Raw genomic sequence first — 72,089 nt, 5'->3', positions numbered from 1 at the left:
TATATATATTAGCTCTCTGGAATATAAGCTGTCTTACATCTCTTCCATTAATATGGCTAACTATGGTCTAAAACAAATTTACGCTTACTTTTGTCTATAAATAGACTTCCATTAAAAATATTTTTGGGAATTTATCATATGCAAGATACTGATGAAATTATTTCCAAATGGATTATAGTTGGAGTATGGATAAATATTTCCATTACAAATATAACTACAAAATTATATCATGTGTTATTAGTAAGACCTGGTATATAACAAGTCTTTCCCAACAGTCTGACATTATGGTACACACAGAAAAGAATATTTATAGAGCACTTTGATATAACCAGAAAGATCTGCACATGGTCAGAGGTGACTAGCTGGGAGTTCCAGCAATCTACTCTGCTTCTGGACATCTAAAGGGTTGAGGAGATCAGTATCTTGAGCATACCTATAATTACTCTGGGCACACTTCTGTACCTCTCAAAACTGGTTGGAAAACTAGTGCAGAAAACCTCAAGAGAATCACTCTTTCACCTTGGATAGTCATTGAAGTAGGATTTAAATGTCCTTGGAGTAATTTTTCTTATTTAGCTATTTAAATCATAGAAGGAGGGGAAACCCTCTGGTGCATAAATGTTCAGGGTAAATAAAAAGAAAAGTATGTTTGCAAAGAAGAGATATATTTTCTGGACTGGAGAAGATTTGGTTGCTATGCATTCATACCTGATTATATTGAATGCTTTATTTTATGCCTTCTTTGAATTTTTGTATTTAAGTTTTGGTCTTTAATTTGCATTTTTAAATATTGCATAAGGTTAACACTTAATATTAATTTTTTTCATTCTCTTTACCCTATTTGTTCCATTCTTAGCACCTCATCATTAATGCATTATTGAATATTTTCTACATGTACTGACTGAGAAGGAGGGCAGATAAAACGTTGAAAAAGAAGACAATTGAAGTGCTGAACAGACTTTCAGTAAATCTATCACAAATAATTAGATACATGAATGAATAAATGATAAATGACAGATAAATAATGTTAAAAGTAAGGTTTTTTTATTTGGAAAAACAAAGCTTTGCTGAGAGAGAAAAAATGTGGGTTTCAAGAAGAAAATCCTTGCAAAACTACAAAGAACATTTATATTATAAGCCATAGAGTAAGAAAAAAAAAGTAACAATCATCTTCTTACCAAAAGAGAAATAAGAGTTTTATCAGTAACATAAAGAGAAAGACAGGAGAGGACATGCCTAAGATTTGGACACTGTCTGGATTTCAGAGCAAGGATCTGGTTCTTCACATTTTCAGTCCTAACTACAAAGCAAAGTTGGAGGCAGAGTGTTATAAATACACTAACAGAAACCTGGATAGCTTAATGAATTTTCACATTTGTGAGCATTTGTGTAAGGAGACTACAAGCTTTGTAGAGAAGCCCGAGGTTGTTGAACATGTCATGTAGGCCATGTTAGGAGGCTAGATTGATGGTGCTGGTAAACTGAAATAAATCTTGACAGTATGGGCAGGACCATGGACAGTGGCCACAGCTTCCTGGTCTTCCTGAGGAAGGGTGAGCAAGATTTCAGGGGCTGTCAGCTTATGATGCCCATAAGGATAGTTGGAATGAGCTTCAGTGCAAGAAGGTCAGCAAGAAAAGAAGATGGCCCATGGATAAGAATGTTCCTTCTCAGATGTAAGGATAGTATATAGATCTATTAGAAACTTATATCAAACCAAGGAGAGGAGAAAAAAAATTGGAAAGAAAAAAATCCTATATTTGGTTATTTATCCAAAAAAACGCACAATTTTAAGAGTGGAAACGGTTGAGTTACCCTGACTTATTACATTTTTCAACTATTATATGGAATAGCAGCTCATAAACTGTAATGAATTCATTTGTAAACAAATAAATAACATTAGATTCAGTTATTCATTATTTATAACTATAAATTTTAAACCAGTTATGATATGTTTTAGATTCTATCTTCTTTTGGAAGAACTCATCTCTGGAAAAGACAAGTCAGTAGTTTTATTAGTCATTGAAGAAAAATACAGGAATTAGGTGATTCAGGTTCAAATTTTAATTTCTTTATTCACTAGCTATGTGGCTTTTGTTGAGAATAGATTCTGTATGGGTGTCTCACATTTCTGCATGTCTTATAAAAAGAGACACTCCCTTCTGTGTTCTGAACTTTCCTTTCAAGGATGCCTATAGAGTGAACATCCTTGACAGATAGAGATGATGTCTTCCTCTGGGGCAAATAACAGGTATGCTTTTTTCCCCATTATAAAAGATTTGGGTTCTGTAAGCTCAGGGTCTGCCTCCTATAATGCTATCCACTGCATGTAAAATAGTCACCTGTCTCTCTTCCTTTCACTCTGTTAGAACTGTGGTTTGGGGAATTGGAACACAAAAAATACTGTTATTCTGGCTACAGTATTACCAGAATGGGAGTCTCATGTTTTCTGTCAGTGTCTATGAGACATGAGCAGGATAATTTGTTAGTGTGCATGGCGCTGAGCCTCATTTTGTCACCTGTTGAATGAAGATTATACTTCTTTCTTCACAGGGTTGTTGCAGTAATAGGATATGGTAAAAAATACACAGAAACTGCTTAAAAGCTTGGACCCTAGACTCTGATAGCCTGAGTTTAAATTCCAGCTCTACCATTTACCAACTAAATGACTTTGAACAAGTTTCTTTATGTCTCTGCACCTCCAATTAATAAATAAAATGCGAATTGGTAATAATATTACTAACCTTATAGTGTTCTGTGTACAGACACACCTTGTTTTATTGCACTTCATGGATATTACATTGTTTACAAATGGAATGTTTGTGGCAACCTTGCATAAACTGAGCCTATCAGTGAGATTTTCCCAACACCATTTGTTCACTTCATGTTTCTGTCACATTTTAGTATTTCTCACAGTATTTCAATTTTTTTCATTATTACTATATTTATTATGGTGATCTGTGGTCAGTGATTATGATGTGCTGAGAGCTCAGATGGTGGTTAGCATTTTTTAAGCAATAAAATGTTTTTCAATTAAGGTATATAAATTTTTTAAGACATAATGCTATTCAATTTAGTAGGCTATAGTTTTTAAATATAGCCTTCATATGTATTGAGAAACCATAAAATTTATTTGGCTTGCTTTATTGTGATATTCACTTTACTGGAGTGATCTGGAAATGAATGCACAATATGTCCAAGATATAATGATATTAAATGTTCTGAGAATATTTCCTGGCACAGACTATGAACTGTATTAGTGTTTGCTATAAAGCATTGACAAAGAAATTTGCATCTAGCTGGTTTGCAATAAATGGTAGATTAAAGATATACAGACAGACACATAAAAGGTAGATAGTAGATAGATGATAGATAGATAGATAGATAGATAGATAAGATAGATAGATAGATCACTCATACATACATACATTCATACCTACATACATAGAAAGATAATTCTGGTTCAGAAAACAAAGAGATCACTTCTGACCACAAATGCTTATCTAGAGTACTAGATGCTTGAATTCCCAATGAATGATTGATAGAATTCAGATATGTATAAAGAAGTATTTGCAGTCTAGAAAAATACCCCAGCACAGACCGAGAAATTCAAAAGAAGTTTACACAACAATAGTAGCTTTTAGCTACTGTGCCTTTTCCCCCCCTTTCATGTCAAGTTCAATGCAAAGCACACAGTAAGTGCTCAGTAATTTTGTTGACTAGAAAATGAAGACCTTTACATAATTATCATGCCCATTGAATCTTTAAGTTAGAATTTAATATAAATGACTTTGATGTGCATTGATTTTTCAAAGATCTTCCAATTCCACTGGCTCATAAGATAGCACTCAGAGCTATTTACAACCAAAAAAACCCAGATTCGAACAGTACTTCTTTAAGTGTAAATGCATAATTACCCTCTCTTCTTTCCACAGGATTCAGAACTTACTCTGTTACATTGATCTGGCTATAATGATGTGCTTCAGTCTTAGAGATGGATTATTCTACTTTTTTCTAAGAGAAAATAGTGATAATTTTAGTTTTTCTGTAATCCTTTTCATTTTTTTTTATTCTTTGCCTTTCTATTTTTTGTTCCAGTTTTATGTTATGAACATCAGGTGGTAGCCACAATAGAGAAATACATTTTCTGGCAGCTGTGAATGTTATCTTGGATACATATACTTCCCTAAAGAAATTAAACCATCTGGGTATTTTTCCAAATGCATTGAATTTATTGAAAAAAAAAAAACAACCATAAGATGCATCTTATTGGAGAGAAGAGCAAAAGAAAAAGTCTTTATAATAAATTGCAAATTGATGGTAAGTTTAACAATCTAGAGTAATTTCCCACACTGGGAGAAAAGACTTTTGATTTTTTACGTTTGCCTTTCAATTTGCTTTCTTTGTTCATCTGTTTGAAGATTGGAACAATCTGTATAATTCTAGGAGAAATGTTTAGAAATAGGGAATGTCATAATCGTAGAAGTCTATGCTACCCTGGTAGCATTAGATAGTTTTGTAAGATTCTGCTTCCTTATCTGGCTCATCCCAGCTTTATAGATGATGGTATATATATGTGCCAGCTTTGTCAATTGAAATAGCAATAGCAGATAATAAACTATCTTCAAGAAGAAAGATGAAACAGCTGACTGCATAAAAAAATTAGTGTGCTAGGCAAAACTAACATAAAGCATATGCTCTACTGTAGCATTGCTGCCCTAGGTCTTAGGTTAATGGAACATATTTTTTGGTGGTCTGTGCACATAGTACATTTCCGGGATGACATCAAAAGCCTTTACTCTGCTCTTTTGACTTACATGAGCTTTGCAAACTGAAGACCCTGTTGGCAATGAGGAAAATGTGATTTTTTTTCACCCAGTTCACCCTGTAGACCTGTGCTGTTATTTGTGCTTCTGACATTGGGTCAGCCTACTTCTCAGACTATATTGAGTGAAACAGGTCTGTGTAATGTGTCTTCTGGATGAGGTTTGCCCCACATGGGCTTCTGGGGACAGCAGGAGAGGAGATAGTGCTGCGCGGGAAAGACAAAAAAGTAGCCTCCCCCCTACTGCATTATTGGCATTTTGGACAAGATAAATCTATGCTGGGATGCACTGAGCCCTGTCCTGAGCACTCCAAGAACATTCACATTCTTGGCCTTCATCATTGCACACTGGCAGTGCTTCTCAGGCTGTGTAACTACCAGGGGGTGCACTGTTGCACGTCCAGAACTTTCCCTCATGCAAGATGATGGTGGTACCTGGGTGTGAGCAACTGGCGCTTGACTGCTTTCACCTCCCAGCACCAAGAAACATCCCTCACAGCATTTGCTGGTTTCCAATCTGAGAAACCAGATTGGATTAAGTCTATGAGGATTGAGTCTGCTGGGATATTTACGGTGTTTTTATTTCTTAAAAAAATACTTTTATTTTTATTTTTATTTTTATTTTTTTTTAGTTTAAAGGGGATGCCCTATCATTTTAAGGCCAGGTTCTAAACTATATATTTCATGCCCAGGATTGGCGATAAAACTTGCAGGACCCAGGAAAAGATAAAAATCTGACACCCCCTGTTCAAAGAGCAGAAGGGAAAAATGCAATTGAAGTTGTTAAAGACTATTCTTTCAAAAATTTTATATTCCTTACAAAATCCATAGAGTAATAGTAATGCATTAGTACAATTTGAAAAAAATTGTGTCATAATTTTAAAGAACACAAAAATATTTTATGCACATAGTACTTTAATTGATCATAAGATTTTTCTGGCTTGCTTTCCTGCAAATGCATTTATTAGGTCATCAAGATTTATACTTTCAGCAAACATCATGAAAATGCCAGCCAATTGCTACTTTTATCACTATCCTTTTACAAAGCCTTTACAGAAATTGGGTATCCGACAGGTAATTTGTATTGATGAAATACAGTGTATACAAGAGAGAGTTGATTTTTTCATAGAGGCCCCTGGCTCTCATTTTGCTTTCTTTGAAAACTATGTTACTCAAGCCCAAATTTGGAAACCACCTTCTTAATGATGCACAGGTGAGTCTGTTATGAGTCACTTGCTAAAAATATGTATGAGGACATCTTTCACACTTAATAGAAAGCAACAAAGTAGCTTTTGGCAAATTCAGAATTACAAATAATTATAAAAAAATTTTAATATTGAGAAAGATCTTTCCATTGATGTAGCTCTTGCTGGGGTGGGGGAGGTGTTAAGAAGATTTCATAGTCTATGACTGCATTGGGATATATTTCTGATAAATGATTTCAAAACATAAATTTTTGTTCAGCTAGAGCTCATGGTTCTCAAAGAGCAATCTTTACTAACACGTTCATTCTACATACAAAAAAGCTTCACGTAAGCTTTAGTTTAGTGTTAAACAGAATTCATTCGATGAACTTCAGTATTTCCTCAGACGTTTCCTGTAACATGTTATAATTGTGACTTCATGAGTTGATAATTCAAAATGTCTTCTATGCCTTCTATTGCTATATCTTCAATTACAAAAAATGTTAATTTTAGAATTGTCTTCCTTATTAATAACTAATTCATCCAAAGCTTCATCTGGAAGTGTTATTTTCCATCCAATGCCACAACCTTTAAATTATGTCTAAGCTGGTGAATATGTGCTTCCCAAGGTTATACCAATTGCTGAAATCAGGACTCTAAATCTCTGAATTCTAATGTGTTCTTGATATACTTTATTGAAATGTCCATGTAGACACTTTTTTTTCCTTTTTTTGTTGAGATAAAATTCATAAACCATGAGATTCATCCTCTTAAAGTGTAGAACTCAGTGGTTTTTACTTTCAATGTTCTTTCACCTTCAATCACCACAATGGATTTCCAGAACATGTCATCATCCCATAGCATTCATTCTTATCAGGTTCTCTTCATCTCTGTCCACCCCTGAGTTCATGGAGACTACAAATCTGTACTCTGTCTCTGTGGATTGGCCTCTTCTGGACATTTATTTGAATGGGAACATATAATATGAGGACTTTTGTGTCTGGCTTCATTCACTTAGCATAATGTTTTCAAGATCCAATCATATTGTGGCATGGATCAATATTTCATTGTCCTTATGACTGATGACCCTTCATTGTTTAGATATACCACATTTTGTTTATTGACTCATAAATTGATGGACACTTGGAATGCTTCTACTTTTTGACTGCTAAGAATAATACTTCTATAAGTATTAATGTACAAGTTTTGGTGTGAACATGTTTACTGTTCTTTTGCATATATATCTAGGAGCAGAATTACATAGATAATATATTATCCTTCATATATATGAATTTATGTGTGTATATATGTATATATACATATATGTATATGTATATGTATATATACATAAGTTGATACAGGATGTTATATTAGTTACAAGTGTACAATATAGTGATCGATTCAAGTATTCTATATGTTATGCTTTGTTCCCCACAAGTGTGGCTACCCTCTGTTACCCTGCAACGCTATTACAATACCATTAACTACATTCCCTACAGTATATCTTTTATTCCTGCATCTTATCCATTCCATAATTGGAAGCCTGTATCTTCTGCTCCCTTTCATCCATTTTGCCCATCCCCCCACTCCTCCTCCCAGCAACCATCAACTTGTTCTCTGTATTTATAGATTTGATTCTGCTTTTTTAGTAACTTTCTATTTAACTTTTGAGGAACTTCCAAACTGTTTCCTAAAGAGCTTGCACTATTTTACATCCCAACCAGCAATTTAGGAGGGTTCCATTTGTCCATATCCTTGTTAACACTTCCTGTTTTCTACAATTATATAACAATCCTGATGATGTTTTCTTTGATTCTAAGCATATTTACTAGACAGTGTAGCTGTATCATGCTTTGGTTTTTGAGTGTTTTGTACATTCCCTCAATATTTATCTTTCATTGAAGTATTTATTAATAGATTTACATTTAATATAATTACTAATAAAGTAGACTTTATATCAGCCATTTTGTTATTTGTTTTTTATATATCTCATTTCTTTTTTCCCTCTATTTTCTTTCATTGTTTCATTGTTTCTGTTAAACATGCATTTTATATTATACCATTTTAAATTCCTTGTTATTTCTTTCACTATTATCTTTTGAGGTATTTTATTAGCCATTTTCCTGGGGATTACAATTAACGTATTACCTTAAGATAACTGAGTTGAGATTAATACCAGCTTTAATTCTAATTGTATAGAAAATGTATGCTCCTATATATCACTATTCCTTCCATGCTCCTTTGTGTGGTTATTGTCATATAAATTACATCTTTTTAGATCAAACCACTACCAACAAAGATTTGGAATTACTGCTTCATGTAGTTTAAAAAAAAAATCAGAGAGGAAAAATAAACATGTAACAAGCATATATGTTTACTGTTATTCATATTTATTTATGTAGTAAACTTTGTTGGTGCTTTTTTTCTTCATGTAGATTTTTGCTGCTTTCTATGTCCTTTTATTTCTGCCTGAAGCACTCTTTTTTTGTGTCTCCTTAGACATGTCTCCTAGCCATGCATTCTCTGTTCTTGGTTATCAGAAAATGTCATAACCTCTCTCTATTTTTCAAGTACAATTTTGGTGAATATGGAACTTTCATTTCACATTTTTTTCTTTCTGTATTTTACATATGTCATCCCAATATGTTCTGGCCTCCTTGTTTTGTGTCGGGCAATCAGTTGTTGCTTAGCAGTCATCCCTAGTAGGTGATGAGTCACTTCTCATTGCTTTCAAGATTCTCTGTTCCTGCCTTTCAAAGGTTATATTGTGAAATGTCTAGATATAGAACTTCTTGAGTTTATTCTACCTGGAATTTATTGAACTTCTTGGACATGTAGATTAATATTTTTAAATACATTTTGGGAAGCTTTTGCCATTATATCTCAGATTTTAGATCCTTTTTTTTTCTTTCCTTTCTTTCTGGGACTCCCATTGTGCAATATGTTGGTACATTTGATTGTGCCCACAGTTCCCTGGGCTTTGTTCGCTTTTCTTCATTCTTTTTTCTTACTGTTTCTATGACTGATAATCTCAATTGGGCTGTCATGAAGCTTGTTGATTCTTCTGCCTAGTGCAGTCTACTGTGATAACTTGTATAGGGAGTCTTGCACCTCAATTATAACTTTCACCTCCAGAATTTCAGCTTTCTTTTAAAATAATTTTGATCTCTTTATTGACATCCGCTATTTGATGCAACATAATTCTCATACTTTCCTTTTGTTGTTTAGACTTGATTTCCTTTAGTATCTTGAGTATATTTAAAGTAGCTGACAAAAATATTTTTCTAATAAGTCCAACATATAGGCTTCCTCAAGGACAGTTTCTGCTGACTGTTTCCTCTCTTATGTGTCATGGTCCATACTTTCCTGTCTCTTTGCATGCCTCATATTTTTTTTTTTTTTTGATAATTGAACTTTTTAAATGACCTAATGTGACAACTCCAGAAATCAAATTCCCACATCTCCCCAGAGATTTTTGGTTTTGCTGTTTTCTCTAATTGTTATTATCTTCTTATTTTGTGACTTTTAAAAACAAGTTCTCTAAGTCTGTATTCTTTGTCATGTGTAGTCACTGAAGTCCCAGCTCAGCTTAATGGTCACTTAATGGTTGGACAGATATTTCCTTGAATGCTTGGAACCAATAAGTCTCCTGTTATTTATCAAGTGGTGACTATGTGGGTGTGGATTATGTCTCCAGTGCTTAGACTGGAATATTATACTTCTTCCTTAGCTTTTCATTCTTGCTTGTACAATCTCAAGATCAACCAGATGTGGGAGCTTGGAACCTTCTCAGACGTTCCTTAGTATATGTACTGCTCGTACCTGAGCACAGCCCTGGGAATGCACACAGCCTTCTAGATTCCCAGGATTATTTCAGAACATATCAAAGTCCCTGTGAAGAGTCTCACATCCTAACTCTTCTTGTAAAGCTTTTTTGGTACATTTGTTTGCCACAACTATTCACTATCTCAGGCACCTATGAAGGTAATTAACCACCTGCTGGTTTGTTTTGTTTCCTGACATTTGTCTCCAGAGATAAGTGACAGAGATTCTGTCACTGGAAGAGCCATGAGTCAAGTCAAATACAGACTGTTTTACAAGTAGAGTCTCAGGGATCGATCACATAATGACAATTTCCTGGGAATAAAGCTTTTAATGAGCCTCATTCTGTTGGTGGCTGTCAGTCTATTATTTTCACCACATTGTGGATTATAGTTTTTCAAAATTACCATGGAAATGGAGAGTGGGAAATGGGGCTAGGGCACCTTAAAATGCCACAAAACCAATTGTTCTTACTAAAATTCAGCTATTTTTCTTGAACAAATGCTCCCCAGATTTCTTTCTGTAAGCCTCTGGCTAATTTCCAGATTTCTGAAAGGTTGATTCTAACTACTCTTTTTCAAATTTTCTCTTTGCTTTAATGGAATACAGAATATTAGGAGACTCTTATTCCATAATTTTTACTGACATAAGTCCATGTATACAGTTCTTTTTTTAAGGATTTACTAACAAAATATACTGCCTGGGCACTGACAGTTCCTTTCCTGGAACCAGAGAATTAATATATGTGCCCCAAGAATGAACTCCAGTGATGAATGGCAAAATTATGTCCCACTGAGGGTCCCAGTGTTGTCTCTGCATGGAGCCCCTACTCTCTCTCTCCTGAGACTGTGACTACTCTTATTGCACCTGCAACATCTCTTGCCATCATCACCACTGCTAATATGGGTGCAGACCCTTCCCATTGCCCACTACTCACACACTTGTCATGCACCAGATTGCCCCATGCTTGTGTTTACATGCTGGATGACAAGGTCAACCACTCAGCCCACACATAAGCTACCTGGCATATCTCCTCTGTTTACCTGCATGTCCACTGTCCCATAGAACTTCATGTGTAAAACATAAGTTCAAAGACAAAACTAGTAATAATTTCAATACACTGACAGAAATGCTGGTCATGCTTTTCCAGACTTTTATCTCTTCTTTCCTTCTGTAGCATTATTTAATATATATATATGTATATATATATAGCCTTCTTCCTCAGAAGAGATCTCATGAACTAGCTTATGAAGAAAGAGTACAAGCAAAATAATTTTTATAGTATCTAGACCGAAGACACATCCTACAAATGATAATTCCTTACTCATCTCTTTTCCTTGACATTGTTAACATTGAGTAATGCTTCAGTTTCTGGAGTATGTGTATGTTTTTACATTTGAACTCTGTTCTTATGAATCCTTTTTCTTCAGAAGTTCTGAATGCTTTTAGTTCTTTGAACCTTTTTGTACTCTTTTTCAGAGATTCCAAGGGTTTTTACCTCAGTATTAACTAGAGTCTCATTAACTTGTTTCCTCAAGCTTGAAATCACCTCCAAAAGGTATATGCTATTGTGCATTGTAATTTTGATGACTCTTTATTTCGATTACAGTAATTTATCACAAGACACTTTAACCCATTAGCAAGCAGTCACTTCTTGATCAAGCTTAGGTTGATATCTTATTTTTAAATTAAAAGGATGATCATATTGTCACATGTAATAAATATTGTTGTTAAAATACTAAAAATTCATCTTCTATTGCTTTTATGAATAGCTTTCTGAGAATCATACCTTATAAGCTGGTTAAGCTTTTTTTCATAAACCTTAAATACTCACCCACTACTATTAGAATCAATTTTGTGAGATAACAATTTGTATATTCATTTAGCTCTTTAATTGAACTCAGAAAAATTTCAGCTTTCATAATATCTTTAGAATATCTGCTAATTTAAATTGAGTTCAAATAGTGAAGTTCTCTTATGGCAACATACTGTATTCAGTGCTTAGTGTTAGGCTAAAGTGATAAGTAAAGCATGGTCTTTGAATTCTGAAGTATCACAGTCTAGGTATAAAATAAATTATATATATGTAAATAAATCTACAACTGGAAAGGGCTTTACCAGTTCAAAAGAATGGAGGAGATAACATTTATTTTGGGATCCAAATTGTAGTGGCTTTGAGCCTGACTGGCAATATTAGTGGAGTCGGGCCTTGAGGTAAGGTAGTATTGCATTAAGCAAGTCTGTCATATTCCATATATTTATTCAGAAATATTACTGAGAATCTACTATGTGCCAGGTACTCTTTGGGGCATTTAGTTTATAGCAGTGAATGAAAAAATCAAAATCATTGTCCTTATGATGTTTGCATTCTGTTGGAGAAAGATATGCAAAATTAATAAAGGCAATAGATACAAAATTAAATAATATATTCTTCCTTGAGAGAAAAATGAATGTAAGGTAGGTTAAGGCACACCAGAGTGCCTAGGCTCAGAGCCGGAAGAGCTTTGGGATTTTAATCAGATATGGTGTGGGTGGGTCTTATCGAGAAAATGACATTTGAGTAGAGTTTTGGAAAGGGTAAAGGAATAAGGCATGAAGATATATGGAAGGTAGAGCATTCCAGAAAGAATCAGCAGCCAATGTAAGATGTGAGAGAGAGATGAGTAAAGATAACTCCAGCCATGTTTTGATGAAATGCATTGAAAGAGTGGCTGAAGCAAACTTAGATATAATGAACAAACACAGTATCAGACAACTTCATTAGTTCACTTTGATCCCAGTATCTTTGCTCATGATTATTAGTCTTAGAATGTACTTGTGCTAGCTCCCAGAAACCATTCCAAGTAAATCCATCATAATGTGATAATGTAACTGTTACTAGTAACAATAGATAAGATGGTTTATAATATGGAAACATGGGAAACAAGGTTAATTCTCAAAATGAGAGAGGAGTATAAGGAACATTTCCTAAGGGAAAGGAGGATTGAACTAATCCTGAAATAACACAAAGTGTCAGAAGTTGTCTCTATTTTCCCCTTGGGAATTAGGGGGTGGGGAAGACAAATCATATGCATGTGATATAGACACAGAATGGAAGACCTACATCTCCTTGTCTGCCAATTCATTTCCTGAATTTCTGAGCCAGTGTAGTTTCTGCTCCCTTTTATCTTTATGTATTTGACCAATACTTCAATGCCATCATCTGCTCACTCTTTACTTCCTTCAGTAGAATTTGTCCATCAGTTCTGGTATGCTCCCTGCTCTTCCTGTTTCTATAGTTTTTGCAATTGGTTGTACCTCCCTCATCAGCTAGCTTTTATCTTACTTTGTTCAGATCCTCTCCCAGACTACACTTCAGTGAAAGTTGGTCTGAAAGCTCCTTTTCAAACAAGAGTTGCCAGATTTGACAGATGGCTACAGAAGGGAGAGAAATTCCACAAGAGAAAACTGAAGACAGTGGACATGTTAATCATGTGTCTGATACACAGATAATGTGACAGTAAGGGTCTCAACAGCAAATAGAGCTATCCTAACTCAAGTTAGTATAAATTACAGAAGATTTACTGATGAGTCTATTTGCAAGGGTCTGAGTGAATCACAATGGTTAGTGTAGTAGTAGGGAGCAGCAGACCCCTAAACCTAGAGGAGGGGCAGTCTCAGCAAAATAGGACACAAGTGCAGAGAAGACCACTTTGAGAATAATCCAAGCACTGAGAAAATTAGGACTTTCATGTCCTGGCATTCATCATATGTATGAATTAACTGCTCTTTGTAATGAATTAAAGCTGTCTTTGGAGAATTGAAAAATAGGCTCTCAAATCACTTTCTGCATTCATGGTTCTGAGTGAAGAGACAAAGAAGCCCAAACATCATCACAACAGTACTTAGGTATAAACACTCTGACTTCAATCTTCTTCCTCTATAATATCCTGCCCGAGTTCCCCAACAGTCAAATCCATTTGGAAGTCAGAGGGCAGTGAAGTGTGCTGACTGTAGTAATTTTGGTCCATCTCCTAGGGTAGAGTACATTGTGGAGGTAGATCAAACAGAACAGTGTTTCCATGCCTCGTGACCTGCATTAGTTTCCTAGGACTTATAACAAAATACCACAAATAAGGTGGCAAAAACGACATCAACTTATCTTCCCCAGGTTCTGGAGACTAGAAGTCTGAAGTCAAGGTATTGATTGAGCCATACTCCCTCTAACACCTATAGGGGAAGCTGTCTCTACCTCTTCCAGTTTCTGGTGGTTTGCTGGTGATCTTTGACATTCCTTATCCTATAATACATTGTTCCAATCCTACATTTTCAGGTGGCCTTTCCCTATGATTCTGTCCCTTCAGTCTTCTTTTAATAAAGACACCAATCCTATTGAAATAAGGTCTCATACTACTCTCCGCTCAACTAATTACATCTGTGACAACCTTATTTCCAAATAAAGACACATTCTAAAATAGTACAGTTTAGGATTTTAACATATCTTTTTTTTAAGGGTGGACACAATTCCACCCATACTAAGGCTAGGGGAAAAAAGTATATTGTACAAAGATTCAGTTTAGATTTAATTAGATACAGTTAGTTTGGGAAAAAAAGAACAATAATATTATCATACCATAAGAAATTCAGTTAAGTTAGGAAAGAAAGATGAAAGAAATATAAAATTAGCAAAACAGTTGGCAGTAATTACAATTGTAGGTGGGATGGTGTATTATTTACACTGTCAGGCCCTAAACTGGATCCTGTGGCAGTAATTTTGAGGTCTAAATCACCTGCTAGGTAATAAGTTAAATAATATTTTATTTTTTCTTGTCACATTTGCAATAAAACCTGTTAAACTATAGAAGTCAAATGTTAAGATTCTATGAGAACATGAGTGCCCTCTTTTTTATATGTTCACAATACATCTATGTACAAAAGATTCCTAGCTTAGAAAACACTTTAAACATGTTATTGCCACATATGAGGATCAATCCATGTCACTGTGCTCCCCATCTAGAAGATACCAATTTGGAAACTCCTCTAAACATACTATTTAGTTTCTCAATTGTGTTACTTGCTTGATTCATTTTCATGGAAATCTATATCTCTGTAGCCAGAATTATCAGATGATAGCTCTTGGTTTGGTTGTTACAGTTCGTTTAAGAGGTAGTTTGGAGCACTGAAGAGCTGGTGTAATTGCTTGTGAGAAACTTACAAGCTTTCCAGAATGCACAGAGAAATCTTGCTGCAGCTTATCTGAAGTTTCCCATGGACTGCTTCCTCTGCGGGAACTCTTATGTGAATGTGTTACAGCCAGGTGTCTGTGTTTTCACCACCTCATGTTAAGAGAGGTGGCATAGCTAGATGGGACGAGGATAGAGTCCTCAGCATTAACAGAGCCAACTCATATTTTGATTGTTCACAGGGCTTTGTGAATCAAACGTTATTTGAAAACCATTTGCAAAGCTGAGTTAATAACCTTTAAATTTCCTATATTTTTCTGGGAAAGGAAAAACAAATTACATCCTTGGGGTTTGCTTTGCCTTTTATAAATCCTACAAGTTATACTTCTGGGGAAACTTTTCTGAGCTTACAGAGTCATTAAAGCAAGTGAGGCCCTACTCTTGCAAAATGAAGACTTACCTTTCTTAGAGACCGAAGGGTGCTCTGACCAAAATGCATTTCTGCTGCACTAATCTGACCAGGAATTCCATCTTCAGGAGTCAAAAGTCTGGTTTGCTTTCATGGAATGATCACATAAGGCAGACAAATGGGCTCATTGCTGAGTCAATTGATTAGAAAACATTAAAATAAATTCTAAAATATTCTAAATTGTCTAAGGTGCCTTTGCACCAGTGTGGGAGCAGAAGGGTCCCCTTGCTCACTCCGTGACGAGAAAATCCAAAATGAGTGCCAAGACACTGATAGCTCTGCAGGCTTCAAAGGAACTATAATATCTGACTAGGAAGAAATCTGCAGTTGATGTCTCAGGCTTGGGCTTCACAGAGTCACATTTAGATAGAATTTTTATTTCTCAGGTCAAAGGATAAAGTGTGCAAAATTATAATAATAAATAGAATTTTTATTTCTCAGGTCAAAGGATAAAGTGTGCAAAATTATAATAATAACAATTAGATTAATTTCCATCTTAGGTACTTGATTTCTAGATTATACCCTGGTCTATTGGAGGTAGAGAATGTAGATAAAATGAGTAAGAAGATATGGCCTATGATCCCCGAACTCCATGTCAGAGAGGGAAGCAGACAGGTAAATCATTTCTGATATCATAAGATTTAAAAAAAATGCAAAAGAGATGGAAAAATACTGTAGTATTGAAACAAAGAAAAAGAGGGCAATTTTGAGTTAACAAAACCAAGAATGGCTTTATAATGGAAAGAAAATTTGAAGTGGACCCTGTAAGATTTTAATATATAGAGAGGAAAACAGGGATTCTGGCATAAGGAAATTTGAACCAGAGATAAGTTTGCATAAATATCCCTCAGCTTGTCTAAATGCATGAGAACAGTCAGCAATTTTTTCCTGTCAGAGCCACATTTCAGTCTCGGTAGGGCCAGTGGTCTAAACTGCAACTATTCAACTCTGCAGCTATAGTGGGAAAACAGCGTAGACAACATGAAAATACTGGGTGTGGCATATTCACATAAGACTTTATTGACAGGGGCACCTGAGTGGCTCAGTGGTTGAGAGTTTGCCTTCGGCTCAGGTCATAATCCCGGAATTCTGGGATCAATTCCTGCATCGGACTTCCTGGAGAGAGCCTGCTTCTCCCTCTGCCTATGTCTCTGCCTCTCTCTATGTGTCTCTCATGAATAAATAAATAAAATCTTTTTTTTAAAAAAAAGACTTTATTTACAAAACAGGTCGTATGTAGTCATAGTTTGCCACCTATAAATTCCATGAGGACAGGAATTTTTGTCTATTTTGTTCACTAATTTATCCCAGCTACCTAGATCAGTGCCTGACAAATAGTGCATGGTCAATAAATATTTTTTTTAACTAAGATATAATTAACTTATAACATACAATTGACATTGTAATAGTTCCAGGTCTATAATACAATGATTTGATATTTGTATATATGGCAAAATAACCACCACAACAGGTCTAGCTAACATTTATTAAATGTTGAATAAATGAAAGAAAAAGAACATGAAGCTGGGGGAAAAAAAAAAAAAGGACCAGATCTAAGAACCATTAACTGTCATTCTAAAATTTGGCTTTATGTCATAGGTAACAAGAAACCACTGAAGGTTTTCTACAGAGTGATTATTGCCTGCATTTCAAAATGGCATCTCTGGCAGATAAGCTTGGTGGATTAAAGAGAAAAGATATTTGAAGCAGAAAGATAGGCTGGCATATATCACAATTCATGCCAAAGAGAAGAGATTCTGAACTAGAACCTGGTGTATCAGGCATAAATAGAATAATGATTTTAGAGACTGAACTTGTGGGATCAACCATGTCTAAAGATTAGAGGAATGAATTTAGGATGACTCTTGGTGACTAGGGGTGTGATTGGCCCATTCTATAATTCACAGATGCCAGAATACTTTAGGGATGAGTAGATGAGGTTTTTAATTCTGAAACAGTCAAGGGTAGGTGAAGGTGAGATATCCATGTGTACATGTCCTGTCCAGCAGATTATCAGAAAGTTGGGATACTAGAAAGTTCTTGAGTAAGAATTAAATGCAATAATTATCAGTAAGTGAGTTCCTCGGCCCATAGTATACTCACTTGCAAGGCATTTAGAGAGAGTTTCCCACATTTCTATTTAGGTAATATCAGAAACTTAACAAATGAAAGTCATAGGCCTCTTTTGAAGTCATTTCTATCTTGCATGCATTGTTTATCATCATGCCAATTACCTGTCAGATATTTCTTTTTAAAAGACTTATTTAAAAACAACAACAACAACAATAAGAGTGATACAATAGTAGCTGGCTGAAGTTTTCTTGAGGTTTATATTTATGAAGCAGGGACATTTGTGATCATGAGCTGGAACAACAATAAGGTTCCAAGCTCTTTACCATACGGATCACTGTGCAGAGGCTGATAACAGATGTCACTGATAAAACAGGGTAGGAGTGCCTGGGAAAGACCACTCAGGGGACCAAATGTACATGTAGTTGCAATTTTACTTATGATTCTATTTCTAAAACATTGTTCTCTGTCATCACAATTGCAGGAAGAAGCACTGATGAGAACCATGATGAAAGTAGGTTGGAAATTAACCAATGAACTTATTTCTAAAGAAATCAAACAAAGGATTACTTAGAAATCTAAAAGCCTAAGGTTCATGCAATCCCCTCGATTCTTGCTGAAGACCATGGTCTAGGCTTGCAAGTTTTTGCTCCCTTTCCTAAATTTGCACAATCAAGATGTTGTTCCTAAATATTCTGTTATCTAGAGAAAAAGTTACAAATTCACTGTTACAAGGGCCATGCTGATAACATCAATGTGGGTGAAGTGAGCCAGGAGAGACAAAATGGTGGAGAGGCCAGATGGAAACTGTATCCTTGTGAAAGATAAGGATGGGAAACCCCAATCCAATTCAAACATATCTGACTTTGTGTTGCTAGCTCTCACCATTTTTATGCAAAGTAAGACCAATGTATGTTTTATGAGCTCTCTGAATGTTTTCATGTTGGCAATTAATTAATTTTTCAATCTTTGCGGATCAAAGTAAACTGTGTCCCCAGTTTATTATCTCTCATCTTTTCTTATGAGAGAGCATTGATAACTGGTTTTGTGGATGATCACCATGAACTGCTGTTTTGAGAAAATGTGCTTTCAAAAAATTTTGCAGGGCCTGATTCAGGAAAGAATAGAAAGTTATCATGGTAGATGAAAGAGCAGACAGCTATTATGCTAGCTAACACTTTTATCAAATAGACTGTGCTAGATGTTTTAAGTGCTTTTGATCAGATAACACATTGAATCCTTAGAACAGTCTTGGGAGAAAGACACTATGATTCTTCCTATTTTATAGATGAAGAAATTGAGGTACAGCTTGTAAGTGGCAATTCCCCAAGAGGAAAGAATTAATCCACTTTCCGTGCTCTGCCTACTACACATCCTGCTGCATTCATCCTGGTGTGCCAGGAGGTCATCTAGCCCAGTTAACTTCACTTCCCTTATGGATAAAATTGGAGTTGTTAACTATCAATCAATCCTATGTGGTTGTTGTGGGGATAAAAGTGGGTAGTAAACATGAGGTTCTTATACATTAACAGGTGTTACTCAAACATATTGTTATGAGCAATTGAGTAGATGGCTCTTCAGGCTGCTGAGACCAATGCCTCTATCACCAAGTTTTATCAGAAAAGCTAGCAGCATCCCAGCAATTCTGTAGCCAAAGCACAGCGTGACAGTTGGTAAGTGGCCATTCAGTGTTTGAGTTGATCTCACTCTGTGGTCTCCCTTAGACTACTCTAGGTTGTAAATAGGTGTTGAATAGCCAGAAAATTGATGGTAGCCAATTGTGCTGTTACAGCAACACATCAAAAAAAAAAAAAAAAAAAAGTGCGGCCAGCATTGTGATGGTTAACACTTCTTGGCTTAGTAGGTCTCCATCAGCACCCCCATCTCATCCAGCTACTTGAGTTACCAATAGCTGAAGGAGTGCTGGATGCCATCTGCAGTTTTGTAGCCTTCACCAGGGAGCTGGAATGGAACATCCTAGTGTGTAAATCAGAATCACCTTTTACAAGTTGATGATCTGTAGGTCTTCTGGTAATTATCCCTGCTACCCTACATGTCTAACCATGGTGACTTTCCTCAAATAGAAAATTGAATTACTAATCAATAGATAGTAGCTAAGGTGTTATTATTCTCACTGCTTTCAGAGCATAATATCCTGCCACGGACTAAGGAGGAAGAGAAAAAATAAACAACTGAACTTCTAGTGTTACCCAATGTGCTAAAAGTCAACTGTATCAATTATAGAAGGCAAACACCAGGAAAAAATGGAAATAACCTTAAATGATTTTCTGGTGTCTCATCCAGGGGAAACTGGCAATTTAAATAGAGTCAATTCTGTGTGGCAGGTATGCTGACAAAATACCTAAATGGTTATCTACGGTGTCGTTATCCAAGACAGTTGACCCAGATGACTGGGCACAGCAGGTGGGAGACCACTCATGGTGAGAAGATTGTCACAGAGCTGGCCCCTTGGCATCCCCTGAGAGGCCCCCAGACAGTGACCATTTTAAATAAGCTAATGTAAAATACTTAGCTTGGTGCCTGGCACATAGCATGAAATCAACATTAGTTCCTGTTATCGATAACTCAAGAAGTTGGAAATACAGACCAGGTTACCCGAAAAAGAAGAATAGCACCATTTCATCATAATACCAGACTTTGAACTCAGTGATTGTCACAAAGGATCTTTGTGACTCTGTGGAATGTGAACAATCATTTCATTTCTGAAGAAAAAATTACTGTTTTGAATTTTAAAGAATGGCAATAAACTATCCTTGCAGTTCAGATGATGAATATTTTATACTCTCTGTGGTAGATTGCAAAAATAGCCAGAATATGTTACTTTCCTGTGTCCAATGCTTCCCCTCCCCCTTCAACAAGTGGAGTCTCTTTTCCTACCCCTTTTCTTTTGGTGGATTGCACTTGTTCTAAGATTCATTCCAAGAGGTCTGCCCATTTCACTTCCTTTCCTGGAAAGCGATTCTACAGTGAAAACAGGTCCTGCTGCTTGTCGAGGATGCAAGGCCAGTGGTCCCAGCTGAGGAACACTTCTACCAGCCAATTCACAACCAACCTGGCAGTTGACCTCAAATACATGCAGAAGTTCAGCCCAAGCTGGAAAAAAACACTCGACGGAGTCCAGCCCAGAACTCTGAGCTATGTAAACACTTATCTGCTTAAACCACTAAGTTTGGGGATGGATTGTTTTCCAACAAAAACTGAGTGGGGGAAGCAAGCGAAACTGATTTTACATTCCACAGCGGGCTGAATCTACTGACAAGTCATAGCTTTCCATGGTCAGTGACAGAGCAACAGTACTAGAGATTGGCCAAGAGTTGTTTCTTTAATGTCAAAGGGACACTAAATAATGTTCTCTTATTGATCCAAGTGTGTCAACTAGACTAGACTGGAGACAAAGACGTTCTGAGAATGTTAAATAGAGATTTCAAATTTCTTCACTCAAAAGGCTTGGATATTTTAGGGACATATTTCAAATTACTATCATAATGTGACATGAACTGTGACACTGAAAGTAGTCATCCAAGATAAAGCCAGGTTCACTGATTTGTAAAATTGAGAATGTGTGTGTGTGTGCTTTAGTGTGCATCCCTTCTCCTTCAGAGGCATTTAGGGAATCTGAAGAATCAGATTAATAGGAAAACACAATATAGTTCTGCTTGTTTAATGAAGGATGTTTCTATTTTTACTAAGTTTTAACTATAAGGATAGGGTGTATTGGTTTGCAACGGCTGGCTAAGAAGTACCAGAGACCGAGAGACTTAAGCAACATTTATTTTCTCACATTTCTGGAGACCAGAAATCCAAGATGAAGGTGCTGGCAAGGTTGGTTCCCTCTGAGGCCTCTCTCCTTGGCTTGTAGACAGCTGTCTTTTCCTTGTGTCTTCACATCATTTTTCCCTATTAGCGTGTTCACATTTCCTCTTCTTATGAACACAGCAGTTGTATTGGATTAGAGCCCTTCCTAGTGACCTCATTTTAACTGAATTACCTCCTTTAAGACTTTGTTCCTAAATATACTCGGATTTGAGATATTGAGGATATAACTTCAACTTATGCATTTGAGGAGCATAATTCAGCCCATAACACAGGATCTACATAGAAAAAGAAAGGAATCTGACAAAATAAATATGTAATGCAGAGTAGAAAATGCTAAACAGAAAGAAGTGGTCTAAAACTTCACAATGAGCAACTATCAATGCTTTTACCTTTTAAAACTTCAGGTAATTTCAATGTGCATCCTTTATTCCACAAAACAGAATAGGAGTCTCATTTTCTACAAAAGACAAAAGATAATAAACCCTGCAAGTACTTTAATAGACTTGGCAGAGATGAATAAACTGTCATTTTCTTTTCATATTTTTAAAATAAATTTTATTTAGGCATAATTTGCATACAGTAAAATGTACCCATTTAAAGTGGACAGTTTGTATGACTTTTGAGAAAATCATAAACTGATGATGTAACTGCCACCCCAATCTAGATATAGAGCATTTCCACCTCCCCCAAACCCCTCATGTCCCTTCGTAGTCAATCCCCTCAACCCTGCAACCACGAAACAACTGATCTGATCTGGCTTGTTCTAGAACTTCATATAAATGGGATCATACAGCATGTGTTCCTCTGTGAGATAGCTGTTTAAATCTTGCCCATTTTTTAACTGGATTATTTGTCTTACTGTTGAGTTACAAAATTTATATACGTCTCATGTGATCCTTTGTCATACATGTGTATTGTGAATATCTTCTCCTGTCTATGCCTTTTTGCTTTCTGAACAGTGCTTTTTGAGGAACAAGTTCTTTATTTTTGTGAAGTTCAGTGTCTTGACTTTTTCGTTTCTGATTGTGTATTTGGATTCTACACTACAAAGATTTTTCTCCTGTGATGTCTTCTATTAGCTACATAGTTTAGCATTCCCATTTAGGTCTATGATCCTTTTTGAGTAATTTTTGTATAAAGTGTGAGAAAAGTATGAAGGTTTATGGGCATACAGTTGTTTAGCTACATTACTGAGAAGATTATCTTTTCCCCATTGAATGACCTTGGCCCCTTTGTGGAAAATCAATTGACCATGTATGTGTACATTTTATTCTGGATTCTATTCTTTCTATGCCTCTGTCCTGTCCCCATGCCAATGCTAAACTATCTGGATTATTGAACCTTTATCGTAAGTCTTAAGAAGAGGTAGTGTGAGCCCTACAACTTAGTTCTTTATTTTTAAAAAATTCTCTAGCATTTCTAGATCCTTGCATTTTCAAATACATTTTAGAACCTACTTTATTTTAGAATCAATTTCTGTGAACAAGCCAGCTGGCATTTTGATTGAAAATCTGTACATCAGTTTGGGGAGAATTGACATCACAACAATACTGAAACTTCCAGCCCATGATCATGATATATCTTTTCATTTAATTAGAACTTCTTTAGTTTCAGCAATGTTTGCTAGTTTTCCACATACAATACGCCTTCCATGTAACATGTTTTATTGAATGAATCTCTAAGTATTTTATGTTTTTTGATGTTACTGTAAATAGCAGAGATATAACTGATTTTTATATACTCACCTTATATATATATGTATCTTATATATATTATATGTATTTTATATTCTCACCCTTGCTAAATCACTTAATACTTCTAGTAGTTTTTTTTTTTTTTGTAAATTCCTTAGGATTCACAACAAACACAATTATGCTACTTAAGAATAAGAACAGTTTTACTCTATCTTTTCAATCTGTAGGACTTTTATTTATTTTTATGTTTTATTGTCCTGTCTAAGACCTCTGATAAATTTGAACAAAAGTGATAGAGGTGTATGCCCTTGTCTTGTTCCTCATCTAGGAGAAAATATTCAACCTTTTTACCATTAAGTATGATGTTTGTTGTAGGGCATTTTTGTTTGTTTTTTGTTGTTGTTTTTGGTAGATAAGATATCCTTTATCAGGTTGAGGAAAGTTTCTTTTTTTCCTAGCATGCTAAAATACTTGTCTTGTGATCGTGAATGGGTGCTGACTTTTATCAATAGCTTCTCTGAACATACTGGGAATCTCTTATGATTCTCCCGATAGAGCCAATTGCACAGATTAATTTTTTTTTAATCAGATTTTAAGTTTTTTAGTGAAGTTTTCAGTTCCCAGAAAAATTGAAAGTCATAGAGATTTCCTATATACCCCTGTCCCCACACAGCATATAGCCCTCACCATTATCAATATTCCCCACCAGATTGGTACATTTGATACAATTGGTGAAACCTTCACTGACACATCATGATTACTGTAAGTCCATAGTTTACATTACAATTCACATGGATTTGGATAAAATGTGATGAAATCTATTATTATGGTATTATACATAGTATTTTCACTGCCCTGAAAATCCTCTGTGATTTGCCTATTTATTCATTCTTCCTCCCCTACCCCACAACCCCTAGAAACCACTGATCTTTTTACTGTCTCCATAATTTTGCCTTTTCCAGAATGTCATATAGTTGAATCACACAGTAAGTAGATTTTTAAGATTGGCTTCTTTTACTTAGTAATATAAATCAAAGTCTCTCCATATCTTTTCATAGCTTGAAAGTCTTTTTTTTTTTTTTTAGCACTGGATAATTTTTTTTTTATTATATGGATGTTCCACACTTTATTTATTCATTCACTTAAGAAGGGACATTTTGGTTGCTTCCAAGATTTAGAAATTCTGAATAAAACTGCTATAAACATTTGTATGCAAGTTTTTGTATGACTATAAGTTTATAATTCCTCTAAGTAAATACCAAGGAGTGCATTTGCTGGATCACAAGATTAAAATATGTTTACTTTTGGAAGAAATATCAAACTTTCTTTGAAAGTGCCTGTATCATGTATATATAAATGTGTGTGTGTTTGCTCCATTAAAATATAAAGACTGTCAGATTACAAGAGTATCTTTGTGTCATTGAATAGATATTGGGGGAAAAGCATGTACTTCTGATATATCACAAATGTTTGGTCATGTGTACATAAATTCTAGATTATTTTTCTTTTTAAAATAGTTTTTACAATCTGTTCACTATTTTGATTCATAATATCCTTAAGAATGTTATGAATTTTTATAGGTACAAACTTCAGATGTTATAACCTTGTGTGTAAATTATAACTTTAATATTATATTTAATTATCTTTTTGGCAAATTTCATGTTTTCTGTTTTGTTTTGTTTTATTTTTGTTTTTTGTTTTTTGTTTGTTTGTTTGTTTCATTTCCCTAGTCCATCTTTTCCCAGTCTTTTTCCAAGAAAATTTTTTTTCCAAACATATTGCCAAACTGTTTTCTTAGAATCTGATAGTCTTCATTCTTTTAAGATTTTATTTATTTATTTGAGGGAGAGAGAGAATGCATAAGTAGGGGGAGGGGCAGAGGGAGAGGGAGAGAAAGAATCCCAAACAGACTCCCTGATGAGCACAGAATGCTAGTGGGATTTGATCTCACAACCCTAAGACTATGACCCTAACTGAAAACAAGAGTCAGACATTCAACCAACTGAGCCACTTAAATGCCCCAGTCTTTATTTTTTAAAGGAATAATGTACTCACTTGCATTTGTATTGATTAATATATTTGGTTTATGTTTTCTTCTGCTCATTAAATAAGTAATGAGTACCTAGCTTGTATTTCAAATCTCAAAAGAACTAGAAGTAGTCCATATCTTATGATATAAATGACTACAGAATTTGACATAAGAACTGACATAAATTTCATATTATCTCTAGCTGATGTTTGTGAAGGTTTCATGGTTTAAAAAGTGCTTTCATAAATACGGTCATTCTTATTGTTGTTATTTTATATCCCTTTTACACTGATGAATTTAAGATTTCAAGAAGTCTATTGACTTGTTTAAGTCACACAACTAGATTGTGAAATGGACAATCAAAAGTTTGTCTTGCTTAAAAAAAAAAATCAAAACCCCAACACTGTCATTCTTTCCACTGTATACCACAATCAAGTAGAGACCATATGGATAGCCCAGAGGGAGAGTTCTTCCTCTATTAATGGCCATCTACCCATAACACTTGTGGTCATTAGTCAACCCCCATTCTTCCTTCCAGTCTCAGCCAGTAAAGGAAGAGTGACTCCATCTGGTCACTCAGTTGGGAAAGAGACAAGGTGGTTCAGTCAGTCGCTTCCTTTTCTGTCTTTCTGAGCATAGCTGCCACCCAAGAGAACATGTGTTGTTGTCGGTTCCTGAGTGCCAGATATTTAGAGTCCAGACTCTAACCATGTGGGTGGATGTCTGCCCAACTCCCACCCTTCCCGTGACTAGATAAATCAGTCTCAGTTGGGGATTCGAACATAAGAATACCATCACTTTTATCCATTATCAGGTTTGGGTCTCCCAACTGCCTGATTCCTTGGTTCAGGATTTGGGCCAAAAGAAATATGCAGTTTGGGGGGATTCTTTTGAACCTTAAGAGATGATGTGTGAACTAACCTGGATCCTCTCAATTTAGATTTGGTGAGAAAAATGGCTTATAGTATCCTGTAGCTACTATGACACTACTAGCTAGTCTGTAATTACAAATGTTGGCTCTGGGAAGGTTTTCTCCACTGGTTTAAAAGTAGGTCAGCAGAAGCTCACAATGATTGAAATAATTTGAGGGGAGGAAGATTATATTCAAATGATCCTTAAAACGAAGGTAATCCATTAAGTCAGCTGAGCCATTTAAGTTTTGGGGATGAGATATGATGACACCAGTGTATGAATATTTTATAATGTCATCATCTCAAGTTCTGTGTCAGGTCAGAATTTAAAAGCACAGAGCCTTTTGAAAATGAACTAGGCATATGCATGCATCCTGTCATTCCAAAACCAGAATATGGAAAAGAAAGATGGAAGTGCTCACATTCAACAAATATTTGCCCAGCGTCAGTTATATGTAACAAGCCAAAAGAAGAATGCACAATATGCTAAAGATGGACCCTAAGTACAATGAACTTATTCAATGAAAGAGGAAATATGATGAGCATGTATAATTCTAAAATATGAAGTAATAGTATGTTTTATCTTTTAAACTATACAAAGCAGGGATCCCTGGGTTGCTCAGTGGTTTAGTGCCTGCCTTCGGCCCAGGGCATGATCCCAGAGACCCGGGATAGAGTCCCACATTGGGCTCCCTGCATGGAGCCTGATTCTCTCACTGTCTCTCTCTCTCTCTCTCTCTCTCTCTCCCTCTCTCTCTATTTGTGTCTCTCATGAATAAATGAATAAAATCTTAAAAAAAAAAAAACTATACAAAGCACTGTAGAGATTTAGAGGCAGGAGCACTACTTCTGTTTTTCCCAGAAGAGTGGTTAAGGACACAGGGAGGAGGTGGCATTCACAGGTCAAGCCCTGAAGTCAGAATGTTCAGCATTAATACAAGTATGGAGGAGGTATTTTTCTTAGTTCCCAGTAAGGCAAAACCAGCTGTTACAGAGGCTCTCAGTACATGAAAGGACCACTGATCCTTGTGACTTGTGACATTATGAACCCAAGTCAGAATAGCCCCACTTTTTGGATCCTACAGTTCAGAAGGTAAATGACAAGTAGATTTCCCAATAGCAAATAGATGGTAGTCAGTATTATTAATTTTTTTCCTGTAAAAATAATAATAATATTAACCTAGCAAATGTGCATAAGAATAACTCAGAGGAGAGAGAGGGAAGTAGCAAGACTCTGCCACTTATGTAAGGCTGTGAAGAAGCAGGCATGGGACGCCTCACTGGTGGTCAGGCTGAACAGGAGACCACGGTGAGATGGTATAGAGTGAACTGAAGAGGAACCACAGCAATGTGAATGAGCATGAGGGAGAACACGAGGGAGAAGAAGTGAATGATGAGAGAGGGAGGGAAGTCCTTCTCTGCATACGCATCACTGGTTTATCTTCTCTTTCTTCTCAGCTCACAAGCTACATAGACTCACTGTGAGCTAAAAAAGAATAGCTAAACATCCTCCCTAAATTAATTAAATATCACATTGGTCCCTAATTTTAAGAGCCCCAAAGGAGCCTAACATCCTAAGAATTTCCCAAGAGAAAAAACCCCAAAGTGTTCCTAGGAAGCCAGTCACCCACCTGCCTGGTGTCCTGCCTCCTCAGCAGGGACTCTGGCCTCATGTCCATTCTTCTTACATGTTCTAGATTGGAACATGTTTAAACATAGTCAGCAAGAGTCAGAGGACGTTTGTACCCCCAGCTTTCCCTGGGAGTAATTGATCTTCACATATTTTTTCACAGGTGCCTCATGTATTGGTTACATTACGTTTGGATCTACTTTGGAGGATTGAAGCTTACTGACTCCTGGCACTGTGTTTCTTTATGTAAATTTGTTCGGTACAGTGGTTTACCACTTGATAAAGCTGCCAGTTCATTTGTCACAAAGTAACAAATTGGTTCATTATTTGTTTTCCAAAGAAAGCAAAACAAACTGTAAGGAGCAATCACAGCACATAGATAGCACAGTAACCTAACCACCAAAGATCTCCTTTGTCCTTTTGAATAGAAAAGGGCATCATAGTGAAGGAACCTTCTTCAACTGTGCTGCAAATAAGCAAAGTGATCAAAGCAAGCTTAATATTAATCATCCAGCCCAAGAATCGATTTCCTGTCTGCTCATTCTGGTCATTGAATTTCATTTTTCTAGATTTCCCAATAGCAAATAGATGGTAGTCATTATTATTAATAACTGTGTAATGTAGTTAGGGTAAATATTGTTAATTTGAGTTCATAGAGCATAAATCTGAGACCCACGGTGGTTAAGTAACTGGCACAACAACTTACAGATGGGACATTCCCTGATTTATTTAAAAACCAAATCTAAAAGTTTATTTTTAAAATTCACTATTCTTCTTATTGCATCCATTTGTCGAATCACATCATTTGTGATTTTCTTCGACATTTGTAAAGATTCTCCGCAAGAGAAAGAAAGTTACGCTAGCTGCATTTTCAAGAAAGCATAGAGGAAGCCTAGAAGAAGAATCTAGTTTCTTTCATTATGTTATGACATTGGTGTTGACATTCTGTAGCAGAGTGCACGTGTTTGTAAAAGATAGACCAAGAACATGGATGTCTAGAATGGTCTTATTTTGCATACCAGAGGATGGGAACATGTGTTACTTACACTACAGAAACCCTCCCTAAGTCACATGAAGAGCAGAATCATTCTGATAATAGGATTTGTGGTCCCATTATCTCTGAAGGGACTGGAATAAAAGCTGCAATTTAGAAAAAAATGAATAACAAGTTACAATGAGCTGGGCACAATGCCCAGCATAAAAGTACACCCAGTCCTATCCAAAGAAGACACTTTATACACATGGGCTGGTACTGTCTCTCTTTCTCTCTCTCTTCACTCAAGTGATAAAGGAGAATAATTTGTACTCTTAAAGAACCTCATGGTACCTGTGAACAAAATGTTTTTAAAAGAAGCATTTCTTTATAAAGTAAAATAAGATTCACCTTTGAATGACTTTCTGGATTTTTTTAAACTCCCTCTTCAATAGGGAGAGAGGAGAAATTATGTGAAGGTTAAAGAAGGGGATTTTTTTTTCCTGATTCAGGTCATGACAAATTAATATTTTTGTTAGCTGACAAATTAGTGTTTTGTTAGGGAAAACTTGTTAAAAATCTTTTTCTGTTCTTCTTCTTCTTCTTCTTCTTCTTCTTCTTCTTCTTTTTCTTCTTCTTCTTTTAATATTTCATAGAAATCCAAGTTGTTCTGTGACATCATGATTTCCTCCCCATAGCAAGCTGTTCTTGTTCAAAGAGTTGACCATTTAATAATCTTAGACTTTAAAAACAAATCCTTTTAATTTTGTAAGCATGATAGGGATTAATGCATGACAGTCCAACTAAGGCTTTGTTTTATCCCCAGGACCCATGAATCAAACAACAGAATGACTTTCTATAGCCATTCTTCCTGCAGCGGCGAGTGAGTGGTGCATTTTGCTCAGGGACAATCTGTCTTGAAGCCTCCAGCCCTCAGCGGTCACACTACCCTCATCAATAGATGTCTGGACTCCAATTGAGTGTGTGGGTGGCAAGCACCAACACCTCATTTTGATGAAAGAGCCCTACAATGCCATTACCAAGGGTGATGTTTTAATAGCAATCAGACATATCACTCTTATCTGAAAAGTTACTAACCTTCCATCAATGGTGCGTCACCTGCCTTGGGAGTACATATGAAACCTCCTTTGTGCTAAAGCCAGTTAGCATCCTTAAAATTGTGACCAAAATGCATGCCTTAACATCTGGCAGCTGCTGACTTTGATCGAGTCTCTTGTCTGTGCTTATCTTGTCACAGGAGCAAATTTTCAAGTTTATATATGGCAGCAGTCCTAATCAATCATGGGCCTTGGCTTCTTGGCTTTCAGTTATATGAAAATCCCCTCACAGAAACCTGGGATGGCAGAAGACAAGGACATTTAGTAAGTAGAAGGAAAGAAAGAATTCACTTGGAAATACAATTTTTTTTTTATACAACCATCCAATGTTTGTTACACAGAAGAAAGCATGGAGATTTGTCTCTTTTTGTAGAAGTGCTTACCCAGAATTTGGGGGAAAATCAGAAACACAAAATTAGTTAATGGTGTCTAGACCAAGGTCAAAGCATTAAAAAAAAAAAAAAAGTTTTATTGGTTTCTCAGTGCTATACTCAAAGAATGAAGCAAAGGAAGGATATGAGTACATATTCTTCTTTTTTTAAGTTGGAAAATAACACAGAATTTGGAGTGGAAGCCAAATAACAATTAAATTATCATCTCTTTGAAGAAGACAAAATTATTTAAGTGAAATACAGAATACAAACCACACTTGAAAATTATGAAAAGTACATATACCTAAAATATTACCATCAACAAGAATTTACTCAACATTCTGTAGGTTTAAGAAATTATCATAGGCCTTTACTAGGAAAAAAATAATGTGAAAAAAAAAAAACTTAAAATTCAAAATAAAAGCCTGAGTCTGAGGTCCAGCTGCGTTCACGATGTAGGCAAGTGATGACCTCATGCCTGAACTGTGATTTCCTCATGTGATTATTGAGAATGATGTTTATCTACTAGAGTTGCTGTGGGAATTAAAACAATCTATCATTTATTTTATTGACTTAATGAATCCTGGTAGGACACTGTCTCTGTATTATGACATGTTCGTGAATTCAGAATAATATGGTTGATTATAAAGACAAAACTCCCTGTCCTCAAATGACTTAAATTCTGGTGGGAAAGATGGACAATAAACAATATTAAGTAGTACAATAAATGTATGGTAGGCAATGAATAGTATTAAGTGCTAAAATAAAGTAGGTGTTGGGGATAGGAAATGTCTGATATTATGAAATTTTATGTAGGGTAGCCATGGAAGCCTCCATAGAAAATGTGAATTTTGAAGAAAGGCATAAAATTGATGAGACAGCAAGTCAGGCAGATATCTGGATAAAAAACATGGTAAGCCAATGGTTTCCTGAAGTGCAGGTAGATCTAGTGTGCTCAAGAAAGTGCAAGAAAGCTGGTGTGGCTAGATAGAATACAGAAGAGCAAGAGAAGTAGATGAGGTCTGGATATAATGTCAGTTAGGTCATGTGCATGTCAGTGAACCAGAGGATAGACTCCAGGTTCATTTTTTGTTAGTGAGAAGCCACGTGGGGGCAGGGGGAGTTTAAGTAGGGGATAGATGGGATCTGGTTTATTTTTGCCACCATCCCTCTGACTGCTGTGTATTTAGGACTCTGAACAGGAACCAAGAGTGGAAGCAGGCCATTGAAACAATCTAAGAGGTTGGTGACAGACTAGAGTGGTTAGCAGATCCAGTCAGAATCTGGATATACCTGAAGGTGAGGAAGCGGGATTCAATGACAGGCAGACATGGAGTGTGTGAGAGGGATACAGAATAACACATGGCTTTTTGGACTGAAAAACTGGAAATATATGTTCACTAATAATTAAAATGAAGAAGCCTATAGGATCAACAGGTTTAGGGAGAATGTCATGAGCTCAGTTTTGGACATGTGAAGGGTGTCATGCCTATTTGTTATACAAGTGACATGTTGAACAGGTAAAGACATAAATATGTAGTTCGAAGGAGAGGTGTAGGCTAGAGACTATAATTTGAGTATCATCTCATCTCATATTGATGCAGTTTAAAGAAAGAGATTTGGATAAGATCATTAGAGGCGTACCAAGAGATTATGTCAAACAATTGAGTCTATGAGTATCTCACCTGTTGGAGGTCAGGAGAAAAGGGACTTTATCAGAGGAGGCTGGAAGGAGCAATCAGCAGGATTTAAAGAAAAGCAGCAGACCTTGGTGTTCTGAATGCCAATTAAAAAAAAATCCAGGAGGAGTCGGGAAGTGTTTTGTTTGTTAATATCACTCATAGGTCAAATAAGATGAAACTAAAAGATGATCACTGGATTTAATGGCCTAGTTTTATGAAATTCTGTTGCAATTTTTTTTCTTTTAATATAGCAGATAAAAAAAACTCTACCTGTTTATTTAATGTAGTCCTCCTCAAACGTTTCCTCCCATAATCCTTTTGAGAGTACAGTGATCTCTGTAATTCCAAATGCCTGGTTGAGTTGGAGTCGGTTGGACCATGGGTTGATAGCAAACTCTGAATGGGCCAGTCAGTTTATTTCTCTGGGAACTTAGAAATCCCCATGTTTGAGGGACTTGAAATAAGGGGAGATAAAAGTAAACTGGAAATGATGTGGAGAGAGAGGAAAAGGGTTTCAGAAGTGTGAGGAAAACTTAGATTAAATTTAAATGTAATTGTTTGAAAGGAGACATCCACAAAACACCTAAATGTGGATGCCGTACAGACGTTGGGTTAGGTCCTGGAAGCCACAGTGTGGACACAATTCTAGTGAAAACTTACAAGAAGCAAACGGGCAAAGAGCCCTCAGTTATAAGAAAATCTAGAAGTGACATTTTAAGGTTGAGATTACATTTTAAAGCAGCCCTAGGCTTTTGGTGCCCACAGACAAGTATCAGATTACAGGATCCCAGGATGGGGGTCAGAATATGATGGGAGAACTTCACTATCTTGGAAATATTTGAAACCACCTCACTAGAGGGGATGAGGAGAAAGGTGCTGACCTAAATAATTTTGGAGATTAGTCAAGTCTATAAAACCAAGTATAATAAATTCTATATTGTACTGGACTCTAGTCAATGAAGCTGCTTCCCACAGGGATACCAGTCAATAATTTTGATGCTACAGGTGTACAGTACAATGGAACAGTTATGCAGATAGTTGGTGGATGGTAGGAGCCAGGTTTCTCAGTATGCCAGTGGAAACTTATGGAGAGGAAAGGAAAAGAGGCTGGAATGATCCATATGACAATGGTCAATTATACAACAATAACAGGTAAATTGTTTCTTATTTCTCTCATGTTTCCATGTGCTTTCCATTTGTTCTACCTCTTTCATGGTTTGTTGTAGCTCTTATCATCCCTTTGGACTCTTTAAAATTGATTTCTCCCATTCAGTTGTCCCCTAGTGTTTGGGATTTAATGAACTCTCTTTCTATAATTTTGTTTTCAACATGTAAATGCCATCTTTATTTCTACTTTTCTTCCCAAAGTTTTGTTCAGCACTTTATCTTGGTTTTAAATACGATTTTTACAACATTTTGTATGTCATCTTGTGTGTTTTCTATAGCCTCTAAAATTAGATGTTAATGGTATATCTTCTTTGGGGACACATCATCTTCTTAGATCTTTCTTTAAAAAAAATATTTTATTTATTTATTCATGAGAGACACAGAGACATAGGCAGAGGGAGAAGCAGGCTCCCTGCAGGCAGCCTGATGCAGGACTTGATCCCAGAATCCCAGGATCATGACATGAGCCGATGGCAGACACTCAACCACAGAGCCACTCAGGCATCTCTTTTTCATACATATATATATGAGAGAGAGAGAGAGTGTGAGAAAGTTGGGGAGGAGCAGAGGGAGAGCGGGAGTCCCAAGCAGGTTCCATGTTCAGTGTCAAGCCTTACGGAGGGCTTGACTTCATGACCCTGAGATCATGACCTGAGCCAAAATCAAGAGTCAGAGGCTCAAACAACTGAGCCACCCAGGTGCCCTTTCACCTGTATTTTAATTGAGTGGCTTATTTTCGTATAGTTGAGTTACAAGTATTCCTAATGTATTTTCAGTACACATCCCTCATCAGATGCATGTTTTGCAAGCATTTTCTCTCAGTCTACAGCTTGTCCCTTCATTCTCTGAACAGTGTCTTCATCATAGCAGAAGTCTTTACTTTTAGTAAAATCTAAATTTTCATTTTTTTTTCCTTTCATGGATCATTCTGTTAGTGTTGTACGTAAAAATTAATCACCAAATCCAACGTCACTTAGATTTTCTTTTAAAGTTTTTTTTTTTTTCTTCTAAAAGTTTTATTGCTTTTTCTAATCTAGTGTTAAATTGTTGACAATGCTTCAGTGTAAATGTCATGGAAATTCAGCACAAGTTTGATCCAACACCCATTGCACTGAGCTAGAAGGCTATAAAAGAGTTTGAGCACTCAGTGTAAGGCAACACATATGGAAAACAGACATCATATGCTTGCAAAAATTACCGAAATACAGAACAGTCACCAGAAGCAAAAATTCAAAAACAGAAGTGTTTAAGAACCATGTAAACTCTATAAAAGAATCCCAGAAATTCTAAGAGCTCATGAAGTCTTCCTGTATTTTAGGAATGGACACTTGAGCAAATTTAATTTGAATCTCATAAAACAAGGTGACACTGACATGTAGTAGAAGGACAAGTAGAAATTCTCTCTCTTGTAGTTATTGCTACAAAAAAAAAAAAAAAAGAAAGAAAAGAAAAGAAAAGGGCCAATATGAAGGCTTTCCAGAATCTTTTTTTTTAATCTTACTAAATTAGAAACCATCATAGAGAAACTGGTCTGGTGAGTGAAGAGAGTAATAAAATCTCAGACCACCAAGATCATGTCTTGTTCTTCATTACATGGCATAGATAGGTACTATTGTTTGTTAAATCTCTGCTTATTGAATGCATGAGGAAAAAAAAATGGATCCCATAAAGCAGACATTTACTAAAAGAGCAAATAAAATGTATTTTAGATACATCTTACCACAATTCTCCTGGAAAAAATATGATTTTCAATAACAGCATAATCTTATCTACAATAGAATTGTTAGATCACCATTACCAGTGAACTCTGGCTACTTTAGGAAGATCAAATCATAATGTATCTTTAAATTCAGACTCGTTTGGATCTTTATACCTCTAGGAAATAAGTTTTCCCTAATTCTACTGCAAGAGCTCCCTCCATCAGCACATACCTAGCTAAGCCTTACTGCCACAAATCTATTTATCTGCCAAGCAGCTCTCTGGGAGCAAACTTGAGGACCACTTATGGACAGGACATATTCAAACAGGAGATGCCAACCATTAACAGAGATCAACACACTCTCTCATTTCCCTTCCGGTATGTGTTACTATACAAAGAACAAATACCTTGTTTCCAGAGCATTTTTACACAGCACTCTCACATAAATGATCTCATTTATCCTTATATTTGAAGCAGGAAAAGCAAATGTTTTCCTGTTTTTTAAGATAAGGAAGTATAAGCAAAAGGGCTAATTGTCTTAGCCGAGGTCACACAATTGATAAATCATAGAACAAAATCCCTAGCCTGTATCTGTTTTTTCACTACATTCCTCTGCCTCAAACAAATATAACATTGCAAAGGGCTTAGAAGAAGAAATGCTGCTTACCAGGATATCCGGTCTCAATGCCGGTGAAGTCACTTAGCAGCTTCCAAATACTCATCGTCTTTAGGGGTTGCTGTGTACTTTTTTGAAAGGAATCAATAATGATTTAAATCACGGCAAAACAGTTGGTAGGATGCCACTTTAACAAGGAGCATGAAAGGCTCAAGATTACTGAGCAACAGAAAGATATTTAATATTCATAGACACACAGTAAAATACTCTACAGAACAATAATTAATAGCATCATGACAATGTGTCATGTTTTATTAAATAAAAACTATTTTGACTTGCTTTTAATACCCAGATTTATATATATTGATAGGTAAGATGATTCATAATGCCATTTTACTATTAAACTACCAAAGTTTCACTTCAGATTTTAAACTAAACAATTAATTTTGTCCATGTGCACCCTCTCTGAACAGACTGACATGTATTTGTCATTTATTCTAATTATGCATGCAAAATAAGTTGCAGACAGCAATATCGTTGAGCCGTGTGCTTACTGTTTAATATTTATAGGGTTCCAGCGATGATTAGGCAGTACTTACAACAAAATCCCTGCTCCTCCAGGCACATAAATTCTAGTGTTATGATGGACTTTGTAGTCAAGACACCTGTTTCTTTCTTACCAGCAGGTTAGCTCTGTGAATCTGCAAACCTGCTATGCTGCTAAGCCCCAAAGTCATGGACTTGCTCCCCCTGTTATGCAATTAACATTGCTTTGTGCTAGAGCCATGAACTGCGCTGGTAACTCCAGCCAACCATCTGAACAACACACTCCACTGGTTCCGGAGGCAGGACAAGATGGATGAGAAAGGACGAGTGAATCAGTATAAACTCAATTTCACTACTGGTAAAGGAACTCAAAGAAGACATACAACTGACAAATCCTTAGCATGTTTATAAAAACCCACTCATTCTTCAAAAAAAAAAAAAACTCATTACCCTGCCTTTGTTTATTACCATGTTCATTCTGAGTATATTGGCACTGAAAATTTTATTTTTATTTTTGGTTGGTACCAAACTCCATCCAGTCTCCATCTTGTTGAAGAACAATTGCTAAGTGTTCCAAGAGAAGCTTGAGAAACACATGTGTGTTCTCTTACCCTGCAAATCTGTCTGTCCAGGGACTCCTTGAGAACATTCTTGACAAATGAGACAAGATGATTATATAGATGGAGAGAGATGGCCGATCCAGGCACTCATAATGGAGATACTAAGCAAATGGCTGTTTTCAAGTATAGACTAAGGGGATGGATAGAGGGTGGAGAAGGCAGGGGAAGAACCCAAATTTGAAATAGGGTACCAAATAAGTCAGAATGAAGTGAGTGACTTTAGAGGACGTGGGCAGGCGGGCAATCTGCAGAGTGAAATTAGGAAGAAAGATGTAAAAACCTAATTCTCATATTTCTTCAAACAGGTAATTAGGGGCAGTGAGTGGAGTATTTGCCGAGGTCACAAAAATGAGAATTGCAATAGTTCACGTGTTAAAATCTAAAATAGAGATGAAGATAAAAGCAGCTCAGAAAATATTATAAAAGGCACTATTTTGGATCACCTCTTGTAATCTTCACATCTGAGTTCTAAGTTTATTGTTCTATGGAGGGGTGGGAAGGGGTGGCATTTAGTGACAATATCAGCTCGAATGTGGAAAGATTTTTTTTAGTATTAAATTCACTCTGGTGCTTTAAAACTACATTATCTAGTGATGGCTGTGCTTCTACAGCAATTATGATGATTATAGTAATGTGTGTGTGTGAGAGAGAGAGAGAGAAAGAGAGAGCAAGCATTGCATGGAGGTGGTGTAAAGAGAGAGGAAGAACTCCTTTCTCCTCTCAAAGGAGACAGAATTTTAATATGATTGGGTCAGATTCCAAGAGACAGACATGTGTGCAGGTTTTGATGGGCAGGGTTACTGTGAAATGTGAATCTTCCTTATGTTTCTTCTGTTCTTGTCTGGGAAGGTAAAATGCCTGGGGATTACTTTTTTCCTCCACCCGTTTTCTTCTACCTGGTGTGCTTCTGTTCAGGAAGAAAGGGATTTCCCTCTGTAGCTTGGAGTTTATATAACATGCTCCAGCCTAGCCTATGAAGTCTTACATCAAATGATCAATTAGTGGCCCAGCAAATAATGCATTTGAAAGTTTATTTGCCTTTACCAGCAATCCCTGAAGGAAAGAGAGGTTCTCACTGAATAAAGGCAAAGCCTTCTAATGCTGCCTTAAAACCCAACACTGTGCATGAGAGTTCTCTCCAGAAACTTCCCCCAGAGAAATCCATCTTCCTCATATACTTTGAAGCCATAATGGAATAGCTGCAAAGTTAGAATTAAACATCCTCAAAAGAGGTGACCTCTAGTAGCTAGGAAATATCAGCTGTGAAAGTATGGATTTGGAGGCATTTCGGTGGTAAGCAATTCTGAAAGACCCACCGTGCATGCCTGCCTCGAGAACAACCTAGGCTTATGAAGATCTCTCACTTCAGAGGGACCTCACATGTGGCATATGAGTGGATGGTGGGGGAAAAGAATCAGGGGTGGAGATCCAGGAACCTGGGCCCCATATAACCCTGCAAGAACTGGGGTCAAAGGAGAAATCAAGTGGGGAAATGATACAATCTGCATTTCCAAAGAAATAACATGAGTCCATTTATGTTAGGAAAAGTGACAACTAAAGAGATTATTTGCTTTATCTGAGTTGGGTTTTTTGTTTGTTTTGTTTTAAAATCTGGAACCCTAGAGAAGGAATTAGGTGAATATGATGTACTGGGGAGATGGGGGCAGGGGGAACATGCCCCCCCAAAAAAGGGTTCTGAGACCAGTTGCTTACAACACCACACACTCGATGTTTGTGGTGAAGGCATTTGATGAGAGCTTGAGGACCAAGACACCTGCAGCAAAGTGCTGGGGCTGTGCCCTTGGGCCCAGCACCCCTTCCCCCCATCCTGGATATAGCCCCTTCCCCTCACAGGACTTGACAGTAGCACCCCTTTGCACCCACTCCCCTGAATCTGCTCTCCCCATGGGTTGGATCTCTGAGGGCCTTCCTCCGGGGTTTGGAAACTAGGTTGATGGTTGATCCAGGCTCTCTCTGGGAGACTGACCCGCAACAGATGGATGTCAGAGCCCCATGTGGCCTGTTTTTATTTTCCCATGTGAATTAGATAAGTGCGGGTGGACCCTCTGCAGATACAAAGAAGAATCAAGCAGGTATGCGCAATGAGGCAAATATGAAAAGACCTGAAATCATCTAAGATGCCCTGATTTTGTCCTGAGGTCTGGCCACTTTCCTCTCAACTTCTGTTCACGTGAGCACAGATACGTTTCTGATGCATTCAAGCAAAAGACATCACATAGGTCAGGGAGGGAAATCATCACAACTTTTGGGTCAGTAGTTAGAAATTATTCTCTGAATCTTTCTAAAATAACGAGACTCATTTTGGTTGTGGATTGGGAAAATAACGCCATCATTTTAAGATTGAATTTGGCAATCTTTAAGGGTAATTAGGAGATTTTCCTGGAAGTGAGAATTGCTGTGTCAACAAATCAGCATCGAGCCACTAATAAATTCCTTCTGGGACAGATCAAATGTGCTTAATGTTTTCCTTAGGCTTAAGAGATTTTGAGAGAAATTACAGTTTCTGAGGGATCAGCTGCAAATGGTGCACCCTGCATACCAGTTGGGTAGACTTGAATTCTAGAACTCTAACCTCCTATATTCTCCTAAAATCAGCTTTACCTCAGTCAAAAATGAACACTTTCTTGGAAATGCTTACATTTGATCTTAGCAAAAGAAAACAAAGCAAATCACTAAACAAGCAAACAAAAAAACCCCCACGATTTTAAATTATTCCTTAAACAAATTTCCCACTTATATCATCTATGTATTATTGAGAATTCTTTCTTTCCCTTTTCTGACCTCACCTCACCGTGTTCAAAATACAGGTTCCTTTTAATTTTGTTTTAGTACCAAGTGTAATGTTTTATGTCATTTGACTTTCTTATATTCATAATGTCCAGGTACAAGGGGCGGGCGGGAATCACTACAGGACTTCAAATAAATCCTCCATGAGAAGATTTTCCTGTGTCAATGGATGTAGAAAGAGAGCTGCCCCTGTTGTTTTGCAAACAATGAATCTTCTCCAGCCTATAAATAATGAAAAGAGAAATCTCAGAAAGGGTTTTTCTAATTCGGCTGGCTTCAGGCTACCTACCCAGCATGCCTTCTTGTTTACAACGGCAAGTACAAATATATGATTTTTTCCCCCCTTTCACTCAAAACATTAGCTTTTTGGCTTATGGAATTAACCTCTGCCATGCATCTATGCTATTTGCTTGTGGTTGCTATTTTAAACATTGAATCTGTTTTGTACTTTTTACCATAAGGCTCTTAGAGCTTTATATAAACTGCCACTCCATGAATTCTCTTCTAATCTCATATAAGGTAAATGTTAAAATCTCACCCAGATTTGCTGATGGACAAACAGAAAGTTATAAGCACTCAACAGAAGGTGAGTATTCTATATGATACATTTTGAACATCAGTAACTGTATTAAATGTGTTTCTAGCCTCTGAAATAGACTTAATGATACAATCATCTGACCATATACAACTGAGAGAAGCCCCAGTTTCCTGGCTTTGACATCCTCCCTCCCATAGGACCCATTTCCCAAGGAGTCCGCTTCCTGGGGTTGCTTTTCAAATACAAACTGATCAATCCCGAGTCTACAGGGCTTGGGGCCCTACCCTGAACACCCCAGGGCCAGATGCCAGGCAACCCTGGACAGCCCTTGTGCCCCAGAGCCCACTGAAATCATTCAAGCTAGTAAATCCTACACCTGTCTCCCCTTCTTCACCCTCTCCTTCTCAGAAACCACAGGAAAGGCTTTTTAGCCCAGAGCTCTCCCCCTTCACTGCCTCGTGCCTGACAGAGAAGCTTTCCCATGTGGCTTCCCCCAACATGGTGTACCTTCTAGAAACTCTAATCGACTACCTTTTCAATGGAAATCATTTCCTCATCTGTTGGATTTACAGTGAATTTAAAACAGCAACCGCCTTGGAGACCAAGAAGGTCCCTCCTTATTTCTACTTACTTATTTCCTTTCTCCATAACAGAATTTTGCTTGAATTATTCCGGTTATGTGAATCACCTATTAACCTGTTACCACATCTCCAGAAGACATGGTACAAAGTACTACAGCAGTCCTGAGATACAGTTGTACCCCAAAGCCAAGAAACAGAATCAAATAGCTCTTCCGCAACACTATTGGTTCTTAGAAGCTGAGATTTAGTCAAGACTTGAAAATATGCTGATCCTCCTATTTGTAAGGCTAAAACAATTCTGTATGCTTTGCAATTTCTTATCTGTCTTCATTTGTTTGGTTTTTATGTAAATTTTGCTGAAAGAAATCTGATGTAATTACTCTGGGTAGTCTAGAAGGAGGCAAATGTGTAAATGTAGGCAAAACGGAATTTTTTCTGTGTTAATATTTTTGGGAAACTATCTGTGATTTTTTTGGTGCCCCTACCAATATAGATGTAAACACAGCTCAATGATTTTGATAGAAATCTAACTCTTCAGAGCCCAAGTGCATTTAAAAATGAGATGACATGGGGCGCCTGGGTGGCTCAGTGGTTGAGCATCTGCCTTTGGCTCAGGGTGTGGTCCTGGAGTGACAGGATCCAGTCCCACATTAGCCTCCCCTTGGGGAGCCTACTTCTCTCTTTGCCTATGGCTCTGCTTCTCTCTGTGTGTCTCTCATGAATAAATAAATAAAATCTTAAAAAAAAAAATGAGATGACATGGTTACTAAATTCCCATCCTGCCCTCTCAGCAACCTTGGGTAATCTTATAAGGAGCAAATTATCTCAGAAGTCTTATTCAAATTTTCAACCAAATCATAACACTTAGTCTGCAATGGAATGATGAAAGTGTACTCTCTGCTATGGTCCCTGGTCTTCCTGGCCTGCATCATTATCCTTTTGTGCTGTGCTCTCTAGGACATTTGAACTTCCTTTCACTTACACTGAATGTTTACTTTTTATGAGAGGAAATCTATAAGAATGCACCATGTAATACATCACTTCTTCTGGGTGTTGAGACCAACTCAACATAATGGTGAGCATTCATGGTGTTTTTTTTTCAAAGATTTTATTTATTTATTCATGACACACACACACAGAGAGAGAGAGAGAGAGAGACAGGCAGAGGGAGAAGCAGGCTGCAAGCAGGGAGCTGGACGTGGGACTCGATCCCGGGTCTCCAGGATCACGCCCTGGGCTGAAGGCAGCGCTAAACTGCTGAGCCACCCGGGCTGCCCTCATGGTGATTTTTTAAAAAATTAAATAGTGTGGTTATGGATTTTCATAGTTTTTTTTTCTTTTTTTTTTTTACAGATTTTTTTCACTATCCTTTATTGACATTGAAGAAGCTAATACACTGAAAGGCATATCAACAGATGCTTCTTTGGGTTTTTCCACAGCAGCTTTCATACATTCACCCTTAATGTAAACTTCAGCAACTGTATCATAACTGTCATAGACACAGGTGATAGAACGTAAGCTGTAAGCAGCACATCTCAGAAAGAAGATAACTTTATTTTAAATTGGTTACTGGATTCCGACCAAAGGAGATGAAATCTTCATTCTCCATAAAATTCTGAGTATTAGAAACCAGTAGTCTTAGCATTCAAGAGCAAAACATCTTATCAAGAGTTCAAGAGCTGACTGTTGAATTTTCAGGAATGTTGTAAGCCTGTTGCTTAACAGAAGCATATAGATAATCAATCTCTGGGTGATCTCTGCGTGATTCATCTCTGTGTAATAATCCATCTCTGTGAGCAGCAGAGTCACATTGGCAGGTTAACGTCAGCTATGATGAAAGAATTCACACCACAGAAATCAGCAAATGCTACAAGCTGGGGCTTGACTTGCTGTTTTGCTGATGGTCTGGACATAAGGACATGTGGAAAAACATCAATAGAGCAGATTAAACTTGAAAGTACTTCGTGTCTGTAGCTGTCACATTATCAATGGCACAAAAAAGAAATTAAGGGGAGATTGTTCCAGTATTCAAAACTATTTTTTGACTCAGAAAAGTAGTCTCTTATATTATTGATGAACTAGTAAAGTTGCTCATATATCTTTGTTGTGTCACGTACACCTCGCTTATTAACGTAAATTAACGTGAAAATCTTAACCAATATTCATGTCATCACTACACGAGGTGGTCAGTTGCAACCATAGCTTGGCTATGGAAACAATTTAAAAAAAAAAATCAGTGGAAGCATGCTGAGAAATTCAATTTCCTATATGAAATTAACAAGAGTATTATATTATTTGTAAATTACTTGCTACACATCTTGGTTATCAGTGAAATTTATAATAAATTTACATGTGTGAATAGATCCATATGTACACAAATTCTTTCTTTTCAGAGCTGTTTGCTAAACATTTACCTGCATACCACTGTCTATAGTAACCTGTGACATTTATCCTAGAAGGTGAGACTGCTTATAAAGGCCTTTCCATGTGACAGCCTTGTTTTATAGGCTAAGATGTGTAGAATCTCACTTTTTTTTTTTTCTAGTCAAAGCCATTCTAGGTGGTAAAATTGTGCGTGAGAATCTTTAGATATTTAATCAAGCTTCTACAACCGTGACATCCCTGGGTAGATATTAGTCCTATGTCAGGATAAATTCAGTGACAGCCCCTCTTCTTTCCACCTTACAATTTGTAGTCACTTAGAATAATTTTCTCAATATGCCTTCAAATTGTGTTTAGTCTCCAATATTTGTTACTTTCATGGAGTTTTTAATTTATATCTTTAATATACAAGAAAATGACTAAAACTATAAAGATACTTTGTTTTCATCAAAATCCCAAATGGGACACATATTTCTCACTTCCTCTGAGATATACCTGGATAATAATTTAAGTACTCAGACGTAGCTACACGAACTTGTGTAATTTCCAGAATATCAACAAGTTTTGCAAAAACATTTCTCACTGCTTAGATGGGTCTTAATGTATTAAGACCTTGCAGTACTGCAGGAGGGGAAGAGGATTGGCAGGGAGAGACCAGTAATACCCACCTGCTATGTGTTCCAGTATTTTTACTCAAGAATACAAAACTGAACAACAATGAGGTGGAAGTAGAACTAAAGCAGGTGGCACTTGCCTCTAGATAGCTGATTTCCTTGGTCTGCATTCCCTGAGGAGTGCCTGTAACATTCTCCTGGGCCCTAGGTTTCTGCCAGACTTGAGAGAGAAACCAAATTCTTCCCCTGCCCTGCGCTTGCATACTCAGCTTATCTTCTGTACGAAATCTTCAAGACGCACTCACCAGATAACTAGATCGGAAGACATCACATACAGGTAGTACCAGAGGTCATTGCATTCAGTGTCTCTCATCCTCTCCTGCTGTTCTCTGTCTTCAGTGTTGTGAAATCCCAGCTTTTATAGGTTGAGGAGTGTGTGCTATGGTTTATCCTTAAGTCCAAGCAGATTTCCTGGCTTTTTTTTTTCTTTTCTTTTTTCCAATATAGACAATTCCCTGAGTTTGCAATGAGAATGGCCTCTGTTTGGGTGAATCGATTACGCTGACATTTGGTATTTAAAGAGAAAAAAGGTGTACAAAGAAAATACACAATATGCTGAAAGAAGAGCTACAAAATACAGCAATTGCTGAAGTGATCTTCATTTTCATGCAAGGACAGCATCATTGCTTTCAAGGGTTTGTGTAGTGAGGATGTAGACATCAGTGTGTTCTATGCTACTCAGAATCCCCTCCAAAACACACACATAGACACACACACAAATCCTGTTTTTACAATAATTTCACAGAGAAATTTAAAATGGAAATTTCTCATCCAAATGAAATAGTGCTTTAAAAAATTCATTTTTATTTCTCCAAGCATATATTAGGCACAGATCAGTAATATAAAATAAACACATAAGAAGGGGCAATTACCCAAGAATGTTCATTTTAAAACTTTAGAAAGAATTTTTTCGTTCTAAATTCTAAATTCATTATTTAAAAAAATATTGCATCCTCTATTACATGACTCCCAACATAGTAATTCCCGGTAGATATTGCTACTGAGAACCCCAGAGTCCCTGACACTAGGAGCCTCTCAGTTTCTTTCCAATTGGAAGACCCTGGGATTTAGTGAATATCTGTAACACCTTCTTGCTTAGCCTAGAGTGTATCAGGGTTCCATTTTGTGAAAGGAATCAGTATTTTATCAAATCTGAATAATTCAGATTACTAGGCGTGGAGTTCCCATCTGTCTTAGTTTCTGAACATTCAATATTCACTTTAATAAACCCAAGATCGAGGAACACAGTGTGTGACATGTTTTGGTTGGCTTGCAGGGCAGAGCACAGTCTGCTCACAAGGATGGACCATGCCTCAATCTTCCGCCAAAGGAGAGTTGCCCAGAGGCCCCCACATTCGGCCATCAGAGCCAGGGCCTATCAGCAAGAACAATTTTAAGAGGGGGATGAAACTGTCTTTCCAATCAAACTGTTTCCTTGGAAGCAAAAGACACTGTGACAAAGGTGATTTTGTTCTTTTTTGCAATTGCAGTTATGAGCAGAAGATTGGTTTCATTTTCTGTCTTAATTTGAAAAGCATAACACAGGACAAATTTTGGTTTCCAATTTACAAGTAGGCCATTATAATGGAATTGAATTTGACAAAATTCTCAGATTTTTGGCATTCATTTCAAATCCCCCAAATTCTAGAAGTGCTTTTTGGTCACCAGATCAGAGAAACAAGAGTCCTTCTTTATTGCTACTACCCAGATGTTTTCCTGTCCTGCAAATATATAAACCCTACAACTAAAGATCATCCATCTGGTGGAACAGCTGCTAAGTGCTCCTTCCAAAATCCAAAACTGGCCTGTGAGTTTGAGAACAGCAGCATAATTTAGGCAAGCAGGAGATCTTCCCAGGTAGGGAAAGGGCTGTGGATTATATTGCTAATGACAATGATGCTGACGGTCTTTAGTATGGTAATGGAGAATAATAGCCTCCCTGAGGGCAGACCCAGAAGTGAAGACAGCATTGCTCATTAAGATAATGTTACTGTGGTGTCATTTAAAGGGGTGTATGTGCCTCTGTGTGTTTGTGTGTGTGTGTGTAATTTAATACTGGGAATTATGCATCGTCTATCTCAGTGTGGGTTAAACCTAATCTGTCTTTACACTGTCAGCAACAGGGTCTGTTTATATGATATTGATAACACAATATTCCCAAGCATCTAGCATCGAAAAATTGATTTGTGAGAGTCTTGGGGAATAAGCTTGAATTAATTTGCCCATATTTATTGTCTACAACCTTGGTGGGCATTAAGCCTGAATATGCATGATAATCCTTTAGCATATGATGCATAAAACAGTTGGCATCTATTAAATATTTGGAGAAGAAATGTATGTGTCCACTATTGAGTGCTTTCCACTATGGAAAGGGAAAATGTGAACAGTGTGGGTTTTTCAAAGTACAGACAGAGCCACCTCTGCTTCCCCCCACAGGCTAACCAAGACCATGAGTAATACCAACATTTGTGAACATTTTCTAGTCAACACTAATGGTAATTTTTCAGTTTACTGATAAATTTTGCTAACTTTTTCTAAAATCTCTGGACAAGAAGCAAAAAGAAAAAATATTATTAACCACTTCACGAGTTGATTACACTCCAAGATGATTTGCTTCAAAATCAGACCTATTATTCTGTAACATTTGTTTAAAAAAACTGTAAACTAACTTAATTATGTATACCTTATCTCATTACCATCTCATTTAATGCTTAAAAATTGAGAAAAGTGCTGTAGGTCCTTTTTTTTTCCCCAGGTTACAAACAGTGTAAAAGGCACAAAAAGTGGTTTCTCTGGTCTGTGTGGTAGACCTAGATCCTGCAGGCCTAGATCCCAGCCTTGGAGTCTTGGAGCCTGATAGCACAGGAGTCTCCTGGAATAAGTCCTCCAGGCAGACATTCTGGAAACAGTATTTTGTGGTGCACGAAACACAATACAGTGTGCCCTGAATATCTGATAAAGAGAAGAAATTTAAAATGTGAAAGAGATAATGCCTGTCAGTGACAAAGACAAATGAAACACTTTATTATAAAAGTTTAATGGGGTAAAAATGAAAAATTCACTTATTATTGCAGAGCTCAATAACCTTGTTACAAAATCTTGTTTGCTTACCAAGACCCTCTGGCACCCTGACTGGGAAGAAGCAGCAGGCAGGAGTGACATGGAAAGATGCCAAGTGGGGGGCACACCACTCAGCCTTCCTTTCTGACCCCTAGTGCTAAGCACGGCCTCGGGTGGTGTCAGAAGAACAATTAAATAATTCAAACTCATTGAAGCCAGAAAATCTGTGCACTCTCAAATCTTCAGGAGTTTCCAGGCTCTACAGAATCATCAAGGGCTTGACTTGTTTTCATCTGTAGAATGAAGGAAGTGTCTAAATAACTTTGTGGAGCCCTGTAGATTTTATGTGAAATAATCATTTTGTACACACGAGGGCTGGGTTCCCTATAGCTCTGGAGTCTTAGCCCTGGACCCCCTGGAGCTCCTCTGTTTGGGGCTCCTTGACCCTAATGGGAATGTAGCCAATGTAGCCCACCGCTAGGGTAATCTTCTTTGTAAAATGCAAGTCTGATCGTGCTGTCCATTTAAATCTTCCAGTATTTGCCCATTATTGCTAAGATAAGGAAGACCAAATCCTTAGCTGATGTCATACGTGTCCTTCAGATTGCTCCTTGGACCCCAGCTGGAGCCATCACCAGCCCCTCCTCCACACCTTCGTGGACTGGTCACGATCGTCCTCTGGAATGGCCACCATGTAGTGGGTTCCAGCATCCTTTGTGTCCATCTGCCTGCTTCTGGGCCTGAGAGCATGTCCTCCATGACCAGGGGCTAAGCTCCTCAGCTTTGGGATGCCTTTAATCCTGCGATGAGAAGAGCGTTTGCAATATGTCTGTTTGATCTGGTCTTAATTTCCAACTTTGCCACTTACAAATGGGCATGCCAATGAATATCCCTAAGCCCTAGCCCCTTGAAATTGTGGGTAATCCCACTTAATTCAAAGAGTTGTTGTTGTAAATAAGTATTATGATGAGTGCAAGGCCTCTAAGTCTGCCTGGCACATAGGAATCATTCAATAAATACTAGATCGTGCATTTATTGTTATGTGAGACTCAGCCCAAGCCTTCCCTCCTCTGGAGAGATCCCTCTCAATGTCTCATCTCTCCTCACATAGCACCTTGACCCATCTCTGTGAAATAACCTATAATATGCACATGTTCAACAGTATCTGTGCTCAATTCCCACTACACTGAGAGAGTATTGAGGCATAGATGTATTTTATGCCCAAGTACCCCACCTAGAACATGATGCATCCATTATGCTGAATACTTACTGTTGACATAGTGACTGAATATATAAGATTAAGAAAAAACAAGATTAAATAACGTATACCCACACTGGCAGATAATATTCTCACAGTTTTTAAACATTTCATAGTATTTTAAGTGCATCTCTTAAAATATGCTTTCTCCTCAAGTGTTTTGGGGTTTTTGTTTTGTTTTTCTCTTAGTTTGCACTAAATTCTTAAGGTGAAGTCTCAGCAAAAAAGAAACCCCCCCAAAAGCCAAACCAAGACAGAAGACACATTCCCAGGACCTGGAATGAATATTAATTGTTTAATTTTCTGCCTTCAATCGGAGTTAGTTGCATTTATTACTTCTCCTTCACTTGCTTATAAATTCCCAGAGGACAGCAACTCAGTTTTTATACGACTCTATATTCTTCACAATCTTTTCCACATTATAATTCTCAGCTAAAATATTTAGGGGAGGAGGGGCAAGATGGCGGAAGAGTAGGGTCCCCAAGTCACCTGTCCCCACCAAATTACCTAGATAACCTTCAAATCATCCTGAAAATCTACGAATTCGGCCTGAGATTTAAAGAGAAAACAGCTGGAATGCTACAGTGAGAAGAGTTCGCGCTTCTATCGAGGTAGGAAGACGGGGAAAAAGAAGTAAAGGAACAAAGGCCTCCAAGGGGGAGGGGCCCCGCGAGGAGCCGGGCTGAGGCCGGGGCGAGTGTCCCCAGGACAGGAGAGCCCCGTCCCGGAGACGCAGGAGCTGCACCGACCTTCCCGGGGGAAAGGGGCTCGCGGGGAGTTGGAGCAGGACCCAGGAGGGCGGGGATGCCCTCGGGCTCCCGGGGACACTAACAGACACCTGCGCCCCGGGAGAGTGCGCCGAGCTCCCTAAGGGCTGCAGCGCGCACGGCGGGACCCGGAGCAGCTCGGGGGGGCTCGGGCTTGCAAGTTCCAAAGATAAAGAGAAGATCCTTAAAACAGCAAGAGACAAGAAATCCCTGACTTTTATGGGGAGGAGTATTAGGGTAACAGCAGACCTCTCTACAGAGACCTGGCAGGCCAGAAAGGGCTGGCAGGATATATTCAGGGTCCTAAATGAGAAGAACATGCAACCAAGAATACTTTATCCAGCAAGGCTCTCATTCAAAATGGAAGGAGAGATAAAGAGCTTCCAAGACAGGCAGGAACTGAAAGAATATGTGGCCTCCAAACCAGCTCTGCAAGAAATTTTAAGGGGGACTCTTAAAATTCCCCTTTAAGAAGAAGTTCCAATTCCTTTAAGTTTCCAGTTCCTTTAAGAAGAACAATTCACAAAAACAAGGACTGAATAGATATCATGATGACACTAAACTCATATCTCTCAATAGTAACTCTGAATGTGAACGGGCTTAATGACCCCATCAAAAGGCGCAGGGTTTCAGACTGGATAAAAAAGCAGGACCCATCTATTTGCTGTCTACAAGAGACTCATTTTAGACAGAAGGACACCTACAACCTGAAAATAAAAGGTTGGAGAACCATTTACCATTCAAATGGTCCTCAAAAGAAAGCAGGGGTAGCCATCCTTATATCAGATAAACTAAAATTTACCCCGAAAAGTGTAGTGAGAGATGAAGAGGGACACTATATCATACTTAAAGGATCTATCCAAGAGGATTAACAATCCTGAATATATATGCCCCGAATGTGGGAGCTGCCAAATATTTAAACCAATTAATAACCAAAGTGAAGAAATACTTAGATAATAATACACTTATACTTGGTGACTTCAATCTAGCTTGTTCTACCCTCGATAGGTCTTCTAAACACAACATCTCCAAAGAAACGAGAGTTTTAAATGATTCACTGGACCAGATGGATTTCACAGATATTTACAGAACTTTACATCCAAACTCAACTGAATACACATTCTTCTCAAATGCACATGGAACTTTCTCCAGAATAGACCACATACTGGGTCACAAATCGGGTCTGAACCGATACCAAAAGATTGGGATCGTCCCCTGCATATTCTCAGACCATAATGCCTTGAAATTAGAACTAAATCACAACAAGAAGTTTGGAAGGACCTCAAACACGTGGAGGTTAAGGACCGTCCTGCTAAAAGATGAAAGGGTCAACCAGGAAATTAAGGAAGAATTAAAAAGATTCATGGAAACTAATGAGAATGAAGATACAACCGTTCAAAATCTTTGGGATGCAGCAAAAGCAGTCCTAAGGGGGAAATACATCGCAATACAAGCATCCATTCAAAAACTGGAAAGAACTCAAATACAAAAGCTAACCTTACACATAAAGGAGCTAGAGAAAAAAGAGCATATGGACCCTACACCCAGCAGAAGAAGAGAGTTAATTAAAATTATAGCAGAACTCAATGATATCGAGACCAGAAGAACTATGGAACAGATCAACAGAACCAGGAATTGATTCTTTGAAAGAATTAATAAGATAGATAAACCATTAGCCAGCCTTATTAAAAAGAAGAGAGAGAAGACTCAAATTAATAAAATCATGAATGAGAAAGGAGAGATCACTACCAACACCAAGGAAATACAAACGATTTTAAAAACATATTATGAACAGCTATATGGCAACAAATTAGGCAATCTAGAAGAAATGGACGCATTCCTGGAAAGCCACAAACTACCAAAACTGGAACAGGAAGAAATAGAAAACCTGAACAGGCCAATAACCAGGGAGGAAATTGAAGCAGTCATCAAAAACCTCCCAAGACACAAGAGTCCAGGGCCAGATGGCTTCCCAGGGGAATTCTATCAAACGTTTAAAGAAGAAATCATACCTATTCTACTAAATCTGTTTGGAAAGATAGAAAGAGATGGAGTACCTCCAAATTCGTTCTATGAGGCCAGCATCACCTTAATTCCAAAACCAGAAAAAAACCCCACCAAAAAGGAGAATTACAGACCAATATCCCTGATGAACATGGATGCAAAAATTCTCAACAAGATACTAGCCAATAGGATCCAACAATACATTAAGAAAATTATTCACCATGACCAAGTAGGATTTATCCCCGGGACACAAGGCTGGTTCAACACCCGTAAAACAATCAATGTGATTCATCATATCAGCAAGAGAAAAACCAAGAACCATATGATCCTCTCATTAGATGCAGAGAAAGCATTTGACAAAATACAGCATCCATTCCTGATCAAAACTCTTCAGAGTGTAGGGATAGAGGGAACTTTCCTCGGCATCTTAAAAGCCATCTATGAAAAGCCCACAGCAAATATCATTCTCAATGGGGAAGCACTGGGAGCCTTTCCCCTAAGATCAGGAACAAGACAGGGATGTCCACTCTCCCCACTGCTATTCAACATAGTACTAGAAGTCCTAGCCTCAGCAATCAGACAACAAAAAGACATTAAAAGCATTCAAATTGGCAAAGAAGAAGTCAAACTCTCCCTCTTCGCCGATGACATGATACTCTACATAGAAAACCCAAAAGTCTCCACCCCAAGATTGCTAGAACTCGTACAGCAATTTGGTAGCATGGCAGGATACAAAATCAATGCCCAGAAATCAGTGGCATTTCTATACACTAACAATGAGACTGAAGAAAGAGAAATTAAGGAGTCAATCCCATTTACAGTTGCACCCAAAAGCATAAGATACCTAGGAATAAACCTAACTAAAGATAAATAAAGATATAGATCCTAAGGTAAAGGATCTATACCCTCAAAACTATAGAACACTTCTGAAAGAAATTGAGGAAGACACAAAGAGATGGAAAAATATTCCATGCTCATGGATTGGAAGAATTAATATTGTGAAAATGTCAATGTTACCCAGGGCAATATACACGTTTAATGCAATCCCTATCAAAATACCATGGACTTTCTTCAGAGAGTTAGAACAAATTATTTTAAGATTTGTGTGGAATCAGAAAAGACTCCGAATAGCCAGGGGAATTTTAAAAAAGAAAACCATATCTGGGGGCATCACAATGCCAGATTTCAGGTTGTACTACAAAGCTGTGGTCATCAGGACAGTGTGGTACTGGCACAAAAACAGACACATAGATCAATGGAACAGAATAGAGAACCCAGAAGTGGACCCTGAACTTTATGGTCAACTAATATTCGACAAAGGAGGAAAGACTATCCATTGGAAGAAAGACAGTCTCTTCAATAAATGGTGCTGGGAAAATTGGACATCCACATGCAGAAGAATGAAACTAGACCACTCTCTTGCACCATACACAAAGATAAACTCAAAATGGATGAAAGATCTAAATGTGAAACAAGATTCCATCAAAATCCTAGAGGAGAAAAAAAAAAAAAAAAAAAAAAAAAAAAAAAAAAATCCTAGAGGAGAACACAGGCAACACACTTTTTGAACTCAGCCACAGTAACTTCTTGCAAGATACATCCACAAAGGCAAAAGAAACAAAAGCAAAAATGAAGTATTGGGACTTCATCAAGATAAGAAGCTTTTGCACAGCAAAGGATACAGTCAACAAAACTCAAAGACAACCTACAGAATGGGAGAAGATATTTGCAAATGACGTATCAGATAAAGGGCTAGTTTCCAAGATCTATAAAGAACTTATTAAACTCAACACCAAAGAAACAAACAATCCAATCATGAAATGGGCAAAAGACATATAGAGAAATCTCACAGAGGAAGACATAGACATGGCCAACATGCACATGAGAAAATGCTCTGCATCACTTGCCATCAGGGAAATACAAATCAAAACCACAATGAGATCCCACCTCACACCAGTGAGAATGGGGAAAATTAACAAGGCAGGAAACCACAAATGTTGGAGAGGATGCAGAGAAAAGGGAACCCTCTTACACTGTTGGTGGGAATGTGAACTGGTGCAGCCACTCTGAAAACTGTGTGGAGGTGCCTCAAAGAGTTAAAAATAGACCTGCCCTACGACCCAGCAATTGCACTGTTGGGGATTTACCCCAAAGATTCAGATGCAATGAAACGCCAGGACACCTGCACCCCGATGTTTCTAGCAGCAATGGCCACAATAGCCAAACTGTGGATGGAGCCTCGGTGTCCATTGAAAGATGAGTGGATAAAGAAGATGTGGTTTATGTATACAATGGAATATTACTCAGCCATTAGAAATGACAAATACCCATCATTTGCTTCAACGTGGATGGAACTGGAGGGTATTATGCTGAGTGAAGTAAGTCAATCGGAGAAGGGCAAACAGTGTATGTTCTCATTCATTTGGGGAATATAAATAATAGTGAAAGGGAATATAAGGGAAGGGAGAAGAAATGTGTGGGAAATATCAGAAAGGGAGACAGAACATAAAGACTCCCAACTCTGGGAAACGAACCAGGGGTGGTAGAAGGGGAGGAGGGCGGGGGGTGGGGGTGAATGGGTGATGGGCACTGAGGGGGACACTTGACGGGATGAGCACTGGGTGTTATTCTGTATGTTGGTAAATTGAACACCAATAAATAATCAATTTATTAAAAAAGAAAAAAAATAAAATATTTAGGACACGACTCAACTGATTAAATAACGGATAAATGATAAAAGTATTATGTATTAGGAAAAAATAGAATATGTGTCTATAATTAGCTGCCAGGTAAGTAGTAGCATGTTCTCGGTTCCCTGATCTCATGCAAGAAGTGTTCTGGAAGTCGTAGAAAAAAGTGAAACTTACCACATACTTTTTTTCTGCCTACAAAACAAACAGCAAGCTAGTATGTTCTTTTATCATGAAAAAAAATATACCCACAGTGTCACCGTGGAAATCGATGCTTTTGTCTTTCCACAGTAGCCAGTACATAGGTCACATGCTGAGGAATTATTTTTCTTGATTTTTATCATGGCTTCCTTGTTAGACACCAAGAGGAATCTTTATAGAAAAAGCATTTAGTGTTTTCTCTTTAAGAACAGGTCTATAGCAGTTATTCTTAGAAATCTTTGTGGGAAGCTGAGATCCACCTCTGTGGAGAGTGAGTCACCACCGCTTCACTAATTATGCATTCTTCCTACTGTAGATTATGGGTCTAAATATCTACAAAACCAAATCCAGGGAACCTGGAGGCTAATTGGGCTGAAAACATCCCTTTTGCTCAAGCCCGAAGGCAGGAGATATGCAGTCAATTAAGCTCTAATGGGCAAACCCAGCAACCAACGCTCCCCTCTCCCCTCAACAGCCGGGCTCAACATGCCAGCTTTAAAACAGTGTGTACTGATTGTATGCCCACTTAATTCCCAGAAGCAATTTCCTGGGATGCTCTGCTGCTCTATTGTTGGGATTTCCTTTGCAAAAATATGATTTAATAGTGTTTCTTTCAAGAAATACTGTTTGTAAGGCACCGTGATGGCTCCTAGGGTGACTAAGATGGAGCATTTGCTTCATGGAAACTTACTTTCTAATGGAGATTAAATAGGCATAGACAAATATTAAAGAGCTTCTGACGAAGGATGGGAGACAAAGCAGATCGGGTTCAGGAGAGGCTGAGCCTTTGACTCCAAATTGGAACCCTGAGACTTAGGGTAAGAGCCTGCTTTGATTTCCATTTCATACTCTTACACAGGTCATAGAGCAATAGGAAACTTCAGACAGAGCGTTCTTTCCTGTCCCCTTAGCCCAAGACTCTGGGTAAGTCTAAAGGTATCAAGAAGCTATAGGATAGACGACGCACAGAACATTAACTTTACCTAATGGATATTTGAAACATTTTCATGTAAAACCAATGGGTATATTCATTCTACCCATGTTTAAAGTGGCTGCTATGTTCCAGGAACTCTTCCAGCCATTGAGGATTCAGCACTGAACTAAATCAACAAAGACCTTATTCTCATGGGGTAGCATTCATTGCAGGTGGGGGTGGGGGTGGTTCACACCCAGGTAAGGAAGAAAATATACAATACTTCAGAATGTGAGTGCCCCGAAACACAACACAGGAAGATGCAGGATGTGAGTATGGTGAACAACCATCTGGTTTTCCCAGGACTGAGGGAATCTGGGACTTTAAGCACTAAAACTAGGATGTTCTGGCCAATTGGAGTGAGTTTTAGGCATGGGAGACATGGAGGAATCATAGATGACTATAAGGATTTGGCCTTGAACAAAGTAAGAAGACACTTGCCATTTAACAAAAATGGAGAAACCCAGAGAAAAATGAGGAAGTACTTTTGTCAGATGCTTGTTAAAACCCCTGGCAGATATGTTCGGTTGGTAATTAAATACAAGAGTCTGAATTTCAGGAGATAAAATCAAGGTAGGAAATAAATTTGAGTGTCATTAGAACATAAACACATAGCATTTACTGAATGAAAGCCATTGGGCTGAATGGAATTACCAAGGGGGTATAGTTTACAAAAGGGATCTGATCTTTGAGCCCTAGGGCCCTCCAATGTGGAGAAGTGGGGAGATGGAACCAGATGAAGCATCCAGTGAGCAAAAGGAAAATAATAAGTGAGAGGTCCCAGAACCCAAGTGGAGATAGGGGGGGGGGGGAGAGAGAGAGAGAGAGAGAGAGAGAATGAGTTTTAGAAAGTTGGAGGGAGGGTTTCCTCACCTGCAGATGAATTGAGTAATCTGGAGATTGAGAACCAATCCATTAGAGGCATCACAGTGGTGATTACAAATAACTAAGTGCAGATTGCATCTTACTGAGACTCAGAGGAGACAAACTGGGGCAGTGAATTTGGACAATTTTCTGGAGTTTGTGATCACTTGGAGGTGGTAGTCAGAGAGAAATGTGAGGTCATAAGAAATTTGTTTTCTGGGCAGCCTGGGTGGCTCAGTAGTTTAGCACCAACTTTAGCCCAGGGCGTGATCCTGTAGACCCGGGATCGAGTCCCACATCGGGCTCCCTGCATGGAGCCTGCTTCTCCCTCTGCCTTGTGTCTCTGCCTCTCTCTCACTCACTCTCTCTCTCTCTCTCTCTCTCATGAATAAATAAATAAAATCTTTAAAAAATATTCATTGGGGGAATATAAACAATAGTGAAAGGGAATATAATGGAAGGGAGAAGAAATGTGTGGGAAATATCAGAAAGGGAGACAGAACATAAAGACTCCTAACTCTGGGAAACGAACTAGGGGTGGTAGAAGGGGAGGAGGGTGGGGGGTGGGGGTGAATGGGTGACAGGCACTGAGGGGGACTCTTGACGGGATGAGCACTGGGTGTTATTCTGTATATTGGTAAATTGAACACCAATAAAAAATTAATTTATTAAAAAAAAAGAAACGAAAAGAAAAAAAAGATTTGTTTCTTTTTCATGATGGTGATAAAGCATCGGTTTATAGGCTGATGGGAATGATCCAGGAGGGAAGAAAAAATGATGATGGAAAAAGATACTCTGGAATGCATGAGAAGGAATGGAAGGTAGTGCCCAAAAGGAAGGATGAGCCTAGAAAGAGAAAGGTCAGTTTATGCCTACTTAAAGGGGAGAGTGACAGTATTTGGCACAGGTGCAGGAAAATCAGAGATGGCTGTTCTCTGTTTTCTCAGTGAAGTAAAGATGTCACCTGGGAGTGACAAGGTGTTGAAGGTTTGAAGTTTGAGAGGAGAGTGATTGTGAGGAGACCCAAGGAGAGAGGACTGTGAATGGCCTATAGAGATGGAGGAATCCTGCTAAAAACATGAAGTTGGGCGCCTGGGTGGCACAGTCATTTCAGCATCAGATTCTTGGTTTTGACTCAGGTCCAGATCTCAGGGTCCTGAGATAGAAACAAGAGTTGGCTCTGTGCTCAGCATGGAGTCTGCTTGAGATTTTGTCCCTCCCTCTCCCTCTCCTACTCATCCTCTCTCTCTCTAAAATAAATCAATATATATGTATATATATATATATATATATATTTAAAAGTAATAATGTCAGTGATAATTGAAAATAAGACTGGCCAACATGGCTGTGTGTTTTATGCAGCTGCATTGGGCTGTATGGGTGCAAGCATGGGTTAGACAGAAGATCATATTTAATCGGGAGTGGTGTCTTCCCAGACTAGATTCTGATTCTTAAGTTTTTGGGAAAGTAATAGATTGTGGCACCTAAGACATTAAGGAGAGGGTCTCAGTTGTTAGACTCAGCATCATAGAAGGGCACATAACTGGAAAGACAGGAATCTTTATTGGCAATGGAATAATTCCAGTTAAGATCATAGAGAGGTAGAGCCACTGATAATGTAGGAGCCAAGGGCAAGCCAGCCAAGCTGGACCACCTTGGCATGAACATGTTTTGAACAATCAAAACTCAATAGATTTGGGAAAAGCTCATTAGCAATTCCTCAACTATCTGCGTGTGTCGGGAAGAGAACTATTCACAGGGATTTTTCTTCACCTAAGAAACTTCTCTGCATAACAGGGCAACTTTTGCTTTCCAAATATCTCCTTCTCACCTTCCTGCTAATGGCCTTCTTCCCCTTTGTACCTTCAGACCCTCTCTCTCTCTCCTCAGCTCACAGAGGCTTTATGAGGCCTCACTGTCTTTAGAATTTCCTGTCTATGTGGATTCCTTGTATGGTTGCTATTACATTTTATTTTCTCATGTTAATCTGTCTCATGTCTTGATTCCTAGTCCAGCTGAAAAGACCTTGAAGGGCCAGAGGAAATATTCGTCTGTAACAATAACTCTGAATTACAAGATCTGACCATGGAAGAGGAACATAAGATCTTTGGAAGGGAAAGGCATTGAACCAAGAGACCAGAATGTTATAAATATCATCTGTGAGAGTGTTTTCCAATTTCAGTTTATAACCACTAGTGGGCTATGTTGTAAATTGAATGGGTATTGTCAAATCTGTTTTCATCTAGAAGAGAAAATAGAATAAGAATAGAATAGAATACAACAGAATAGAATACAATAGAATAGAAAAGAAAATGAAGAGTCCATTGCATCTAATATGAATAAGAATTGTTTTCTGAAATGTGTGTGTGTGTATGTGTGTGCATGTACGTAGCTCAGTTGTTATATAACTAATCTTACTGATGACTTGCCTGAATCTCTGTAGTGGTATTTGAGAGCCATTGCTCAATGTGATTATTAAAATAGTAATAACAATGATGAGTGCTAGAAAAAGCACCAATGAATTGAAGTCAAAATCTTCAGGGAATGATGGAGGGTGACCTGGGCTCTATGGCTTACTGTGCCAGATAAAGTCTCTACACCATTGGCTGTGGAGACAGGAGAGAGTATGACCTGGAGTTGGAGGCGATGAGTGAGCAGATACTTTCCTCTACTCCAGCACAGTGATGAAATGCGGGAGAGAAATCAGCCTGCACTGGGGTAGGCTTCCACAGAATTCCCATCTTCAGGACAGAGCTGCTAGGATGCAGGGAGTTATAAAACACACAGAAGTTCTCAGTATAAGGATAGGAGATATCGGGGATCCCTGGGTGGCTTAGTGGTTTAGCGCCTGCCTTTGGCCCAGGGCATGATCCTGGAGCCCCGGGATCGAGTCCCACGTCGGGCTCCCGGCATGGAGCCTGCCTCTCCCTCTGCCTGTGTCTCTGCCCCTCTCTCTCTCTCTTTCTCTCTCTCTATGTCTATCATAAATAAATAAAATATTTTAAAGAAGAAACATTTAAAAAAGGATAGGAGATATCAAAGAATTTGTTACTTAAAGGTGGATAAATCTGTAGGTCCCCCTTTAGGCTGAGAAGGGCATGTGTTTCTCTCCCTTACTCCTGGGGTACATTTCATACACCCTTGCACCATTATGATTAGCACTCACCTAAGGAGAAGGAGACCCTAAGGAGACTATGGGTCTCAAAACTTACTATGTTTTGAGTGCCCACTAAGTGCTCGATAGTCATTTTATTTTAAGGAAAGCAATCTCATTAAGTACCATTCCAGCTTTAGAGATAAGGAGACTGGAATCTTTTTAAGAAAGTATCATAAGCAGATGGCAGGTGCAATTAGAACAGAATGCACATCCGTGTGACCTCACAGCCCATGCTAATTTTACTAGCTTACCCTGAAGGTTTGCAATGTCTCCCGCATGCCCACCCACAGTGTGAGATGGAGCTCTGTGAGAGGTGGCTGCTTAACTGGTTTTGCCCCCGCTGAACATCCGACGTCTTATTATTAATAGTTACATGGTGTTCATCCAGGTCAAGTATTAATATACCACAATATATTTAATTGTTATCTATCTGGACTTGGAGAAGGCTAAATGATTCATCAAGGATGACAGAGTAAGAACAGCATGCTTTTTATTGTACATATTGATAAACTGCCTATAAAGGCTCTGGAGTGGGCGCTCATGCCTGTCTCCAGTCCACTTAGTACAGAACTGATGATAGCTGGTGACGGATTTCATTTCTCTGGGCCAAGAAGAGGAGGCACTGAAGAAGCTGCCTGGGCCCCATGTCATGTTATAGGATCTCAAATAGGTATCAGGAGCATCCCTTCTACTTTGTTCTCTGTGTAAATTTCAGACTTCTAGTGTCCCCATCCTAGCTGTAATGTCCAATAAATGGGGACTAAGAAGGGAACAGATAATCACCTAGCTTAGAACTCAAAACCAATTCTGCAACAATGTAAGAGATACACAGTCACTGGAAGCTCAGATTCTCTCTCTCTCTTTTTCACTCTTTTCTTCACTGTGGCTCATTTTAACCTTTTACATTTAAGACACATTCTACCTCTCCACGATATCATTTTTTTGTGGCACATACTTTTCCCAAACTCCTTCATAGAATTCCCTCAACTGACAAAGTAGAGGGACTTAGATGTGTGTCTTCTGTCCTAGTAAGAATACTGGTCTCATTGTAATGCAAATGCAATCAAGAGGAGGTCTCAATTCCAGGAAGTCCAGGAAAGAGACTGACACAGCACAGAAGGGAGAGGCCTGAACCCTTCTGGGGTTGGGTCCCCACTGGATTCTTGGTAGTTTTGCCTCTGTGGTTACAAATAAGCAAAACATCCCACTGCAGTGTCTCTTTGCCTTCTTCTCAAGGTCAATGACCTCCACCATTTTCCTAAATTCACTTCTCCTGTAAACCTTCTTGCCTTCCTTTCTCCATTTCATAACTCACCCTATTAATACTTCCCAGTGGACAAAAGGCATTCATTAGTGTTGAAAATTGAGTCATCCTCTAGATGGTCTTCCTGCTTGATCTGAGGACCTGCTTTTTGTGTCTTGTTGAATCATTCCATGCTGAGAAGACACATATGTCCACTTCCTGCTCCAAGGTTCTTATTACTAAAGACTTGGTAAAGCTTCTACTCTTATTCAAAGAACAATCTTGAAGTGCTAAATACTTGTCAATGAATTGATTGTGTGGCAGGCTTGTTTTTCCTAAATATTTGTTGCAAATGCTGGTCGCCTTTTGTATTAGTTTCCTGGGACTGTCATAACAAATCATCACCAACATAGTGTCTTAAAACAACAGAAATTCATTCTCTTGCAATTCTAGAGGCAAGAAGTACAAAATCATGATGCCAGTAGGGCCATGTTTCCTCCCAAGACTGTAGGGAAGGCGTGCTCCTTTCCTCTTCCAGCATCTGGTGACTGTAGGCCATCCTTGGTGTCTTTGGCTTATGGCAGCATCAGACCAGGCTCTGCCTCCATTTTCACATGGGAAGTGTGAAACCAGGCTCTGCATCCCTGTCTCTGTGTCTTCTTTTCTGTCCCTTATAATGGATATTCATCACTGGACTTTCAGCCTACCCTATTCCAGGATGATCTCATCTCAAGATCTTTACCTTAATATCTACAGACCCTTGCTCCAAATAAGATCACATTCTGAGGTTTCAGGTGAACATATCTTTTGAGGGTCTACTATTCAAACTACTCCATCTGTGTGAGTAGCTGAGGGAAGGTCATGTGATGCCACAACTTATTTTGTAACAGTCTGTGCTTCTCTGTGCTTAGTTTCTCAATTGTGTTCTGTGTTCTTTTTTGGCCTGACATGCTATGACTGCTGGAAGGAACTTGAATTTCTTTTAACAGGAAAAAAAATCATTCTTTGCTTTAGGTCCAAGCTGATAAGGGCAAGAATAGAAATGTATGCACATTTGTGTGTGTGCATATGTGTGCATGCATGTGTGTGTATGCTTGTGTGTATCTGTGTGTGCATATTTGTGTGTGTGCATATTCATGTGTGTGTATATATACTCACACCCACGTATGTATGTATAAAGGTCAAGAATAGACAGATTCTATTCCTTCAGTGCAAATCCATTCAACATTTACCAGGAAGCAGAAGCTGGGGAAACAGCTCAGGGTGTTGCTCTATAATCACTGCATTTTTGAAGCATTCCGACAACACACTTCAAATCTGAAGTGCATAGAAACCAAATTAATGGTGGCAAGGGTGATGGAGGAAGGTTTCAGTAATTCACTGGTTTTGGTCTTCCACACTAATTGAATTACTGGGTGTGCAACATTGACAACACCTTTATTTCTCACACCTGCCTCTTCCTTGTTCTGCTAATAATTGTAAGCTATGATCATAAGAATCTAGTCAAATTTAATCTTATCATGAGTACCTAGATACCTCAATGAAAATTGAAGAAAGGGAGGTAATAAGGAGACTTTAGGATTATTAAAATAATTTGGTTCCTTGACAGTATACTTACTTAATTTTTTATAGAAATGATTTGCATGACCAGAGTCAGGTATCTGTAATAGCTATTATAAGACCACTTGTGTTATAATTTACCATAGCCTATTTCTCTTCAATGGACGTGAATTTTTTTTAAGATCAGGGATTAAATATCATTGTATTATCAGTGGCTGCTACAGTTCCTGGTACAAAAGATATCTCCAGAATGAATGAATGAATTTGAGATTCATCAGAAAAGATGTGATAATATAAACACCAAAGAACAGGCAGGGAGGTTATTCTTAGATATGACTCTTCACCTTTTTTCCAACATTATAAAAGAAACAGAGGAAGATTACATACAGGTGAGGAGATGGTTAAGGTGGTTTGAAGTTAAGAGATTCAGTGTTATCTCTATTTTTTTGTGAAGTAAGAAGTGAGGTTATCTATTAAAAGTCAGATAGGAAGTAGTAAGATATGTGGCTGGAAGCAAATAGGATAGGAAGAACAAAAATAGAGACATGGGGAATAATTTTCCTTAGTGTTTTAATTTCCTCAACAGGATCCAATTAAGAAGATTGTTCATTATGTTGCTGAGTAGTAAAAAAAAAAAAAAAAAAAAAAAAAAAAAAAAGTGGATATTAACCAAGGGTTGAAGATTTACCAATGGGTATGAAAATCAAAGATGAAATTAAAAAAAGTGATTGAAATAAAGCATCATCAATCTAAGGCTAGATGGGAAAGAAAGTTAATATGGTGAGAGATATAGTAGTAAGTGGCTGCTCAAGAACCTTTACATATTTGACAAATGGAACTTGAAGATAGCAGTGTATTAATGATGTAGTAGGTGATGGGAAAGAGAATCTGGTTGTACTGAAGGCATGACAATGATTAAAGTATTTGAGAATGAAGACACATGTATATTTCTGTTTGTAACCATTTGAAGAGCAAAGGTTAAAGAAGCCTTTCCTGGAGCATCCTAAATCTGTACACATGGCTGAAATGTAGACAAGTAAAAGTTTTTTCAGGAATCAGACACTTAAAGAAAATTGAAATCATAGATGTAAGAGACTGCCACAATTTGTTCTAGTGGATTTGCCAATCCCTGTTGACTTAGGGTATGAGTTTTAACAAACCCTTACAACAGTTGGTGGAGTAGGACATCTGTTCAGAAACACTTGCTTAATGCCAGGACTCTCAAAAGGAGGACCTCGTTGGCTAAATTAGCAAAATGTGTTACATAAGACAGACGAGGACAAATGAATCTTCTCACCATAACCATGCACAGGAAGGGCAGTGATCCAGGAGTTCCTGAAGAACACTGTCTTAGACAACCACCCATGGACAAGAGAGCCTTTGCGGAAATCCAGGTTTACAGAGGAGAGGTTCCAGCACACTACTGGAGAAAAAAATTATATATATATACATATATATATACATATATGTATATGTATATACATATATATATTATACATATATATATATATTATACATATATATATATATATATATATTTGGATGCATTGGTCATGGGCAAGAGGAAGAGTGTAACTTTACCTCCATCACCCTTCCCCCAAGGTGGCACATCTTAAAGCCAAGACAGATCTTTTCAGCATGTGGTCTCTCAGGGGAAAGTGAATGAGACCATATGAGTGAACACCTAGTTCCCCAGTTGTGTGGGAGCCTGTCAGAAAGGCCCATTTCTTGCTGGCCCCCTTCAGAGCAATGAATCGTGAGCCACATGTCTGGGGGTTGGGAAAATCAGGGAGAGCAACAGATAGGATTCATGGAGGGCTTAAAGGGACATGGGTCTTCTTAACTATGTCATGGAACCTTTCAAAAGACAATTCAACAAAATTAAAAAATATATATAGGAAAAAATAAGAAGTTCAACAAAGAGATGGAAGTCAAAGAAAGAAGCCAAACAAAACCTATGGAGCTGAAGAATAGATGAATGAGGTAAAAATATGCAAATCAAGAGCATGAAGAACAAGCTGGAGCAAGCAGAAGAAAGAATCTGGTGCTAGAAGAAAGTTTGAAATCATCCAGTCAGAAGAGAAAAATAAAAAAAAATAAATAACTGAAAAAGAATAAGAAACACTGACATGATTTATGGGATATCATCAAAAGAATCAGTTTGTGAATTATTAGAGTTTCAGAAGGAGAAGAGAGGGAGAAGATTTATTTAAAGAAATAATGGCTGGTAACTTCCCAAATATGGGGGCAGATTTGGATATCCAAGTTCATGAAGCTCATAGGTCACCAAATAAACTCAACTTAAAGAGATGTGCTCCAAGATACATTAAAATAAAACTGTCAAAAAAAATAAAAATAAAACTGTCAAAAATCAAATACAAACAGAGAATCATAAAAGCAGCACGAGTAAAGAAGCTTATAACTTAAGAGAATCTCCATGAGGAAATTTGTCAACAGAAAACTTACAGGCCAGGAGAGAGTAAAAGGATATATTCAAAATGTTGAAAGAAAAAAAAAACAAACCAAACAAACAAAAATACCAAACAAGAATATTCTATCTAGCAGTTATCCTTCAGAAATTAAGAAGAGATAAAGACTTTACCAGAAAACAAAACTGAATCTGTTACCACTAGACCTATCTTATGAGAAATTTTGAAAGATTTTTTTCAAGCTGAAATGAAAGGATGCTAATTGGTAGCATGCAAACATAAAAACATACAATACAAAGTTCAAGGTAAGCATATAGTCAAGTTCAGAATACTTTAATACTGTTATACAGTGGTGTGTTAACCACTTAACTCTAGTATAAAAGTTAAAGAAAGTATTAAAAAATAGCTATAGTACAATAATTTGTTGAATACACAATATAAAAAGAGGCAAATTGTAACATCAAAAATATAAAAAGAGAGGAGCAAAGGGGAAGAGTCTTTGTCATTAAAGTTCAGTTGCTATCACTGTAAAATAGACTGTTACATTTGTATTATGGTTTAGGTAAGCCTCATGGCAACCACAAAGCAAAAACCTACAATATATTCACAAAAGATAAAGGAATCAAAGCACACCACTACAAAAAAAAAAAAAAAAAAAATCAATTCAAAATGAAGGCAGCAAGAGAGGAAAAAAGGAGGAAGTAAACACAAAACAGCCAGAAAACAATTAATAAGAAGGCATTAATAAGTCCCTACTTATTAATAATTACTCTAAGTGTAGATGGATTAAATTTCTCCATCAAAAAACATGGAATGGCTGAATGGATGAAAAAAATAATAACAAAAAAATCCTCCAAAAACAAGACCTACCTACTTGCTGCCTATAATAGACTCATTCCACTTCTAAATAAATCAACTTTTATGCCTCAGATTCCCACTCAAGATTATTATACCAGTTGTTCCCAGAAGGCCTACGTAGGCCCAGGATATTTTCTTCAATATGTGGCACACCGCTTAGAAAAAGCCCTGTATTCCTCATGTTGGTGATTACAACCCCCACATTGCACAGCCCCTGGTGTAGTGGTCATCTAATTGCAAGCACCAGAAGTCTCTTTCCCACATTTCTCGATGAAGAGATATTAGATTTTTAGGGAATAAGTAACTACAAGAATGAGGGCCTTGATTTGTGTCAACTCACTTGGAGTTTATGTGCTGAATTCTGTGAATAGCATTAAGAATATTACTTCAATTGTCATCATTATACCTACGTGAATCAATTTTCTAAAATGACTGTGATAAATATATTACTGGAAAAAATTGAACATTCAAGCTCCATTTCACATTGTGCTGTTGAATTTAGGGCCCCAAATTGAAAACAGAATGACAAACTTATATCAAGAAACAAATTACGTATTATAAAATGTCAAGGTACTTTTAAGGTAAAAAATTGCATTTGAATTTTAAAATATAAAAGACCTGTCTTTCCTTACTTTCTTTTGAGATCATGCACTTTCAGGGTTTTTTGATATTACAATAGCCTTTACTTTATGAAATGATGGTAGTAACCAGTAGTTTTTTAAGGATTTTTTTTGACAAGGTAAATAATGGCAGCTTTGTATTATATTATACTTTTAATTTTATGAGTTACTGAAACCAAAAATCTGGGATCCAAAAGTCTATATTTTTAATTATAACATTTATTACAATTGATCCTAATAATTTAATTTTTGTCTCCTCTGACAGAGTTATGGAACCTCTAGGGGATGCAAATTGTGATCTGTTCATACAAGATCTTAGTGGATGCTTGTGCACCAGGAATGCCAAGTAAGGAACTTTTGAAAGGGCCTTTGGCCCAGGGCGCGATCCTGGAGACCCGGGATCGAATCCCACGTCGGGCTCCCGGTGCATGGAGCCTGCTTCTCCCTCTGCCTGTGTCTCTGCCTCTCTCTCTCTCTCTCTCTGTGACTATCATAAATAAATAAAAATTTAAAAAAAATTAAAAAAAAAAAAAAAAGGGATCCCTGGGTGGCGCAGCGGTTTGGCGCCTGCCTTTGGCCCAGGGCGCGATCCTGGAGACCCGGGATCGAATCCCACGTCGGGCTCCCGGTGCATGGAGCCTGCTTCTCCCTCTGCCTGTGTCTCTGCCTCTCTCTCTCTCTCTCTCTCTGTGACTATCATAAATAAATAAAAATTAAAAAAAAATTAAAAAAAAAAAAAAGAAAGTAATGATACCACAACTTTTCTCCTGTTGGCTTATTTAGAGAATTATAATCCATCTAATGGAGAACACTGGGTCATTAGGGAAAGGGTGTATTATTTATAACGTACTATGGTAAAGAGTTCTCTGTTGGCTTGAATAATTCAGTGTCACTGAGTGGCTAAGACACTGTACTTGAGACTCAAAAGCAGAATCAATTCTTAGGTAAACAGTGAAGTATGTTCCTTCTGTCCTGTTTGAAAGCCCACGTCCCCAGACTGTCTGGAGTGTACCTCCTGAGATACTGTCACTTATCGAGAGCCTCCTTACATCTTTCTCCAAGGAAGACTCACTCTTTTAGCAGTTGGGATTGCGTAACTAATTAAACCATGGAGGCAGTGAGCTGATGTCCTGTGGAGTTCATGTTCGTGTCTCAGGGAACTTCCACACTTATGACCTTCCTCATAGCGGATTCCTGGTCCTTAGGGAAATAAATCCTACAGGAGCAAATTTTGAAAATGAGGATGAAATATCCTTCGGACACCTTCTCTTATAGGCAGTAAGAGCCAGCAAGGTAATCCTCCTTCAGCTACCTATCCATACCCTACTATTCTCCAAATCCTGCCTATAGATATCCTACTCATTCTATATCCATGATCAGATGCTGTGGGGAGCATTTGCATGTGAAGTGACATTGGTGTTCCATTCTCTGTGGTAAAGATGCCTCCGATTCACTGGGGTCAATAAGAAACATATTTATTGCAAAAATAAAAAAACTATGAAAATACACCTGTTTTGCTTATGTATATTTCACAGATTGTATGAAGTGAGATATTTACTCTATAAACTTCTGCCTCTTCTTTGAGCAAAGAGAAGCAGGTTTCCTATAATGACATCAGTTCTGGTACATTTTCGCCTACACTTTGCTCACAGTCTTCAAGTCTGCAGCTCCTGACGGGGCTCCCAGATGGCCTCATCCACTCCTACGCTGCCTGTGGGATGAGAGGGCCCTGAGCCAGATGGGTCTACAGCACGTCTAGAAGTCATGTTTCTTACCTTCTGTCTAGATTGGTGGCATTCTATCATTTTCCTCTTCTTTAACTTATTTTTTTCTGAATAGGTAATTCCATTCACATTGTTAGAATATCAGAAGTATATGAAGATATATAGTGAAATTCCCCTTCTGTCTCATCTAGTGTATGTTAATTCCCAGAACCCTTCCATAGGTAACCATGGTGACTAGTTCTCTTAATGCACGTGACAAGAAAGTACAAATGATATTCCCCCTTCTCTTTAGGGTGACACAATCCTGTGCACCTTGGTTTTTTTCTTTTTTCATGTAATGATATGTAAATGAGATGATCAGAGAGGCAAAGGGTCCAGCAAGGTACATTCAGAATAATGGGTATAGCTCAAAGCAGCTGCTCAGCCAGAAGCTGCACTGTGTAGCCTTTGTTGGATCTACATATGGCCACAAGACTAGCTCTTTGAGATGGAATGTGAGAAGTTGTACTCCCTTTCAGATCAGGACTTTTAAGAAGGAGATGCACGTCCACCATGTCCTGTGCCAGTCCATTGGTGGGATGCAGACAATAAGAGGTTTTAGAGGGTAGTGGAGCCAGGTAACGAAAGAAAAAATGTAGTAGTTTTTGTGTAATTTCAGTGAAAGTTAATAAAAATGATCCTTTAGAATTAAGGCCCCAGCATCATTTTGTAGAAGATTGCTGCCTGCCAACCGGAAGAGCGAGAAATACCTTGATTGTGTTGATAGACTGTGGGCCTAGTTTCTACAACGTGTTAGCCTACCTTCTCCAACATAGAAGTCATACCATATTGATACATAAAGGACTCTCCTTGCTTTTGTTTCTGTTTATTTTCCTATCTGTTTTCTATTCCCTCACAAAAACAAACTGTGGTTGCTTCAGACTCTCCCTCATCTTGGATATTTAAGTAGTTTCTAGCCATTTGCCATTACAAACTAGGCTACCACGGATGGAGATAACACATTGATCATTTCACATGTGAAAAATCCTTCACAGAAATATTACATCTTGAAGTTGAAAATATTTAGTATCTAATTTCAATATATATGCCAAATAAGGCCCATGCACTACTAAAACTAATACAAAGTATATATATATATATATATATATATATATATATATATTATATATTATCACAAATATGTATGTATATATACATATATACAAATATATTATTACCTGTTACAAATAAAACATATATTATATACATATATAGATACATTCAGATATATATACATACCTGTATATATATTCAGTTCTCTTTCAGAAGGGATTACACCAACAGCCAAAAAAACTGAGAGGCAAGGGCTGCCTGGGTGGCTCAGTGGTTTAGTGCCGCCTTCAGCCCAGGGCGTGGTCCTAGGGTCCCGGTATTGAGTCCCACCTCGGGCTCCCTCCATGGCACCTGCTTCTCTCTCTGCTTGTGTCTCTGCCTCTCTCTCTCTCTCTCTCTCTTTCTCTCTCCTCTCTGTGTATTCTCATGAATAAATAAATAAATAAAAATCTTTAAAAAAAAATAAAAAACTGAGAGGCAATATTTATGCAGCCCATTTTGATTCTTTGGAGGCCACTTAGCCAGCAGTCTCAAGTCTTTGGATCTCACACACACACACACACACACACACACACACACACACACAATCTGGTTAGGAGATAGGATAGTTCTCTGATCTTTCAATATAGATCCCTTGGAGTCATGGGTTTATGATCCATTAGTTCATCCATGCTCACACAGGAACCTTATTTACTCTTATTTTATGCACATTCTGAAAATAATTGGTCATGTGACACCCTTAAAATTGAAAGGGGGAGAAAAGGAAGCAAGGGGGATTTCTCTGAGTAGGAAGAGACTGGAGGTGGGGAGAGCCCATAAAACGATACAAATCAGCACAATTTTTCAAAGACCACTCCAAGTCAGGGCCTCATGGCACCGGCATATGATAGCAAAAGAACTGATACTCAATGTTAGGACCCTGAGCTATGAAGGAATTATTAAATACCCTATATTTTATAGGCCTATTTCGAAGCAAAAAAAAAAAAAAAAAAGATGAAATAATTTAATCAATATTACCCCCAGGCAGTAAACTCTGATGGCTCCTTGGAAAGTATGTCCCGATAAAACAGTTCATTTCTTATCAATTCTAAGTAAATAAAGTGTGGACCAGAAGATCTCAGGTGCTGGTAACTCAGAGTTCTAAAATGTGTGTATGGCCAGAGGTGAGCTCTGAAACGTATCAAGAAAGGAGGTTTGAAAAAAAAAATCACTTTTAATGGAAGAAGAGTGTGAATTTTCTAGTGAAAAGGCAAATGGCTTTCTGAAATTTGTATTCTTCCACGGGCCTTGTTGTTGTGTGACCTGTGTAATATCCTTAAACACGCCCTTCTGACTCCCATCTGAAATAAATGATGTCCCCAGTGCCGGACTGTCCTGGCTCATTCATCAAGACCAGTATTTAATCGGAACTTGAAGCCCAACAGAGAAGGCTCGTTAATGTAACAGCGGGATGAAAACTCAGGCTGAGAGCGTGGCCTTATCCATAGGCTGCCCTGTCCTTTGACTTGCCAATTATTTTCCTACACCTCGGACCTGCCGGCTCCAGCACTGAGCACAGATTAAGCTTGTTCACTTCTGGGAGACCAGACCTTGAAGAGAGGTCCTCCAGTGCTGCTGATAATCAGGGGCAGGTGCTCATCCTTTGGGGCCATTGCAGAATGGTCATCCAGCGTGGCAGCCCCAGACAGCTGCTGGGAAAGGAAAAAAAAAAAAAAAAAAAAAACTGCTTGGATTTGAGACATAGTCATGTTCCCCTCGCCATTCTTTACACAAGTAAGGGATTAATTTCAGTCCTGCTTCTTTTGAGGCAACTGTGTGCTTTATTTCCTCTACACTCTTCTGTGGATGTGATATTCTTCTCCACTTTGGATTTCAAATTGTTCTTTAATATTGCATGGGAAGCAGCTGCCACATGTCTCTCTCCCCTCACTAAGTGGGTTATGGAGACCCTTGCTCCCTGCAGTGAAGTGGGAAGACTTTTGGGTGAGTGGTGCTCCATAAAGGACAAAATTATTAAAATGGCAATAAACACTGAGTTCTGTTCTCACTGAGACTGTAATAGGTCTTCAAATTTTGCAAAGAAACAGATGGGCTACAACTCCTTCCTTGATCTGGAATTAACAAATTCAACTTTCTGATTATGCTAATCTGAGGAGAGTTTAGCATAGAGCATATGTGTTTGGATTCAGGATATTTCTTATTTACAAGCAAAACTAAATCTAATTTCTCCTTCCCACTTTCTGAGGCCATTTTTGCAGATTTAAAAAACTTGTTTGGGGACCTTGAGAAAACATTTAGCTCTGTCTCAGATACCAGGATCAGGCCCACATTTGTTTCACACCATTATCAAGTTGGCATAAACACATTTATTGAAGTCATTCCTTTAAGAATTATACTAGGGAATCAAGTTTCCTGTCCCCAACCACCACCTTTAGTCTTCAGTCTCAGACCTGCAAAATATTTTGTCAAACACCACCCCCAACGTGAAAACAGTAGTCTTATGTTTGCATGATGCCGAATGGGTTATGAAACATTTTCTTTTCTTTTTAAAAGATCTTAATTTTTTAGAGCAGATTTAGGTTCACAACAAAATTGAGAGGAAGAGATTTCTCACATGCCTCCTGCGCCCACACATGCATAGCCTCCCCCACTACCAGCATCACTCAGCAGAATGGCACTTTTTTTTTTTTTTTTTTTTTTTTTACCAAGAATGAACCTGCATTGACACATCATACCCCAAATCCACAGTTTACCTTAGGCTTCACTCTTATTGTTGTACATTCCATGGGCTTGCACATAGTATAACATATATCCATCACCGTATACAAGCATCACACAGAGTATTTTCACTTCCATAAAACTCTCCTGTGCTTTACCTAATCATTCATCCCTCCTCTCAACCCTTGACAACCATGGATATTTTTATGGTCTCCATCTTTTTTTTTTTTTTTTTTTCCAGAATAGCATACACTTGAAAACATGTAATATGTAGCCTTTTCAGATAGGCTTCTTTTACTTAGTAGTATGCATTGAAATTTTCTTGATGTTTTTTCATGATTTGATAGATCATTTCTGTTTAGCACTAAACAATATTCTAATTTCTGAATATACCATAGATTATGTATTCATTCACCCACTGAAAGACATCTTGGTTGCTTTCAAGATTTGGAAACTATGGGTAAAACTACTATATACATCCATGTTCTGTGTTTTGTGTGGACATAAGTTTTCAATTTTGGGGGGTAAATACCAAGAGACATGATTGCTGGATCATATGATAATGGTATTTTTAGTTTTATAAGAAACCACCAAGCCATCTTCCAAAGTGGCTGTACCACTTTGTTATTCCCACTGGCAGTGAATGAGAGTTTCTATTATTTCCTTGCTGGCACTTGATATTGTTAGCGTTCCAGATTTTGACCATTCTAATAGGTGAATAGTGGCATTTCATTGTTGTTTTTGTTTGCATTTCCCTGATGACACATGCCATGGGGAATCTCTTCATATGCTTATTTGTCATCAGTATATCTTCTCTGCTAAGGAATCTATTAAGGTTATTGACCCTTAAAAAAAAAAAACATATTTACCTATTTGAGAGAGAGAGAGCAGGGAAAGGTGCAGGGGGAGAAAGAATAATCAAGTAGGTGTCCACTGAGCACAGAGCCTGATGCAGGGCTCAATCTTACAACCCATGAAATCAGGACCTGAGCTGAAACCAAGAATCAGTTGCTTAACTGACTGAGCCACACAGGCATCCCATTGGCCCATTTTTAAAAAATCAGATTGTTTTCTTATTGCTAACTTTTAATAGTCTTTTGTATATTTTGGATAACAGTTCTTTATCAGATGTGTCTTTTGCACATATTTTCTCCCAGTCTGCAATTCGTCTTCTCATTGTCTTGAGGTTGTCTTTCACAGAACAGAAGTTTTCAGTTTGAATGAAGTTCAGCTTATCAGTGATTTCTTTCATGGATCATGTCTTTTGTGTTATGTCTAAAAGGTATCACCATGACCAAGGTCATTTAGGTTTTCTCCTATGTTTTAGGAGTTTAGTTTGGATTTTACATTTGGATTTGTGATGCATTTTGAGTTCATTTTTGTGAAGGGTGTGAGGTCTGTATCTCAATTCTTCTTCTTCTGCATGTGAAAAAGACCACTTTGTCAAAGGTTATAGTGCCTTT

General features: G+C 37.8%; 2 long non-coding RNA genes across 4 annotated transcripts; one reads left to right on the top strand and one right to left on the bottom strand.

The window, feature by feature from the left end:
- Positions 1–21,147: 21,147 nt before the first annotated feature.
- Positions 21,148–30,193, top strand: LOC118352012 (uncharacterized). Its single transcript, XR_004808390.2, has 2 exons — positions 21,148–21,375; positions 29,865–30,193. It is a non-coding gene; the product is annotated as an uncharacterized LOC118352012 (long non-coding RNA).
- LOC112644414 (uncharacterized) lies at positions 21,309–36,038 on the bottom strand. Of its 3 annotated transcripts, XR_003126364.3 has the most exons (7): positions 35,859–36,038; positions 35,311–35,387; positions 32,048–32,258; positions 29,705–29,960; positions 27,635–27,696; positions 21,759–21,826; positions 21,309–21,644 (listed from the first exon to the last, which is right to left on the bottom strand). It is a non-coding gene; the product is annotated as an uncharacterized LOC112644414 (long non-coding RNA). The 3 variants fall into 3 exon arrangements; XR_003126362.3 differs by lacking the exon at positions 32,048–32,258 and having other exon boundaries at positions 35,859–36,036; XR_003126363.3 differs by lacking the exons at positions 27,635–27,696; positions 32,048–32,258 and having other exon boundaries at positions 35,859–36,034.
- Between the last annotated feature and the right edge of the window lie 36,051 nt (positions 36,039–72,089).

The sequence above is a fragment of the Canis lupus genome, chromosome 1 (assembly GCF_003254725.2).
Source record: "Canis lupus dingo isolate Sandy chromosome 1, ASM325472v2, whole genome shotgun sequence".
Taxonomy (NCBI): domain Eukaryota; kingdom Metazoa; phylum Chordata; class Mammalia; order Carnivora; family Canidae; genus Canis; species Canis lupus.
The sequence above is the reverse complement of the archived record's forward strand: the minus strand, read 5'-3'. Positions and strand labels throughout refer to the sequence as shown.